Genomic DNA, 55,994 nt, shown 5'->3' with positions numbered 1-55,994 from the left:
CCATATGGTCCTCCACCAACTGATGGGCCCTTCTGCCGAACGTGAACAGCTTCCAGTGATTTCGTAGGTAGTCAGGGGCAAATCTTGGGCCAAATTCTGCCAAATGCGTGAACATTTAGCACCTACATTTAAAACAATCATACCTTCTGATCTTTTATGCCCAGGGAAAGCTTCCCTCTCTGTCCTCAGAACACCTCGGTCCGAAGAACGCCAGCATGATAGCCCGAGTGCCCTGCGGCGGGTGCAATTGTATGCTGATGGAAAGATCACCACGGTGGGATGACTCCTTCTGCTGGCCCACGGTCTCTCATCTGAGATTCTAAAATGAAAGCACGCGAACAAACACACCACTGAAAATCAAGATTATTCTGTGCTGACGTGCTAATGTTTGCTGAGAGATCCCGGTCCCAGACCTCCCTGAGTTATTCACTGATGTATGGCACGCACACAGTATTCTCTTTCTACTCAGCCCCAAGGCTCCGAAAAAGGGATCCAAATCCGATCACTTCCGCACGCAGAACAGAAGGCCCGGGTAATCCTTCCAATCCCTGCTTATCTTAAATACCACAACTTTCACCAACAGAACATTATGTAGCACATTTCATTCTAGCTGACGAATACATTTTTGGCACCGATTTTAGGAACATGCTCCCTGTAGCCCTTTCCACGGTGAAGTTTCCGATTCAGGTACTAGAAATGCTAGGTTGACCACACCTGTTCTGTAGGTGAAACGAAATTTGCATAGAAACGATCATCCTCAAGACGCTGACATTTTAAGAAATGTCAACTCTTTGAAATGGAATTCTTTTTAAAAATCTATGGTATCCCAGCCGCATTTTAAATTGTGAAAGTTTACACGATGTTTAGAAAATACCAAGCATCATGTAAATCGTATTTGAAAACCTCAAGGAGTGTGATTCCAAGCAGCAACAAAGCATTACTAACAGGGCTCCGCACCCCACGGCCCCACCCAGTTTCTTTTTTTTCCTAATGTTTAAAGTAGTATTGCTTAATCCAGTCTGAATGCAGTCTGAGCACGGAAACTGAAACTGTCAATGATTGGTTATGAGGTGGTTATCTTCACGATATATATAAAATACATATGTATATACACACACACACACACATATGTATATATTTTAAGCAATCGAAAACAAAAACTATTAAATTGCTTAGAAAATCCATAGATCTCCAAGAATGTCTTGAGGTTTCCTAAGGCCCAGGAACCCTACTTTGAAAAACACTAACAATCATGTGAATTTAGCCAGCATACCAAAAGCTCTCCTTCAAGTAGTTCCCTGGGGTGTGATAAAAATGTAAGTATATTTGGCATCCAATGGAGTCCTGCCAAGAAGGACAATAGTGTCTTTTATTTATTTTTTCTTTTTTTTTAACATTTATTCATTTTTTGAGAGGGAGAGAGACAGAGCCTGAGGGGGGGTAGGGGTTGAGAGAGGGAGACACAGAATCAGAAGGAGGCTCCGGGCTCTGAGTTGTCAGCACAGAGCCTGGGGCGGGGCTTGAACTCACGGACTGGAAGATCATGACCTGAGCTGAAGTCAGACGTTTAATCCACTGAGCCACCCAGGGCCCCAATGATAGTTCCTTATAAATGCTAAATAAATTAACATACCTAAATTGCAAAGTTTAGTACATTAAAAATGTAAAGTAAATTAAAGTGAATTAATGTGAAGTAAAATTAAAAAGTAAATGTGAAAGTCATGTGAAGTAAATTTAAAATGAACCAATGCAATTTTAAACGAACCAATAAAATCGCAGTGTGTTTGATGGGAATGTAATTCATTTGAAATTTTAAATGTTTAGCTTTTATCACTGGAAGGGAAAAAATGTAAAGAAATTTCGTGTATTGCATTATCTGGAACTGTTAAAAAACATTTTGCTCATTCTATCCATATATTTTCCGTGTAGTGGAACAATCATAGTGGATACGTTCTACTGTAGGAGGCTATGCCTGAAAATATTCCAAATGGGGGCAGGGGGGACATCTACCACGGTAGTAAGTTGTACTTCAGGAAAGACGAAATAAAGAATGCAAGAGTTTTACCCTCCCTAGGGATGCTGTTATGTAAAGAAAGTTTGCTCTTTTTCACAGAAGCCAGGAAAAGGTTTAAAAAAAAAAAAAAAAAAAAGCCTGGCAAAGCTGGACTGATCTAGGACTAAGGTGAGGTTCTAGAACGACAGGTTCAGGACCCTGGGACAATTCTCATATTCTCGCACATTTATCCAAAGCCAAGACATTTACAAAAAGAGGTGAACATACTCTAGGGATGGGTTGTAGAGTACAGGGTTATCTGTTTTGTGGCTTTATCTTCCATATTATACTTTTTTTGTAGGTCAGATTGAATGATAGCATGGGGCTTGCTTGTTTGAAATAAGGTACAAACCATCAATGGTATAAAGCATCACAAATAAAAATGAAGTTGCTCAATATATAATATTGCCTTAATGTGTAGGTTTTTAATGTAGAAACTCAGTTTTTAAATTGTTTGTTTTCAATGTTAATGTAACAACAATCAATAGGTTATGTGTGTTTATACAGATACACACACACACACACACACATATATATATATACATATATATATGTATACGTAATATTTAATCTACCGGTGGTCAAATTAACAACTGCTATAAAAATATAGGCAATACATATAAGTGACTGAATTCTGTCTGTTCTCAATCATTTGGTTCTGTAACTATCTAACCTGGAGTCAGATGTAGATCTCTCGCTGCTGTCGTTACATTTGCTTTCTTTTAAGTCTTACAGAAATAAAGAAAAACCCCTCCAAAGTGTCCCTGGCTCGAAGTTTGCCTGGCTCTTTCTCGGTGGATTCCAGAGGGGTTGATTACATCCTAGACCTGAAGGGCCCCCTGAATAGCAGGAAGAAGCAGAAGAAGGTATCGGTTTAATTGAAAAGAGTCCATTTGCTCCCAAAGATTTTATTTAGGTCCCCGCCAGAGACCGTGTCTCTTTCCCAGTGGGACACTTTCTCGGGACGCACGTAAAAAGGAATGAAATTCTGACTAAATGTCTAGCGCCACCTATTGGTAGTTAAGTATATATGGATTCTCGGCGACTGACGTTCCCACCAAAGTGGAAATAGAAGTGATGTTGATGATTGTTTCCAATTCATATGTCCATACGCGTGCTTTACGATACCTGTTGTATTTAAATATTGATGATGATGACGATACAAATTGAGTTATTTTAAGTTATGGTTTGTGTTATTCAGTTTCACAATTCCCTTAAAGCAGCACATGCAGGGACAGTTTACTTTTCAATAGTAAACGGAAAACGGTAGAAAGATCTAGAGTATGAGGAACAAACAATGACATGGCATCTTCATATTTTGCTTTTTATACCTCGTCTTGAAATGCTGTTGTCACCCACAACACAACGTGCCCTGACTGTACACTGTATCTTTTAACACAGTCTTTGGATTGTTTCTCCCCTGACATCCAAGACTTTGAAATAATAAAGTTATTTAAATACAATTACTTCTCTGTGCTAGGGCAAAATGGGCCACCAATGGTGCTGAGACAGCTGGATTTCCGCACCGAACGAATAGAGTTGGACCCTACCTCACACCATAGACCGCCATAATTAACTAAAAAAATGGCTAAACACCTAAACAAAATGTGGCATATACATACGATACAGTAGTTATTCAGCCTTAAAAAGGCAGGAAGTTCTGACACATGCTACAACATGGGTGAACTTTGAGAGCGTTATGCTAAGTGAAATAAGCTTCATTTAGGAGGCAGTCAAGTTCATAGAACAGAAAGCAGGATGCTGGCGGCCAGGGGCTGAGAGGGAGACGGGCGTATGTCATGGTTAGGGAATTTTAGTTTGGCAGATTGAAAAGAGTTGCACAGCAACGTGGATGTACTCAACACCACTGAACTGTATGCTTGCTGAACTTAATGGTTAAGTTCACCACTGAACTTAATGGTTAAAATGGTCCGTTTTGTTATGTGTATTTTACCACAATGAAAAATAGATAAAATCCTAAAAAAAAAAATGGATCAAACAGAAATGTAAGAGCTGAAACTCTAAAATTCATGAAAGGAAACATAGGCATAGGTGTTCATGATCTTGGTTTAGGGAAAGTTTTCTGATTTTTGACACCAAAAGCACAAGCAACCAATGGAAAAAATACACAAAACAGACATCAAAAGGAACAACTTCCACGCTTCCAGGGAGAACCGTTTGCAAATCATATATCTGACAAGGGACTTGTATCTAGAATATAAAAAGAATTCTGGCAATTCAATAATCAAAAGACAACCCAATTTCAAATGGGGCTTAAGAGTTTGAATAGACATTTCTCCAAGGAAGACATACAAACCGCCAATAAGCACATGAAAAGATCCTCAACATCATTACTCATCAGGGAAATGCAAATCAAAACCATAATGAGATGATGGTGTATACCCACTACAATGGCGCTAATCAAAAAGACCGCTAATAAGGGGCGCCTGGGTGGCTGAGTTGGTTAAGCGTCCTACTTAGGCTCAGGTCACGATTTCGTAGCTTGTGAGTTCTAGCCGGGAACTGGGCTCTCTGCTGTCAGCACAGAGCCTGCTTGAGCTCTTCTGTCCCCCTCTCTCTCTGCCCTCCCCTGCTCACGCACTCTCTATCTCTCTCGAAAAGAAATAAACATTAAAAAAAAAAAAAAAGACTGCTAATAACAAGCATTGGCGAGGGTGTAAGCAATTGCAACTCTCGGACGTTGCTGGTGAGATTTTAAAATGGTGCAACCACTTTGGGAAACACTTCAGCAGGTTCCTCAAATGGTTAAATATAGTTACCATATGGTCTAGCAATTCCAGCCCAAGAAAAATGAAAATATGAGTCTGCATAAAAACTTGCATACAAATGTGCATAGCAGCATTATTCACAATAGCCCCCAAACAGAAACAACCCACGTATCTATTAACTGATGAGTGGATAAGTAAACTGTAGCGCACCCCTACAAGGTAATTAATCAACCGGAGAAATAAATGAAGTCACCGATCCAGGCTACAACATGGATGAGCCTTGCTAAGCAAGGGAAACCAGCCACAAAAGACCACAGAGTGTATGATTCCATCTGTATGAAATGTCCCAAACGGGCAAAGCTACAGAGACAGAAGTAGTTGGTGATTTCCTGGGATTATGGAGGTCTGGGGGGAAATGAGAGGAGACTGCCAAAAGCTTCTTTTTGGGGTGATGAAAACATTTTAAAATTGACTGTGGTTAATTAGTAATTCTAATTAGTAATTTAGTAATTCACAGGTACCCGTGGGTATACTAAAAGCCACCGAATTACACATTTTGAAAGGGTGAATTGTAGAATCTGTGAAACATATTTAAAAAAAAAAAAACTGTTGTTAAAAAAAAAGAGAGTGGATGGGTCAATACTAGATTCGCCGTCATTAAGCTGTGAGATTGATGAAAATAAAGTGAATAAAGCTCAAAAGAGAAATGCCAAACACCCTTCATGGTACTAAGGCATACAAAATAATTAGTTTATATTTAGTGACTATGAGGTTATTACAGTGCTTTATAGCTTGAACATTTATTTTGCTACAGTAATTTCCACTAAAATTGAAAACAGAGACATTGTTCTTACAATCCTCTATCTCCACTCATTCTTTGCAACAGGCAACATGAACTGGTAGCTGAAATCTTGAAATTGTCCCCCAGCTATGACTACTATCCCTCTTCCTGGGATTGTCTTTTATATATGTTAATTTCCTAAATGCACAAGCTGTTATTTTCATTCAGAATGTTAAAGTGACCCGGAGGTAAAAATCATTTAAAAAGTCTTGATTTTCACAGCCTCTTCTGCATTAGAAGCTTAAAGAATCCCCAAGGCAAGGCTTCTCCAAGCCAGGTCTTAAGAACCATCCAGGTGAGAATTTCCTCGGCGGCTTGGTAAAAATGCAGATTAATGCAAGTTACCTCAAACCTACCATACCCCCAGGTGCTTTTTATGCTGACTAGCAGGTGTAGGTTTAGAAATATTTTACTTCCCTACTTCATCAGAGAGGTAGGAGTTGTGAAATCTCATTGCCATATGGAGAATTACAGAATCCTAGAATGTGTAAGCTGAGAGGCAGTCAAGAGTAATCTTGGGCAACCCTCTCATTTTATGGAAGAAGAAATGAGATGATTAGCCCAGAGCCATACAGCTATTAGGGGCACAGCCCGACGAGATGGAGCCCAGGCCCAAAGCAGTGTCCTGACTCAGTTGGGACAAAGCTAGGTTGATCGGGGGCCCCTGGAGCACACAATTCGTCCATCCATAGTTAGCTAGAATCTTGAAGCTTAGTTCTGTATATAAACAGGGTCCAGAGAAGAGAGGAATGAAATAGCATGAAAGAGGTCCCCGTCAAGATGATATTTGAAAGTTTTCTTTGCTAGAGCTCTATATTCACCAACATAAATTTCAAGTTGAACATGTAGTCTCTGAATAGGATTTCGTGCCGTCTCTTACAATATTATGTAAGTGTATGTAAATAAGAAAGCTCAGTTCCGTATTTGTAGAGTCAACTACTTTTCCTCTCCTTGTTGGACACTTGGGACTCCCCATTAAGAGCTTTCTAAATGTTGAGATGCTACAACAAAGCAATTTCATAAGCTAGTTTTCTCTTCTTCCTTCTCCCTCTCCCTCTCCTTCTCTCTTTCTCTTTCCTACTTTTGGTCCTGGAAACTGGCCAGCAAGATTATTTATGGCTCTTAGTTCACTCACACCTTAATAATAAACAGAAGCAGTTTTCCTTTGTTTTTGCATTTCAACAGCATGGTAGTTACAAGTTGGCTCCCATCCGAAAGCCCTCTCCGGGTCTAACGTGCTGTGCTGAGTATATACATGATTAACCAGTACAATACGTGCGGCAAAGAAACCAGGTGAGAGATTTATTGATTCTGGCTGAAACAAATTGAAAAGCAACCTTGAACACTTTGTGAAGTCCATAATGAGTTCCACAAATCAACTCTGGAGCCAGTTTAGCACGTCCATTTAGTTGAGGCAAAGAGCCTGTGTTTGATCTAACTTAATAAAAGTAATTCCAGTGTAAAAAAGTAGGTCAACAAAATGACGAGATTCTAAAATTCCAAGGGGTGTTGTGTGTGTGTATGTGTGTGTGTGTGTGTGTGTGTGTGTGTGTGTGTGTTTACTAAGAGAAATGCATTTATTTCAAATAGAATTAATGATTTTGGTAACAGATGACATTTTGTTAGATATTTGGGGGATTCCTTCTACTAACGAAGACTTTGTGATTCATTTGTGGAATGAACAAGTGGCCCCACGTAAAGCCGATTGCAAGTAAAATTCAATGACTTGGCCTTTCCAGAAAATTTCTCTGCCTCTCGGGAGTCAGAATTCAAACTGGGACTGTAAACTAGAACAAAGAGTTATTGAGTGTAGTTGATATCACAGAACAGAATTTTGCTGTACTCATATTTACCTCATCCGACTTAAATATATTAACTGACAACATGAAGAGGCCGTGTCTTCTGAAATTCACTAGAAGGTTAAAATATCGGAGTAATCAGAGCAGCATAGAGAATAACATTTAACTCGCTTGCACCAATTGACTATGTAAAATCAGAAAATGGAGAGAATGTGTGTATCTGAGCACATATGAATGATCAGGACGGTAGAGACACAATCTCAGCCTCAAATTTTTCATCGTGGATGTTTTCTGCCGGTTTGTTTGTTCTGTTTGGGAACCATAAAAGGAATATATCAAATATATCTTCCCTTGGATCTTAAATTTTGTTCGCAACATTTTTCAGTTTAGGTTAGGAATTATCTGGTTCTCTAGCTGTAGAGAATTCCCTTTGTGTGGGAAGATCATAACTAGGTTAAAGTGGGCACAGGTAAATCATCCAGTCAGCTATCAGGAAGTTTGATTCTTTTACAAGGCTGCAACCTCCTTTTTTCCTGGCCCCAAATAAAAATGACTAAGTTCCCCGAAATGTGGGGTGATAAGGGAATCAAAAACGAATAACCGTGCTGCATTCTGACTGCAATCGACTCCTTGTTTTGGTAGAAAAACCCACAGATTTAAGAACTGAATAGTAAGCCCTCGGTCTATTGCTTACAACTAGAAGAACTCTGTCTTCTCTAGGCAAATGTTTCCAGACAGAAAACCTACCACAATCAATTTTAGAAAAATATTCCTCTTTGAGGCAGGAAGGACAAATAAGATGTTTAAACAGCAGCTGGTAAAATCATTTGCTAACCCTCAGTGTGGTAGCTGAGGCCGCCCTGACCCACAGCCGTGATGCCTTGCTTCGCAGAAAACTGGCAGTGGGGTCTTGCACTGACCGAGAACTTCAGCGACTGCCACATCAAGCAAGCCATGTTGCCACTCATGCTTAAATCTGAAAGCCGTCTGGTTAGGGCACAGCTCAATGTGTAGACAAAGAAGGCTTTTCTTTGTCATTTTGAGTCCTCGGAAAACTAGAGAATGCATTTTTGCACAGAACATGGTCATGTGCCTTTTAAATCCCTTTGTGAAAATTATTTAAGAGGATAACGTATTGACTACGGATGAGAATTTTCTCCTACACAAATACTTTTCACGTTCATGCGATCCCCAACCTTATTTAATACCACTGAGCGTGATGCTGAAATTTTCTGGAATATGTTATCAAGTTCCCAAATGAACAAACAAGAGCATACCCAGTAAACATATACAACCAACACATATTAGGAAAACGGAAAAGGGTTGTGTGTTGAAACTTTCTTCCCATCTTACTGTTACTCTAGTGTCGTTTTGAACTTGATCAACATAAGGTAAACTTATATTTTTTTTCTCCTTTTTTCAAAGTTCATCAGTATTCCAGCCATAAGCTTTAATTGCCATTTAATTTTAATGAGAGTGAGAAAGAGAGGGTGAAAACCCATTTTACCCATTCCAGGCAGGAAGGTGGAAAGAGAGGAAACACCTCATTTAGGATTCTGAAGTAGATTTGTACAATGCTTTAAGCAAGATTCTTTCAAAAGTAACTATAAAGTCAAGTTGGAAATAAGACATAAAATAATAAATCAGGTTTAAAATCAAACTTGTCAGATGTTAAAATTGTCCTATGACTAATCATAAATCCATTCGTTTATGTGCTAGAACATTTTTCTATTAACTACTATGGAAGAGAAGATAATTCATTTACTGCTAATGTGGAAATGAGCCTGTGGGGGGACGGGGGTGGGGGGGGGTAGTGCAGGGGAATGGGGAAGGAATAATATCCTGATTGGTGCAACCCTAGTGTCTGTTATCCTCCGACCAGGTTTCAATTTCAAACAAAACTTGTAATATCTGTGTCTTTTCCAGATTGTCTCTGATTTCTAATTTTTTTTAATTTTTTTAATGTTTATTTTTGAGAGAGTGAGAGAGACAGACAGACAGAGCACGAGCAGGGGAAGGGGCAGAGAGAGAGGAGGACACAGAATCCAAAGCGGGCTCTAGGCTCTGAGCTGTCGGCACAGAGCAGGATATGCGGCTCGAACCCATGAACCGCGAGATCATGACCGGAGCTGAAGTTGGATGCTTAACAGACTAAGCCACCCAGGCGCCCCTGATTTCTAATCTTTTAAAATAGCAGTTTTACTGTTATGATTGACATACTATACGATTCACCCATTTCAAATGTACCATTGAGTGGTTATTAGCAAACTCAGAACCGTGTGGTCACCCCCCCAATCAAGTTTACAGCACTCCATCACCCCACAAAGAAGCCCTAACCCTTTTAGCCATCACCCCGGTTTCTCCGTATCCCCAGCCCAAGCAACTGGTCATCTATTTTCTGTCTATGAATTTGCCCACTCCGCACCCCTCATATAAATGGAATCATGCAGTATGTGGTCCTTTGAAGAAAACCTTTTCATCTGTGACTAATTTTGAAAACTTACAGAGGGTTACTAAAAACTTACACAAAAATCCATTTTTCCTTTATCCAAATTCATCTATTTTAACTAAATGTTAATGGGTTTCAATGTCTTCGTTCCTGCAGCAATACAACAGTAAAAAAAATTCTATTTATGTATGAATGGTCTGTGATTGCTTATAAATAATTTGGATTGTCATGTTGAACATTCTTAAAATTACTTGAAATTTTGGGGTGCCTGGCTGGCTCAGTTGGTTGAGCGTCTGACTTCGGCTCAGGTCGTGATTTTGCGGTTCGTGGGTTCAAGCCCCACATCGGGCTCTGTGCTGACAGCTCAGAGCCTGGCGTCTGTTTCAGATTCTCTGTCTCCCTCTCTCTCTGCCCCTTCCCCACTCATGCTCTGTCTCTCTGTCTCCAAAATAAATAAACATTAAAAAAATTTCTTGAAATTTCAGGGATAGATATGTATTTGATACAGGCCAAATGATTCTTTTTGCATGAGCCCAGAAATACACGAAAGCGTAAGACTCTAGCAAGTGAAATGAACTGAACACAATACACAAGAAATAGGATTTGAGAAAGCGAAAAAGATGCCAACCCCTTTTCCACCATTCTTATCAAACTGCGATGATAATTAACTAGTATTTATTAAGCACTTTACTTTGTGTCCCAAAGTGGTATAAGGAGGTATAAAGTGGTATAAAGAGGCATCTGAACAGTGGTCAATTTTAACAAAAATAACCAACTGCAATATACTGGGGTCTGTACTCTGTTAGCAAAATTTTGAAAAGTAGCAGGGTGCCTGGCTGGCTCCATTAGAAGGGCGTGCGACTGGTGATCTCAGGGCCGTGAGTTCCAGCCCCACGTTGGGTGTAGAGATTACTTAAACAAATGAATAAAGTTTTTAAAAGTTTCTGAAGATCGCCACGGAAGACATAAATAGTCAACTCTTTCTGGGAGGAAGCCACTACAGGAATCACAGAAAGGGATGTAGCTGAAGAAAAACTTGAGTCCTAATTTTTTCCCTTTGGCAAAAAGACATTAAAGGTGGCCCAGGCAATGTCTGTTTTATGGGAAAAGTGGTAAGATGAAGTTAAGAAGATAGTTTGTTCTGGAGTTTTATTATTTTGCAAATAAGCCAGGCCTAAGAGCCTAAGGTACATGTTTTGCTTGTTGGTTTTTTAGGAATAATAGTATTCAGGGTACCTACCATACATTCAAACTAGCACACATTACGATTTTCCTCTATGTTGGCACAACTCTATCCTATCATTAACACCTTACTACTTTTACTATGTTAGCAGTGTTCTTCCTCAGGAAGAGGACCACGGGAAGGCTTGTAATACAGATTCCCCAGGCCCTCGGGAGGAGTCTGGGAGACACGGCTGGGAGCATGCTACCCTTGGAGTCCATAATGGGAAGCTAAGTTTAGGACACCGTGTTACCACATTAGTCTATGGATAGAAAGTATCACTACAAAAATACTGAATGAAAAGCATGTCGACCTAAGTGTTCAAGCCAGGCTGGAGTGCTCACAGTAATCGAAGGCAACCGGAGTCCTTCAAGCCCTGGGAGAATGACACACAGGCCAGCAGGAAAATGGCGGAATTGGCCTTTTTACACGTGAGAAACCGTGTTAACAGCATGGAACAGTAGAAAAAGCATAAACTGTGAATTCGAAGGATCCAATCCTTCCCAGATTTGTGACTCTGGGGGATCATTTTCTCTCTCTGAACTTCATTTTCTTTTTGTGGGGGCGGGGGGGGGGGAAAGGAAGCAGTATGAATATCTAAGCGGTAGGGTTATTTTGAAGATGAATTTGAGTATGTATATAAAAATACTTTGCAGAGTGCAAAGTATAAATATGAATTCTTTTATTTTGCAAAACGACAAAGGGCTTTTCCTCATTCATGCGCTTAAAAGTGCAGTATCCCCTTTAAAAAAAAATGAACTTACATACCAGAAGGGAGGTGGGTGGGGGCTGGCTGAAATAGGCAATGGCACTTGACCATTGGAGGGCACTTGCCGTGATGAGCACTGGGTGATGTATGGAAGTGGCGATTCACCATATTGTACATCTGAAACTAATAGGACACTGTATCTTAACTAACTGGAATTTAAATAAAAACTTTATTTATTTATTTATTTTTTTAAATTTTTTTTTTCCAACGTTTTTATTTTATTTTTGGGACAGAGAGAGACAGAGCATGAACGGGGGAGGGGCAGAGAGAGAGGGAGACACAGAATCGGAAACAGGCTCCAGGCTCTGAGCCATCAGCCCAGAGCCCGACGCGGGGCTCGAACTCACGGACCGCGAGATCGTGACCTGGCTGAAGTCGGACGCTTAACCGACTGCGCCACCCAGGCGCCCCAAAACTTTATTTATTTTTAAATGTTTATTTATTTTTGAGAAAGAGGGAGAGAGAGGGAGGGCAGAAAGTGAGGGAGACAGGGAATGCCAAGCCGTCCCTGTGCGGTCAGTGCAGAGCCCCATGTGGGGCTCGAACCATGAGCACTGAGATCATGACCTGAACTCAAATCAAGAGTCAGATGTTCAACTGAGTGAGCCACCCGGGGGCCCCTTAAATAAAAACTTTTAAGAAAGTAAAACACGGGGGCCCCTGGGTGGCTCAGTCGGTTGAGCACCCAACTTCGGCTCAGGTCATGATCTCACAGTCTATGGGTTTGAGCCCCAAGTAGGGCTTTGAGCTGACAGCGCGGAGCCTGCTTCAGATTCTCTCTCTGTCTCCCTCTCTCTCTGCCCCTCCTCTGCTTGTGCTCGGTCTCTCAAAGCTAAACGTTAAAAAAAAAAAAAAAAGAAATTTAAAACTGAGGGAATATGACTCCACCATTTAAGCATCTTTAAGCCTACTGCTAAATGCAACTTAGAATGGAAAGCATTTTGGATGAACAGTTCAGTGTCTGCCTGGAAAATGCAATTTCTCCCCAATGAACAATTGCAAACCCTCCGTCTGAACGAAGGCCTTAGTATGGCAGCAATGTGTTAAGAGGTACAAACAATGAATCAATGTTATTATATGTAAATATCTCCCATACACAGAAACTTGTGACCACAGCTCTTTGTTGATGGTGATGGGAACAAAAGGAAGATGGGACCCGACGGGCCTTGTGACGGCCAGGACTCCGGGTTGTAGTTAGAAGTTAGATGAGCGGGGGATGGTGTGGAGAGTTTGCCCCCAAAGTCTGATCTCATTAGAAAGACAAAGGCACCTCACGAGTCGTGGGGTGAGCCTAGGCCATTCGTTACATGTGATCTACAGGATGGCATGTGTGTTGTCACAGCTCCAAATGCCTTAGGGAAAGGACTACATCCTTTGATTCCCCAGACTGGTTATTAGAAACGTCGCGTCAGTTTCTTCATTGGTAAAACAGAAGAAATTAACTACATATATGTAATTTATATAGATGATATGTAGGAGTATCTATCGGTTAATCATACAGGCTTCAATTTGGCAGCAGGAGAAAGAATTCACATCTGTGACTTAGAAGCAGGCCATCAGAAGGTTAGGTTGACCTAATTCTCCCTTTCGTCCTTGCTAGAGTTTGCCGTCCAGGCCTTTTGGTCCTTCTACGTCCACACTAAATCCGGGCAGGGAGGCTGAATGCTTTCCTGTCTCTACCCACCACAACACGCAGCCTCCTCGGGCCACAGTAAATAATGTCAACAAGGGGGGTGGTTGATTTGGCGCTTAGTAGCGATAGAGGTTTTCATCTAGTATCACGTTTATACTCAATTTGTTACCTCCTTTGGAAAGAGTAAAGAAAGGGGAGCCTGGGTGGCTCCGTCGCTTGAGTGTCCAACTCCTGATTTGGGCTTAGGTCGCGATCCCAGGGTCGTGGGATCGAGCTCCGCTTCGGGCTCTGTGCTGAGTGTGGAGCCTGCTTGGGATTCTCTCTCTCCCTCTCTCACTCTCTCTCTCTTTCTCAAATTAATTAACGAAAACAATAAAGAAGGACTAGGAACCTAAAAGTGCAAGATGAGAAAAAGGCTGCTGTTTTGAGGTCCCGGGTTTTCCGAGAGAGGCTCTCAGAGGTCTCTGTGCCATGGGGTGGGACAGGGCGCCGTCCTGCCCAGCCTGGGGGGCAGAGACAGAGATCTCGCAAGGGAGCAGGTCGGAACTCCGGTAGCAATGCAAGAGTTCGGTGGACATCAGATGAACCTTTTAACAAAAAACGGGGGCTTGTATTTTGCATGACTTTGCCATTTCACGTTTCTAGCGATTTATTTTTACCGCCTTCTGAAAGTACCCACGTGCGACAGGTTGGCAATAAAGAAAACACCCGATCCTTCTCCACAGACGGTTTGAGAAGCTGTGCTTTCAAGAACGTGTCATTGCGATCAGCCTTTCGACTACGGGGTCATTTTCTCCCTGGAAATAGTGCCGTGGGCCTAGAGAGAGGGGGTGGGGAGGGGTTCCTGGCCTCAGATCTCGCTGTTGTTTGCTGTGGGCGTGGGGGTCTTTCTTAGTCAACCTGCAGGTGGCTTGGTAGAGATTCCTTCTTCCCAGCTCCTGGCTCCAGGTGATAGCTGTGGTCTCATCCCCTCAACAAACACCTTCAAAGAGCTAGCTGTAGATATGAAGAGGGCAGGAAGATTGGCTTTCTCCAAAGACAGAGAGACTGGAGGGGGCGGGGGGAGGTGAAAATCATATTCTTAATCACAAACAAACACAATTAACCGGCAACTGGATTAAGATACCTAATCAGTCAAAATTATTTAGAGGCTCTTATAACCATCACCCTTCTTTTGAAAGTTCTTAGTTACTCTGTGAGATAATACTCTGTTAATGAACTACATGTCCATAGGGAGCATTCCTCCCTCTTAAAGCGACCACACGAGGCTTCAATGAAAGCAATGCAAGCTCTCAGGGGGAGGAGTGTGTCAAAGAAATGACAAGACGTGGAAATGACTAGTGAGCCACTAACCAGCAGTCAAAAGTGTCCCCAGTTTTGCTCCAACTGAGGGCACGGGGAAGTCCTCTACTGACTGAGCTCAGTCTCCGGCAATCATTCATTCGCTCAACAAATCTTGCTGAGTCCCCCTGATGTGCCAGTCACCATCTGTCCTGGGCACAGTGGATCCAGGAAAATGCACAACACAGATAACGTCTCAGGGAGCCGGCATTTTAATGGGGAGACGGATGGATGGCAAACAGAGAAATATGAAATATGATGACTGCCGATAATAAAGTTATAAAGCAGGTGAGAGAACAGAGTGTGATAGGTTTGTCGGGGAGGTGGCGGACATTGGCTACTTTAGGTAGGATGGTCTCAGACTAGGTGTCATCATTCAATGAGGGAGCCCGCCATAAAAAAATATTGGCGGCTTTGGTTCCATTGCAGAGGGAGGAGAACGTAGGCTTCGAGGAGGAAGCAGCTTGGGCTGTTTTAAGAACAGGGAGAGGCCGGTTGGCTAGAATATCGTGATGTGGGCACAGAGCAGTGAGAGGTGGGACTAGAGAGAGAGGTAAGAGCTAGTTTATGCGGGACCGCATAGGCTACCGCAATGGACAGGATGCCTCCAGAGGGTTGAACTGGGATTGGTGATTATACGCGAGGCTCAAGCATCGGAAGTGTTCACTATTAAAAGGTACCCAAATCAATTGCTAGTCAAAAGCGTTGAAAAGCATTTACATTACTTACCTTTATTTTTTTTTTAATTTATAATGTTTTTATTTATTTTTGAGAGACAGAGTGTGAGCAAGGGAGGGACAGAGAGAGACAGAGAGAGAGAGACAGAATCCAAAGCAGGCTCCAGGCTCTGAGCTGTCAGCACAGAGCCCCACATGGGGCCTGAACTCACAAACCGTGAGGTCATGACCTGAGCCGAAGTCGGGTGCTCAACCGACTGAGCCGCCCAGGCGCCCCAACATTACTCATCTTTAGAAATATGCTACTGTAATTCATCTGTTAAATAGAATAAACTAAGTAATGGCAAAATCAGACTAGTATAAGCCCTTCAACTACTTAAACTGTGCAAGAATTAAAGGTTCAGTGTGAACGACTCTTCCACGACTCAGTTGGTCTATTACATATGTTTTGTAAGTCTCACTCCGTACAGCGATCAAACCAGTTGATTCATCGTCATTAAATCATTCATGCCTACGGTCTTCGCTTAACTAGAGGCCCCTTCTGGCTCTGGGATGTTTGATCATCATGTTTTCTGAAGAAACAACCCAGTAAGACTTTCCTCCTTTGGATCTGAAAAGGAAGAAAAGATTTGCCCAGCAGAGACGAGCCTGGGGTGAGCCCTGGGCTGTCCACTGCAACTGAACTTGTACCAGCTCACTGTGCGGGTGGTGGGGGTGGCGGGGGGGAGGTTGAGGGGGGCAGGGGAGATTAGCAGGGCAGCTCCAAGCTATGCCAAGAGAAAGCACCTGTGGAAGATGCAGTTTGGGGGGGGGGGGCGCTGAGCCCAGTTTGGAGGCTCAGAGGCTGGTCTTCATTTTAATACTGTTCCACCAAACTTTCTCTCTCATGCTGACGATGGAAACGACTCATGGGAATTCAGTCATGCATAGAAGCAGGGTAAATGAGATTGGTGAACCTCTGCACTTTGGGCAAGTCGTGAAATCTGCCTTGTTATGCATTATTTTCTTCATGTAAGATCATGAAGAGTAATGTCTATGTGGGTGTGGCTGACAGAAGGGAGAGGCAATATATTTATGTAGTATTTCCTCAAAGCGGCCACACATTCCATGAACACTTCTGGAAAATGTTATTTAACGCTTATCCCTCTTGCTTCCTTAGAGTTTTTCGTAAAAGAAATCCTCCTAGGTCGAGCCCGTCTCTAGTTTTCCTTTAGCTCTGACGGAAAGCCCAAGGGATATATTTTTTTCGTATTTTATTTTTAAGTAATCTCTGAGCTCAACATGGAGCTCGACCTTACAACCCCAAAGTCTAGAGTCACGTGCTGTATGGAGTGAGCCAGCCAGGTGCCCCTAGTTTTTTTGGTTTTAAAGGTACAATCTTGTAGTTCCAAAAGTATGGGTGACCTCCTTCGAAACAAACAAAAGTAATGTCTTGTAATTTTTTTTAATATTTATTTATTTTTGAGAGAGAGAGAGAGAGAGAGAGAGAGCACAAGCAGGGGAGGGGCAGAGAGAGAGGGAGACACAGAATCCGCAGCAGGTTCCAGGCTCTGAGCTGTTAGCACAGAGCCTGACGCAGGGCTTGAACTCACAAACCAGGAGATCATGAACTGAGCTGAAGTCAGAGCCTTAACCGACTGAGCCACCCAGGCTCCCCTGTAACTTTGTTTTTAAGTTATTCCTGAGGAATATGCTGGGGAGTAAAGATAGTGAAGAAGAAGACTTTGATATTATGCTTTATGGTCCCCTTTTATACTTAGAATAATTTTCACATAAATTGAAACACGTAATGCTTTCTTTCCCTCGCTTCTAAACATGGCAAGTGGAGTTCATACAGAGGTATTTATGGGCCTGGGAGCCAAGAGAAGGCAGGTGGAACGGTAAGAAGACTGATTGCATCAAGCAAATACGCAGATATCTCGAGGGTAATGGGAACCAGGTGTCTTACTCTTGGAAGGGGACTTACAAATATGGAAAGGTAGTGGGCTAGCAAGAACTCTGAGACGTTGGATTGGCATTGGAGATATCCTCAATTAACTCATGGTTTTAATAGATTTTAGAGGTTGGGGCACCTGGGTGGCTCAGTCGGTTAAGCGTCCGACTTCGGCTCAGGTCACGATCTCGCGGCCCGTGGGTTCGAGCCCCGCGTCGGGCTCTGGGCTGATGGCTCAGAGCCTGGAGCCTGCTTCGGATTCTGTGCCTCCCTCTCTCTCTCTGCCCCTCCCCCGTTCATGCTCTGTCTCTGTCTCAAAAATAAATAAACGTTAAAAAAAATTAATAGATTTTAGAGGTAGATAAGGACATACGGTAGATACATGTGTATATGTACTTGCACACGCGGACGCATGTTTCCCAGCTCTGTCTGCTCAGTGTATGCAGAAGCGGTGGTGCCCCGGTATCTATGGCAACCAAGATCCTGGTTTCCAAATGCCATCCTCGGCCGAAAGATGCCCTTGACTCCTTGGAGAAATGACTGAATCAGGGCTAAGGCAGGGGATGTTCAAGATGAGCCTGGGCTATCTTGTTATGCTCAAAAGTAAGGAAATGGCCAAAGACTGATAAGGACATAGCCCAAGGACACAGGAGCCAGCTCGAAAGGTGCCCAAATCTGCGTTGACCAAAATGTCGACACCTTGAAGAGCCAAACAAATAACACCAGTTCAGGATGACTATCCATTGAATAAAGAAGGAATCCATGAATCCATCCTGATATAAATAAATAAACAAACAAACAAACAAATAAATAAGTGGATAAACTTCTGTATAATAGAAGGAATAAATAAATATAGAAGAAATGATAGGAATAGAAAACCACCATTTGTCACCCATCTAAGTGGATGCTAAGGCAGGTGGGTGGAGGCTTGAGGAGGAGTACGATAGGAGTATAATGGCAGAACTCCCCCTACAAAAAACACTTCTCAGTTGCACAGGGGGAAAATGATGATGTGAAGGCGGAGAAACTGGGCAGATATCAATGTCATCAGGTGACCAAGGCTAATTCGCCAGTGACGATATGGGCTCACATCTAGCCTCCCTGAGAAGAGCACATTCCCATTTGGGCAGATTTCCTACCAAGGCTATGTGAGCCCATAGCAGACAGACTTCATCGCGGAACATCTTTTTGGAATGAAAACCCCGCATTCTTCAAAACTATAAAGGTTATAAGAGACAAGAAGGACCATGAACCGAGGAACTGTTTCCAACGGAAGTCTGAAGAGACACAATAACTAAATACAATGTGTGATCCTGGACTGAACATTGGACCAGAAAAAAAAAAAAGAGAGTTTGTTAGAGCAGTTTGCAAAATTTGAGGTGGGTGTGGGGCTTAGATGGATGGTAGTGATGTTTATTTCCTGATTTGTTTGGTTGTTTGGTGATCATATGGGAGTGTGTTTCATAGAATGAGGGAGACATTGCATCACAACTTTGCTCTTAACCGGTTCAGAAAAAGGCTAATGACATACGTGTCTATGTTTTATTATATAAGATATAACATAATACACTGATGTATCACATAGTTATGTAGTATCCAGAACGTATTGGTATATGTTAGTGATAACGAATATATGTGTTGTATATTTATATTGTTCTATACATTACACATTTTTAGAAAGGGAGAGTGAGCTAAAGTAAATGCGGGGAAAAGTCCTTGTTTATTTAGACAGAAATGGAGCAAAAGTGATAAAATGCTGCCAAATTGTCTTAGTGACCATGATGCAGTTTTTTATACTATTCTTGCAACTTCTAAGTTTGAAGTTATTTCAAAATAAATGATTTTAAAAGAGCACCTGCGTGTTTATATACGTGCATAAGTAACAAGTGCTTTCCTATATTAGCGTAATATGTGAAATTACCTGGGCAAGACATTTCCATGTTCCGAAATTCTCACTAGGGTAATTATAAAGAACTCGGAAAAAAGCAGGGTGTGGGTTCTGCAGTCCCTTTCTGCCCTAAGATTCTGTCAATGTCAGGTGAGTTGCAGGAAAATGTTACATAAAAAGAAAGTGTAAGAAAGAAAGAGTTGTCTATTTGACTCCAAATTCCAGTTTTAAATTAGCCACTGAAATAACCTATTAGCTTTACTAAAATAATGGTTATCCAGTAAAGCCATGGTCTTAATTCATAAAAATAGCATCTGCTTTGCCCTGGGTCAAAGCTGAGACCTTCTGCATAGTAATAAGTTAAAAAAATAAAAAGCTTTTGCTCTAAAAACAGCAGCATTCCATTATTGCCCAAAGTAGTGCAGTCTCTCTACAATTCCTACTTCCATTACACTCACATTTTTTTTTTTTTTTTTTTGGACAAAGAACCTTTGGTAAATACATATATACCCAAACATTCATGGGCACACGCACACACACACACCCACACACACTCGCAGAGTTTCACTCAATGCTTTTACTTGGTAAAAATCTTTGTGACTTTTGTTCTTTTCTTTATCTGGAAAAGTTGGGACGACATGAGGTAGTATCCTTTTCTCTTTTTGAGGACATTGAGGAGGCAGTGTCACTGACTCACTGTTTACCTAGTGGCGAGTTACTGAACAACCACAACTAGACTGGAGAATCTTTTCATTATGCTACACTGAAAGATCCAGGCAAGGTTTGTACGTTTGGGGTCATTCTTCCTTTAAATATATGTGTAGTTACCAAAACTGAACTTTGTCTCTATGACTTTAGAACAATCTAGTCCTACCCAGATAAGTACTGGTTGCAAGGTGTCTCTTTGCATTTCAAAGATTTCCTTTTTTTTTTCTCAAAGTTTATTTATGTATTGAGAAAGAGAGAAAGAGAGAGAATGCACAAGTCGGGGGGAGGGGGTGGACAGAGAGAGAGGGAGAGAGAGAAACCCAAACAGGCTCCAAGCTGTCAGCACAGAGCCCGACGTGGGGCTCGATCTTACAAACCGTGAGATCATGACCTAGGCTGAAACGAAGAGCAAGTTGGACGCTTAACCCACTGAGCTACCCACATGCCCCTGCATTTCAAAGATCTTCTAATAGAATATTGAATGTCTTATGAATCTCTGTATTTTTTCCTTGCCAGTCTTCACACAGTTCCAGAAGGTTGACATGCATAAAACAAACATATTTTTTTTACCACCAAAGTTAAAATGTCATATTCACATGTAATTGTAAAATGCACAATAGGTTGTAGAACTCTCTAAAAACATTTGCCAATAGACAATTTTGACGAACGCATGACAATGTTGTTTATTACTAGTTGTAAGAGATGCTACAATAGTATGAAATTCCATTTATGTTTTTCTTGAAAACATTTCTTTAGTTGTTAATAATGCATTTACCTTCAGTACTATGGTAGCTTTTTAAAATTTATTCTCAACAAACTGAGGGTTGATGGGGGTGGGAGGGAGGGGAGGGTGGGTGATGGGTATTGAAGAGGGCATCTTTTGGGATGAGCACTGGGTGTTGTATGGAAACCAATTTGACAATAAATTTCATATATTAGGGGCGCCTGGGTGGCGCAGTCGGTTAAGCGTCCGACTTCAGCCAGGTCACGATCTCGCGGTCCGTGAGTTCGAGCCCCGCGTCGGGCTCTGGGCTGAGGGCTCAGAGCCTGGAGCCTGTTTCCGATTCTGTGTCTCCCTCTCTCTCTGCCCCTCCCCCGTTCATGCTCTGTCTCTCTCTGTCCCAAAAATAAATAAACGTTGAAAAAAAAAATTAAAAAAAAATTTCATATATTAAAAAAATAAATAAATAAATATAATGAGTATCTATTTGGGGATTTAAAAAAATAATAAAATAAAATTTATTCTCCTAGGGCACCTGGCTCAGTCACTAAAGCATCTGACTCTTGATTTTGGCTCAGGTTATGATCTCATGGTTTGTGGGACTGAGCTCCCCGTCCGGCTCTGTGCTGACAGCTTGGAACCTGTGTGGATTCACTCACTCCCTCCCTCTCTCTCTCTGCCACTCCCCTGCACATGCACACACTCTCTCTCTCTCTCTCTTAAAATAAATAGATAAATATTTAAAATAAAATGTATTCTCCCACCATGCCTTCATATGCTAGCATGCATTAATTTAAATTTTATTATTAAATGCCTGTGTTAACGCTTACCATGTCCCAGGCCCTATGCTAAGCAGTTTATGGACAATTAACTCATTTCATCTTCATAAGACTCTCTGAGGTTATTACTATAATTATATTCCATTTGACAGAGGAGGCTTACAGGATAAGTACTACGTCCAGATAAACTGGTGATAAACTGTAGAATGTGAATTCAATCCCAAACAGTTCAACTCCCAAATCTGTGCCCATAACCAGTCAATGTACCAGTATACATTGACAATTATTTGTTGATTAAAAGAATAAATTATTCGCTTGTCTTTTAGACTGGTTTGGAAGCAGGAAGCAAATTACCCAATTGCTCTGTGCCTTAGTTTTCCACTTTGTAATTAGGATTAATATTTGCCATCCATCACTCTCCCACACAGCAGTAAGAATGGAGAGTTTATTTTACCTAGCTGCTCCAGAATACGTTGTTATGCCTTAAAGGCATGGTCAGCAGTAGGTCTAGAGACTAATAGTATAAACTTTAATATGTGACAAGACCCCCCAAGAATTTCATATAATTAACTAAGTCTCGTTCAGTCTGAACGAATGGAAGTAGACAGGTAGAGCTTTGAAGACCTCAACTACCTTATATTTGAACTTGATCCCCACAGAACTTTGAATTGTCTTCATTTTTCCAGCCAAAGTAGAATTTGTACACAACACACAAATATAATACTCGAATACTATGTGTTCAATGACACTAAAAATAAATGAGATGTCATCTAGGGCTCGGATTACGTGATAGAATAAAAACTCCTAATTGTAGATCTTCCGAATGCAAATGCTTTCTTGTTACAGCCCTGCATCTCTGATATTTAAAAAATGATCACGACCCGGTTAGGGGCCCTACCGGAAGCTTGTGTGCAAGAATCGTCATCCATCTCTACCTGTCTGCTATCATTATTTCGTCCCTACAAATACCATCAGGCCCTTCACCGGCTGGAGAGATGACCCGGAAAGAAATTCAAAACAAGACCCACCACTGGTAACAAGGGTGGCCCAAGCATCCTGTCATGTGACCTGGAGCAAGTTTCCTATGCTTCTTCAGTCTCTTTCTCCTTGTCTGAAAAATGGGGATAATAACGAAGGCTGCCTCCCTCCAGGGCTGCGGTGAGAATCAGATGAGTTCATGTGTGTGAAACTGCTTTGTAACCTGTCCTCTACGATTATGAAGAAACTTTAACACTAAAGGTTTTGGTTGTGAAAAAGGCATCAAGGTAGAAATTTGCTTATGCATCATATCCACATGCGAACATGTACATTCCTGGGCTGGACACCCCCCACCCCCACCCCGCCTGTGGTTCTGGGCCCCTCTGCTGGTTCAGAAAAGCAATAGGACTGGCATGAATCCTCAGAAGAGGTGAGATTTCAGGTGCTCCATAACTGGAGACCCAGATGATGAAGGGGAGGTTGAGAGAGAACAGTGCAGACTTTAAAAAGTACTGACGAAGTTTTTGGCAAGGTCAAAGAAGTGGAAGAAAAAAATTCAGACCACAGAGGTCACTGGGAGGCTGACTGCAAAGGAAGCCAGCAAAGATTCCCAATACTTTCCCTTCTGCCTAGAAACCGGAGCCTGGGTGGCTCAGCTGCTTAAGCATCCAACTTTGGCTCAGGTCATGATCTCATGGTTGGTGGGTTCGAGCCCGGCGTCAGGCTCTGTGCTGACAGCTCAGAGCCTGGAGCCTGCTTCAGATTCTGTGTTTCCCTCTCTCTCTGCCCCTCCGTTGCTCATGCTCTGTCTCTCTCTCTCTCTAAAAGTTAATAAATGTTAAAAAAAAATTTTTTTTTAATGAAAAAAAAGAAACTTTGGAAGTCAACTCAGGCGCCTTTCAAAATCTGATACGCTTAAGACTCAAGCTGCACAGAAGAACCTCAGGAGTGGCCTGTCCTATGACCTATTAACTTTGATCACTTTCAGGATCACAGAACGCACCCGTCGCCCTAACCAACCACCTGCCCAAATCCAGCCCTGCTGACTAGGGAAACTTGGCAGCGTTTTCTGGATGCAAAGGCCACTCTTACCTCTCCTAGACTTGGCCTACTGATGTCGGCATCACCTTCACATGCCGGGCACAAACGATTACAGTAGAACAGGCCCAGAACATCCAGCTGGAAGTGAATAAATCAGAGAGGAAGACGAATGTCCTGCATTGTGCGTTCCTCGGAGGCAGGAGCCATGACCGCCCTCCCTCGGCTGGGAGGGTGAGTGCCCCTCTCACAGTGGGCATGGTGCCGGGAAGACTGGTGGGTTGAAGCTCTGGCTTGTTGTAAGGTGTGAGGAGGGTGGGGGTGGGTCAGCAGAAGCGGATGCACAGAAGCCACGCCACTACTGAAATTCCCGTTAACGTCGCAAGGCAGATACGGAGGGGCCGGCAGGACGGTGTGCGCCTGGAAAACGGGGGCGGGGGGGGGCAGCTCTGCCTTCACCCCAAACGCCGCCCCCCTCCAATCCCGGGGGTCTGAGGTTCTCCATGCCAGAGAATAAAGGGAAGGAGCCCACACTTCACCCAGGACTACGGAGGAGGCTGGGGGCGGGAGGGGGTGCGGATCTAAGAAACACCCCCGCGGACGAGTTTCTGAGCAGGGAAGTGCCCCGGGAACAGCGCATTTCCTGCTTCGCCGGTGCAAACCCCAGGCGGAGCCAAGCGGGAACTGGGTTACGACCGAGGAGTCGCCAGCTGCCAGGGCGGGGCTCGGCGGTGGCCTCGAGGGGTCCGCGCGCGGTGGAGGGAGTCGGGCGGAGGCAAGGCGAGAGGGCGTGAGAGCAAAGCGCACGCCTCCCGTCCTCGAGCGGCGCCGGCGGCGCCGAAGCCCTCTCGCCGTCGTCCTTTTTCGGCCCCCGCGGCGAAGGCCCGCAGAGCCCAGGGGCAGGGCCGAGAGCCAGGTGCCAGCCGGGTCCGTGGGGCCCTGACCCCGGGAAGGGGCGACGAGGCGCGGCCGAGCGGGTGGCCGCTGCCCCCCGGGACGCTGCCACCTCCCCACCCCTTCCGTCTCGCCCGCGGCCTTCGGCCTCGCATCCCGGACCCACGGGGGACTGGCCCCGGGGACGGGGAGGAGACGCGCCGGGCACCCAGACGCGCGGCGGCGCCGCCGGGTGGGCGCCGGGGCGCGCCGTGCGAACGCGAGGCGTCGGGCAGCGCGGCCCTACCTGGGGGGGTGCGGAGCCTCGGCCGCGCTCCGCCGCCGCTCGCCGCCTCCCGCCGGGCTCCCGGAGGCCGCCGCGGGCGCGCGCTTTTTAAATGCAAAGGCCTTATTGTTGTGCTTTGTTCCGGGGATACCATTGTCTACGCAGCGGCGGGCCTCCCCGGCGCCCTCCCTGGGCTGGCGGCGCGCGCTCCCCTCCCCGCCCCCCGAGGACTCGCTCTCGGGAGCTAAGCCGGATCTGCCCGCTTGCCCGCGGCCTTCCCTAACGACACGAAAGCCCTTCGTCCGGCTCCCGCTTCCCGAGCTTCGAAAACGTAAAAGCCCGCAGGAAATCACCCCGTCTTCGCCTGCTCACTCCGGGCCCCGGGGAAACAGCGCGGCTCCGACTCCCCCGGGTCTGAGCCACAGCTCGTCACCTACCCGGGTTCATCTCTGCGCCCGCTGGCCAAAGGCCCCAAGTGGCCACGGGCACAGCTTCTTGCTGGGCTAGTCGCTTCCTCGCCCAGCCTTTCGAGCCTCGAGTCTGGCCTGGGGACGTGAGTGCAATTAGCAGCCAGGAACCCAGAGGTCCTGGACCGGGCACCGCAAATGCACCCGGCCGGCTACGCCAGCGGGTGTTACGAGGCTCTTACTCGCGAAACTTGTTTGTCATTCCCCCCAATCGCACCCTCCCCCCCGAATCCCCTGCGTAAATCTCTCGTGTTGAGAAAAGCAAGGCTTCCAGGAAACCACTCCGGATGTTTGCTGCTTTTCATGTGGCATTTGTGGCCGGCTCTGATAACGTCCAGAGCCAGACTTCCAACACCGCGTTTAGCAAAGAGACGGACACAGAAGAGTCCACACGCACCACCGACGGGTCTGCGGCGCCGCAGCCCCCGACGCCCTCCCCCCAAAATACACGACGAGTGAATGATCAGAAGAAATTACATGTAGGCCCTGGTAGGAGAAGGGACCAGTCTTGAAAAGGCACCAGAATTCCTAACTGGCAATTACTTTATAACGGCCAGGGAAGGCACCATAAGCAATAGGGAGGGGGGCACAAAATCCGAAGCTCCCGCTCGACCCTAGGGATGCTGTGCTCTCACTTGATTTCTCGGTAATCTGACCCAGCACGAATCAGTAGTCTGTCCCAGGAGCAAATGCAAATGATAAATGGAGACCTTCCAGACTGTCTCCCCCATGAGTTTCTCTCAGCACCTCTCCCTGGAATGGTGTGGGCCAGGAAGAATACAAAGTCGAAGAAAGTGTACAAGGGTAAATCCATGCATATACGTTCTCTTCGGACTCACACTCGGATTCAATTTCCTGTACCCAAATTTATTATTGTTACTATTATTTTTGTACAGAACGAATCAAATAGATTAATCTAGACAGATAAAATAGCTTCTGGAATGGACATTGTCTTTGCGTAGTTTTCGGTCTCTAGTCTAAGGAAATTCCTACTAGTTCATAAAAACTTTTGCGCTCATAGAAAATCTGTTTTGAGGTCTTTGCAAAGATATTTATCATTACGCAGAAAAATTAGAGATCGCCAAGAAAACAAGAAGCAAGGCCCTATAGGTTTTTTAGAATTTAGAAATTTATAGCATTTGTTCTTTCTGCTCCTATAGTTTCCTTATTTATCTAACCATTTGCAATGCAATTATGCTTAATTTTCAAGCCCACGTTTATTTCAGAAAAAATAAAGCTTTAAAGGAAAGATGCACAGCCAGTTAAATTTGTTTCACACCAGCTGCTTCAAAACCACCCATTAAAAAAAACACTTCTCTATGATTTTCCTAAGCCGATTAAACATTTTTTTTCTGGGGTGAACCTCAGAGACCCAGGAACTAGAACCACTTTCTTAATTTATCCCGCGTGTGAAGACTGGCTGGTAACAGTGAGGGAGGGCAGCCAACATTGCACAGATCCTCACAGAGTTAAAGTAAAGAGGGCTTACAAGAGTGAAGGAGATTTGGGGGGTGGGGGGGGGACGGGTAGCGCTGTCAGAGAAACTCAAGACCAGGGGTTTCCTAAGGCGTCCCGTTCCTCTGTTTTTATGGATGCCACTAATAAGCAGACTTGACAGATGACTGTGTTACTCTAAATGTCACACAAAGAGCTGCAGATTTACCTCCCAGATCCCGGATGTAAGTCTCAGCTGTCTTCAAACCTTCACGGTAAACAAAGAACAACTGTTCTGGAGATTGATGTATTAATTTCTTTGCAAAGTTATGGAATTCGGTAGACATGGCTGTTAATTGCCTTTTAAAAACAACGCAAACATACAAACAAATACACAAACACGGACAGTTTGGTTTAGCGATCAAAGAGCTCAAAATCAGGGCAGACTCCTGGAGATGCATTCCTCTCCTCAACGGCTGTGATCTCAGGAAAGTTCCTTCACCTGTCCGTGTCTCCGGTTCCTATCTTGTAAAAGTGTCTACCTCCCAGAGTTACAAGAATAAACTAGTTTGCTAAGTGTGGAGGGCTGTGCCAGAAAGCGTAACGTAAGGGCTTGTTTAAAAATCCCACTGAAAAGATTTCAGATTTAAACACGAGTTTAATCTTCATTCAGAGTTTCATTTCAGTCTAAAGAAACGCATAGGAATCCCCCAAGAGCTACAGTTACTTTGCTGTGCGACGGATTGCTCTTTGCTCCGTAAGCCGGGCATTTAGATACATATTGCCGCTAGTGTTACCACAATTTGCCTCTTTTGCAGAACACATAGAAAACCTTTCTGTTTCTCGTACATTTCGTGTACAGATTTTCAAGGGTCGCTTCGTCGTTATGAATAAAGGTTTTGAATTCTTCGGGATGACGGAATATTGGCTACAGAATGTCATTCCGTATTGTATCTTGTTTTAGCAATTAGAATTCACCTCGGACATAGCATTTTGAGTGTAATAAACACGGCAAGCAGGTTGAGTCCTTGGGGAGGACCTTTTTATTTATTTACAAACTTTTTAACATATGATCAGCAGTACGTGCTGCATTCAATGAAAACATTTGAAGAAGACACCCGCGGGGTTCCCCTGTAAGATAGCGAGGTCACCCGGCACTGAAACCCCTAGCTTCCATAATAGCGTATGCTCAGTTTGTTTATCCGAACTGCCGCGGCCACGTTCTTCTACCCAGCGGTGCAGTGGACATTCCAGAAGGTGTTTCAGGAGTCCCTCTTCCCGAGTCGCAGGGAACGTGGCGCCAGAGCCCGGCTTCAGCCAGTTTCCCCGCGGGCAGGTGTAGCCTTGGGCGCGGGGCCGGGGGAGGGGAAAGGGAGGGCGTGGGGTTGAGCGGAGACTTGGGACTCCGGCGGCCGGCTGGGCGTGGGCCTAAGGACGCTCACCCGGCCCGCCCCCGCCACTCCATTGGCCACATCAGTGCAGAAAAGGGCCCGGGGCGCCCGCAGTGTCACTTGGCCGGCGGGGACGCGGTCTGCGCGGTGGGCTGGGGGACGCCCTGCAACGTCGCAGCGGGCTCGGGCCCGTGAGCCTGCAGCGGCCCGCCGGGCATCTGCGTCCCACGCTCCCACCCCCTCCCCCGCGTCGGGGGAGGCGGCGTGTCCGGCGGAGGGCGGTGGGGCGAGGGGCAGGGCTGGAGCGCCATGAGCAGCCCGGATGCGGGGTACGCCAGTGACGACCAGAGCCAGCCCCGCAGCGCGCTGCCCGCGGTGATGGCCGGGCTGGGCCCCTGTCCCTGGGCCGAGTCGTTGAGTCCCCTCGGGGACATGAAGGTGAAGGGCGAGGCGGCGGCGAGCAGCGGGGCGCCGGCCGGGGCGGCGGGCCGGGCCAAGGGCGAGTCTCGCATCCGGCGGCCGATGAACGCCTTCATGGTGTGGGCCAAGGACGAGCGCAAGCGCCTGGCGCAGCAGAACCCGGACCTGCACAACGCCGAGTTGAGCAAGATGCTGGGTGAGTCCGAGCGCGGGACCCAGGGTGGAGCGAGTCGCGGGGCCGCTTCCTTGAGCCCAGGAGGGCGCGTGCCCGGCGCTCCGGGCCAGTGGTGTGCGGCCGCCAGGGTCGGTTCCCCTCCCGCCTAGGCCCCTCTCCCTACCCTCCAAACGGTTTCTCTGTCGTCCGGGCCCGGGTCACCCGGGTGACCGGGGGCGCGGCCGCGACGACCCTGGGGAAGCGGCTTCCCCGCGCGTCCCGGCCGCGGCCAGGGTATCCCAGGAGCCAAGCCGGCTTGGTCCTGCCGGTTCCCGACCCCTTCCCCGGGGAGGGGACGTTTTCAGTTCCGTGAAAGCCCGGGGATGGGTGAACTAGGGCCCTGCTTCCAGGAGGCTACAAGAAGGCAGGGATGCCCTTTTAGAGGACGCGCGCTCTCCCGGCTTCCCCAAGGGTTCGCGCGCCGCTCGGCCTCCGGGGTCGCAGACGTTCACTCTTCCACGCGACCTCTTCCTCCCTCTAGCTGCGCAAGCAGGGGTCGGAGGGGAGAGGTGGGGCCAGGCGAGGGCCCGGGAGCGGGAGCTCGGAGAGTAAGCCCCGCGCCCCTCTCCCCCCTTCTGCGCCCACGCAGGCAAGTCGTGGAAAGCGCTGACGCTGGCGGAGAAGCGGCCCTTCGTGGAGGAGGCCGAGCGGCTGCGCGTGCAACACATGCAGGACCACCCCAACTACAAGTACCGGCCCCGCAGGCGCAAGCAGGTGAAGCGACTCAAGCGGGTGGAGGGCGGCTTCCTGCACGGCCTCGCCGACACGCAGGCCGCCTCGCTGGGCCCGGAGGGCGGCCGCGTGGCCATGGACGGCCTGGGCCTGCCCTTCCCCGAGCAGGGCTTCCCCGCGGGCCCGCCGCTGCTGCCGCCTCACCTGGGCGCCCACTACCGCGACTGCCAGGGACTGGGCGCGCCCCCGCTCGACGGCTACCCGCTGCCCACGCCGGACACGTCCCCGCTGGACGGCGTGGAGCCCGACCCGGCCTTCTTCGCCGCGCCGCTGCCCGGGGACTGCCCGGCGGCCGGCCCCTACAGCTACCCGCAGGCCTCGGACTACGCGGGGCCCCCCGAGCCGCCCGTCGGCCCCGTGCACTCCCGCCTCGGCCTGGAGCAGGCGGGCCCTGCCCTGCCGGGCCACGTGGCGCCCCCCAGCGCCCTGCAGCTGTACTACAACGCCCTTAGCTCGCCGGCGGCGGGCGGCGGGCGCGGCTTCCCCATGCAGCCCCCGCAGCCCCCGCCGGGCCCCGGGCAGCCGTCGCCCCCTCCCGAGGCGCTGCCCTGCCGCGACGGCGCGGACCCGAGCCAGCCCGCCGAGCTCCTCGGGGAGGTGGACCGCACGGAATTTGAACAGTATCTGCACTTTGTGTGCAAGCCCGAGATGGGCCTCCCCTACCAGGGGCCCGACTCCAGCGTGACCCTCCCAGACAGCCACGGGGCCATCTCCTCGGTGGTTTCCGATGCCAGCTCTGCGGTATATTACTGCAACTATCCCGACGTCTGACGGCCCCCCGATCCGACCCAGCCTGCAGGCCAGAAGCGCAGTGTTACTTCCCGGAGGAGCTGAGGACACCCTCAGCCTCACGTTGTTCTGTTTTGTTTCTAAGTTGCCTAGGCACGTAATTTATGGTAATTTATTTTGTCTGCCACTTGAACGGTGGGGGTGAGGGTGGGGGGGGGGGAGGAGAAAAATGTGAGGTTTGTTTTCAGATTTGTTCCGATTCTGGTTGCCCACAGTTGCCTGGTCAAAGCCCCGTTTCCCAGTTCGAGCGGACCAGTTTTGAGTATGTCCCCGAGTAACTTGCTCCGTTTGCTGAAAACTGATTGATCAAAACCACTTTTGCCTTGGGTGTGTTTTCTCAATCTTAAAAAAAAAAAATAAATAAAATCTGGAATCCCTTTTCACTCTGCTGGTGCCTCTGTCACAAAAGCCAATTTTTGAGATGAATGAATGTTAAGTATGGGCAGCGTTGGGAACATGTTAATGAGATTCAATGTCTAGCGGGAGCTCCTGCGAATTTCTCCTCCTCGTTTTTTGGTAGAACTGACTTCAAGGACGAAACTTAAAAGACGAACGTTTGGATAGCTAAGGTTTTGGTTTTGGCAAGGACAAAAACCTCCTGGCATGAGCCTATGTTCTGCATTTCCCTGATTTTAGCTTCTAAAAAGTAATGGTCAATCTTAACACCATAGGAATTTTAATTTCTAGTATATCGCTTTCACCAGAGGGCAACATCCAAGTAATTTTGCTGTTCTAGTTGACTCTTGAGACCTGGCTAAAGAGGGTTTTGAAGTTTTCTTTGTCTACGTGTCACCGAGAGTCTGCACACTCCCTCTCAACGCTGGATTTGCCCGTCTTCACACATCTACACCTTGGGAAGTAGTGTTACTGCATTAAAAATACTCTGAAGGAGTCACAAGAAGGAATCCAAGGAAAATGTGCATTGTGACTTTAATGTGTTTTAAGTTTATTTAAGAGTATGAGTGGGGGAGGGGCAGAGAGAATCCCAAGCAGTCTCCCAGCTGGCGACCCACCAAGGTCTGCTCAGGTCATGCAGAGATTGTGACCTGAGCCAAGATCCAGTGGGACCCTTAACAGATTGGGCAACCGAAGTGCCCCCCCCACCCCCAGCTTTTTAAAGTTTATTTAGCATTGTGACCTTAACTTTTTTTTTTTAATGTTTATTTAATTTTGAGAGAGACTGGGGCGCCTGGGTGGCTCAGGTCATGATCTCATGGTTCCTGAGTTCGAGCCCCGCATCGGGGTCTGTGCTGACAACTCAGAGCCCGGAGCCTGTTTCAGATTCTGTGTCTCCCTCTCTCTGACCCTCCCCCGTTCATCCTCTGTCTCTCTCTGTCTCAAAAGTAAATAAACGTTAAAAAAAAAAAATTTAATTTTGAGAGAGAGTGCAAGGGAGGGAGGGGCAGAGAGAGGGAGACAGAATCTGAAGCAGGCTCCGGGCTCCGAGCTGTTAGCACAGACCCGGATGCAGGGCTCCAACTCAGGAACCGTGGGATCGTGACTTGAGCCGAAGTTGGAGCCAACCGACAACCACCCAGGCCCCCCCCCCCCGACACAGCAATGCTTAAACTTTGGAGAGATCCAGGGAGGACATGTAGGTAGTGTGCTATATGAGTACAACTAAAGCTACAGTCCTAGGGTATCACTGTCCTGCCCTTCTAGGGAAGAAACTGAGTCACAGGGCGGCAAGGTAGGGGCTGACTGCAGTGGCCCTGCCCATCAGGTTTTGCAGATTGACACGTAGTGGATACAAATGACTTTTGTTGGGCATTTTGCGTGCCAGGTGTTCCATCAATGACATTTGGTACCAAGCTTGAGTCTGGTCAAGCCCGAGAGCTGCAGTGCTGTTCCCCACACCCCCTCCCCATCCCCAATGAAGAAGGTAGGCGCTGGAGCCCCCACCTGCCATGTATATGATGAAAGCGAGGCCATAGGGGTCCTTAAAGCATATTTGTTCACTGTTTTCCTTTGCGCCAGGCTAGATCTGTGGGCACTGGAGGAACTTGCACGCTGGTGGTAAGAAACTATGTAATTCTCCATACTGATAAACGCTACGGAGAAAAGGAAGGGGTAGGAGAATAACTTAAAGCATTTATCTTGAAGAGGAATATCTGAGCTGAGTGGTTGGCTGGATTCTTTCGAGAAATGGCAAGGTGGATGTTTATCCCAAGGAGCCCCTGGATGCTAGGAATGTTCTGGACAGAAAGTTTCAGCAAAGAAAGGGGAGTCTATCTTGTTAAGCATAACAGAGGTTACATTAAAGATTTGAAATTCTAGGGGGCCTGGGTGGCTTACTTGGTTAAGGGTCCAACTTTCTGCTCAGGTCATGATCTTACAGTTTGTGAGTTCAAGCCCCATGTCGGGCTCTGTGCAGACCTCTCAGAGCCTGGACCCTGCTTGGGATTCTCTGTCTCCCTCTTTCTCTGTCCCTCCCCTGCTTGTGTGCTCTATCACGCACACAACTCTGTCTCTCTCAAACATAAATAAACATTTAAAAAAAATGTGAAATTCTGCAGTTCAGTCCTGGGTTGTATCTACCATCTAATCCAATCTATTTGCCTCTAGTACTGTACCCTTTTCCACATTCTTTATTCCTCTGACCCTAGACAGGTCCTGCTTCCAGTCTGAGTTCCTTTCCCAGGATGTCCCCAGTTCCTACTAGATAAAGTGAGCAGAGGGGCCTCACTTGGTCAGGTTCAAGGCAGTGTCCCCAGTTGAAATCACACTAGGCATTTTAGCACACACTTGGCCCAAGGAGACTAAGTAGCACCCTCGGCTGTTACATCCTACAAAATTAAAAAAAGACGAATAGGGAAAAGAAGAAAGGAGAAAAGCAGAGTGCTGAAGGGGGTGGAAGGGGATGGTGGAAGAATCAAAAGTCCCGTTAAGTTACATTCTTCACTATTTACCAGGTATGGGTGGGGAAATGATAAGAGCTAAAATTCTTAGGCAATTCCAATGCCTTTAACCCCAACAAAGGAGAGTTCGTTCTCACAATAATTCTTGGGAGCAGAGGCATCCAGCCCATTTCTTTTCTTCCCTCAGGCAGACTTCAGTTGAAGTGGTCTCAGAGGCCAGACAGTGACTGGTTTTTGTTTCACTGTAGAAAGAAATACATGGGCCCCTGGGTGACTCCGTTGAATGCCCGACTCCTGATCCCAGGGTGGTGGGACCAAGCCCCAGGTCAGGCTCTGCGCCGAGCGTGGACCCTGCTTCAGATTCTCTCTCTCCCTCCACCCCTCTCCCCTGCTTGTGCATGCACAGGCACGAGCGCGCACCCTCCCTGGGGGAGAAAAAAAAAAAAGAAAGGAAAAGAAACATGCATGAAAGGTTGAAGACACACTGCCCTTCCCCCACTGGGGAGGCGTGACAGCAGGTAAAAATGCAGGGCCACGCTCCCTAGGTTGTAAGCCCTCTTAGAGGTCTTGGCAATTTGAAATCGCTTTAGAGGATAGTCTGAGGAAAGCTAGGAAACTCCTCCCCAGGAGCGAGCGCGCGCTTGCACGCGCGCGCGCACACACACATTTTAGACACAATTGTAGGCAATGGGACCCCTGACAACCCATCCAGGGGTTGTGGGAATCTGAAACCCTCGGATTTAACAGCCATGATGGTGATGTTTTGTTGGGAAGCACGGCACCCAAGCATCGAAGCAAAAAACCCAAACCAAACAGGTTTGTCCTTTTATTTGAAAACACAAAGAGCCACGTCAAGAACTCTCTCACGTTACTGAGTTACTTGAGATAGGTGAATCGGGGAACGTGGGGAGGGGTATGTCTCTTTCTCAAAGTATAAACGGAAGAACCCATGATGCCCTGCCAACGTGAATGTATGGTTTTTGCCTTTGTGCAGTTGTGATGGCGGGAGTGAGTCCCCAGGGTTGGCCTCCATTGAACCGTACCTTGGGTGTGTATAACCTCGTATAAGCTGCTTGTACCATCTGGGTTGGACCCGCGACTCTAACCCAACAGAATGGAGTAGACGTGATGCAGTGTCAGCCCGGGGACCAACCCCTAAGAGCGCCCCACAGGCTGTTTCTCGTGCTCCTGGGAGCTCTGAGCTACGTAGGGGGGAGGCAGTGCAGTTACCAAGGTGGGGAGACCATTTGGAGAGACCCCACGGAGAGGAGCGACCCTGTGACTCCATGTCAAAGTTGGGGAGCTCGGTCTTACCGACAGCTGACTGCATCTGCCCTGCCAGCCTCTGACTGTAACTTAAGGGAGGCCAGAGGAAGAAAATGCCCAGATGAGCTCAGGCAATCCACGGGTGGCAAAGACTTAGAAAAAACGGTTTCCATGCACTACCGAGCTTTGGGTGAGCTTTGCTATGTAGCAACCGATGACAGAAATACATGTTACAGTTAAATCACCCTTTCTTATTTTTAACTACAGGAATGTGGGCCCCGGTGGGCAAACCACGAAAGGAGCATGGGGCCTGCCAGAGACACAAGTATAGTTTTAACGTGAAGGACAGAATGTACAGCTAGGACAACTCTGTGATCTCGCCAAACGTATAGAATCTTCTTTCCCCAAGCGACTCAACGAAGTGGCCACAACGGGTTTGTAAAAAATGTTAAATTGGCCTCTGTTTTTGGCGATTTAATTTTGGAAGCAAATACATAAAGGATACCTTGCTTGCCTCGAGCCCCCACGCCCCACCCCTGCCCGGCCCTTCGTTACTTCTAGGTACTTTGGAAGTGTGTCAGGAGGTGGGACTCCAGCCCTTCTACGGGCGGGGATATCCTGACTCATCCCAGCAAAGCCTACACACCTTTGAGAGACCCAGGTAAAACGTAAGAGGGTATGTTCTTTCCCACGGACACACTGTGCTGCCACATCTCTATTGAGGCCACCAGGGTGGGTGTGATAAATTACAAATAAGCTGGCTACTTACTGAAGCAGCTAATAGATGGTATCACAACGAAACTGTATCTCTCACTTATTATTCTTCCTTCAGAAGATCATCGTACCTTTCATTCGAATCACACCGCAAAAGACATCATCAGCTTGTTCTTTATCGGCTCGCTGATGTCCGAGACATCACCTACAAGCAAAAGGAATTCAAAACAAACAGAATGGGGGTACTATGAACCAAAATACATCATTTGTGTCTAACAGTTTCAAAGGTCCCGCTTCATTTTGTTTTTAAAACTCAGAATGGTGCCTGTCACATAATAGATGTTCAACCTTCCCTTCCTCTCCCCTCTCCCCTTTGATTTCTTTGGACAAGGCTGGACACGGAGAGAGATTTTACATCCATGATTTGAGCATGGGTTTATTCTTCCTGGTTACAAGGTGCTTCCTTCTGAGTCCGTCTCTTCTTTAATTTTGATTGGAACACCGGTCCCTACCTTCCTTCTAACAAGATTTGCTGTTTGCACTGTTCCCCTTGCACAAACACGGAAACCTCACCGCTGGCTTTATTCAAGACTCTGGATATTAAAAATTCCTAATGCAGTACGAAACAATATTTAAATAATGTTTCTTGGTGCAGTATAAAACTTCCTGGTGTTAGTATACAGCAAGTGCTACATAAGTCGTGGATTTGATAACAGTGAGGTTCTTTACTATGACGTTCTCTACAGCTCAGGTCTGAACAACAATTTGGCTTAATAAAAAAAAAAATTTTATTTTTAAATCTTACTCTTGCTGAAGACATTTTAGACTTTAACCAAATCCTTAAACGTTTTGCCAAAGTCAAATTCATAACAAATGTTCCCCAAACTGCTGTTTCTCTACAAGATGATTTGTGAAGTTATACACCGTGTGGAGATTCAGATGAGTGTAAGTAAGTAGCAGGAGACCTGTCGTAGATCCAGCTTTTTCCAGGATCGTGGCCCATGCTCACGCTGCTGGGAATCAGTGACCTCCCTTGTACCTGATCTATTGTTAAGCAAGGACAAGAAGAATTTTGGCCAGTTTGGGGTAGGTTGACCAGTTGTCTGGTCTCTCTGATTCTTCTGGCTACCAGGAGAGTTCCTGGGGCAGAGACTGTTTTCATTTTGTATCACCTGACCTGGCACCTCGTAAGAGCTCAGAAAATTGCCTGCCTACATGTTTGTTAGTGAGTACCTCAGTTTTCCACCAGGGATTCATGAAGAACCTGCTTTGCTTTGCTTCTATTTGAAACAGTCACCAGCCTCTGTAACTCCTTTCTCCTGAAAACGGTGTCAGAACATCAAGTTTAAGGACACGAGAATAAGATATCGGAGCCAGGAGCAGAGAGTGGCTGGACAGTGCCGTGAGTGGTGGTGTTCTAAAAGAAGACTGCATTTTGAGTCAGAAGTTTGTCTGGTTTAGCAGCTTTGCTTTGTGAGTCTGGAGAAGTCACCAGTCTTTTTCTGCACTCCAGTCTGCTCATCTGAAAAAAATAGGGATAGCAATAAGAGTCCCGACTTCCTGCCTGGATGGGTGTAGGGACAAGTGAGGTTGTGCTAAAAGGATTGCTTCAGTGCCCCAGAAAATGCTCTCTCCTTTCTCTGTCTGTCTTTACCTTCTGATTTTGTGTATATCTATCCCAGCCGACTTGGGGGACTTAATTTCATGATTCCATCGGAAAAGAGAAGACAAGAGGAACTCACCTCCCCCTGGTGCTTTGATTAGTGGATTGAGAATTTTACAGCCTTATAGCACTGTCCATACTATCTGGAAACACAGATCATCTGTGTTTCACCCTGAACGTCAGGCAGCTCAGCCTGTTTGATTATAAAATGAGACTAGAAGTAATTGCCACTTGAATAAGAACTTCATACAGAATGCCTCTGTTCCTAGGAACTCCCATTTCACATGAAAAAACTCAAGGTCTTTGTCAAGGGACAGGTAATTGGGACACACCGAATGCAATATCAAGGCTGCTAGCATTCATCGTTCAGGCCAGCCTTCTCCCCACCAATCTTAGTTTCTCAAACCCTGCATCGTATTGGCATGCCATTTTCTTTTTCAGGACTGAACAGAGTTGGAACTATTGAGGGTGAACAAGCAGACTGGAACGGGGAAGGGCAGCAAATTGAGAAGTAAATTCTCACTTCCGAGTCATACTGAAACTTGATACTCGGGTTTGCCAATCGCTCTGTCCTCAGAAGTTCTTTCCTTGGGGCTATGGCAGGTGGGGTGAAGAGAAGAAAATTCTCCGATGTCCTTGAAAGGAATGAACAACTTTATAGTGGTTCCCTAGGTAGTGGATTCTCCTGTTTATTTTAATAAATCCGGGGGGGGGGCGGGGCGTGTGAAAACCTTAGCAGGGATTGCAGATGCGCACACACAGACCAAGGACATTAAACTGAGAAGGGCTTAGTGAGATTTTAAGAGGGAGAAATAAGAAAAAAATTTTACAAGTTTATAGTTTCAGTAAAGAGATTGTGGGTATAGAAAGAGTTTTTATTTACTCATCTTAAAAATAATTCGAAAAATGTAAGCGACGCACATACTCACAAACAAGAAATGTGACGAATGGGCTGATAACATAAACAGTTGTAGGAGGATTCTGTGCTTCTTCCCAGCCCCAGTTCCGTGGTCAACCAATCCTTCTGGGGTGGGGTTGTACTGGGCGTTAGGTACATACCATATAACTCTGTACCTCTGGAGGTTAATTCATTAATTAATATGCCTGGGCAGCTAATTCTGTGTTTATCACAGAATTAGGCATTGACTTCCTAGTCTAAACGCTAAGCATTTCCACCCAAGGTAGTTATACCTTATTTCCAACCCTTCTATTGGTTGCCTTTGCCTGTTAAATTACTAAGATTACACACCTTTCTCTCCATCCATCACAAAGGCGGGAAGTCTTTCCTCCCCCCTGTGAGAGGTCTGGGTCCTGTGGCTCCCACTCCCCGCTCCCCCCGCGGCACGCCTGTCAACAGCAGAGGTGGCTATTTGTGACCATCTTCCTCCCTTTTTCTTTTCCTTCCTTCCTTCCTTCCTTCCTTCCTTCCTTCCTTCCTCCCTCCCCCCCTCCCTCCTTCCCTCCCTCTTTCTTTCTTTCTTTCTTTCTTCCTTCTCACTCTCTCTTTGGTGCGGAGACAGAAGGAATACTTAGTCACGCGTCATATGGAAAGCTATCCATTTTTACGGCATTTCAATCAATCCCAGACAGTGGGCCCCGCTTACCGCCGTGGTTGTAATTTTAAACCCACACACTTTTCACACCCACTAGAGAAGAGAAGCAGTGTCTCTAAAGCTTTACGCTCAGAGAAACACAGGCCTGTAAAGGGGCATCCCTGAGCTCTGCGGCCCGGTTTCCACCCCCACCCCCCACCCCCGCCCCGCCTCTTGCCCCTCGAGGTCCCGGCGAGGCTGCGGCGTTTCCCTCCTGCGTCTCGGAGCAGAAGAGGCCCTGGAACCCCGGGGCGCCGCGCTGCCCTCGCCAGCAGTCGGCACTCCGGCTGCCATTAATTCGGGGTAACATTTTAACAAGACTTTGCAGTGACTCGAATTTAGAAGGCCAAAGATCTCACGTTTGGTGCTTTAAAACACAAAAAGCACAAAAACCCGGGAGTGTGGGTCCAGGAGAGCACCGCCAGCGAGGCCACCCTGGTAACGAGGACCCAAGGACTGCGACGTCGTGCGCTTGCGTCGAGGCGTTTCGAGACCTTAGCTTTGTGGCCTGGTGCCCGCCCAGCGCGGGTACACTCGGCCTCAAACGAATCCGGTTCCGAGGTGGGAACGAGGGCTCCGCTTTTGTGCTGGTCCGGGAGCCTGCCTGCCGCGCGCAGGCTTCAGAAGGTCGTCTGGACGTGACATCCGGGACTGACTTTGCTCTGGCTAGGGGAGGGGGTTTGGGTCTCGGCGGGCTATTTTCTGCTGCGCGTAAAATTGAACCCAGTATCCGCGGGCTGCGCTTTACCGAGCGAACGGAGTTCGCGGCCGCGTCTGTGCCGTCCCGGCGGCGGGAGCGGCGGTTCTCCGTGGGCCACATCGGTGCAAGAAAGGGCCGGTGCCCCGGGCGCCCGCAGTGTCACTGTGCCGGCGAGGGCGCTGGCCGCGCGGCGGGCTGGGACTGGCCAGGAGCGGCGGCGGTGGCGGGTCCGGCGCGGAGCAGCGCCCGGGACATGCCCCACCCTCGCTCCTACCCCCTCCCTGGCGTCGGGACTGGTGGCGGGTCCCGCGGAGGGTGGGGTGGGGTGGGGAGCGCGGGGCGGCGGTGACGACCAGAGCCAGCCCTGCCGCGCGCTGCCCGCCGGCATGACCGGGTTGGGCACCTGCCCCGGGGCCGACTCGCCGACCCCCTCGGGGACAGGAAGGTGCAGGGGGAGGCGGCGGGGAGCAGCGGGGCGCCTGCCGGGGCGGCGGGGCCCAGCCAAGGGCGAGTCTCGCATCCGGCGCCTTCTAGGTGTGGCCGAGACTGAGCGCCATCGGCTCGCGCCGGGACGCACCCCGCGGGCCGCTCGGACGCGGGGGCGGGGGGTGGGGGGACACAGCGTGGGGGCGAGGCCGAAGGTAACTGGGCAGAACTTGGGAGGAGTGGGCTTTTGCGGGGCAGGTGCCGGGAAAATCCTGCGTCCCGCGTCCGTGGCTTTACCCTTGAGAACTCGCTCCTAAAGGGGTTTTTACGTCCGGGAAACCATGGAGTAGCAGGTGCACAACTGTCTTGGGGGCGGGAGATGAAATTTTAAAAAAGGGTCGAGAGCAAACTCTCGACCATCGCCAGGTATAAATGTTAACACGAAACTTTGCGCGTTGGGGAAAGGGTTTAAAGGTGTCAGCTAACCAGGCAAGGCCCTCTGCAAAAGGAAACTCGAATGCTTTTATAAAGAGCGGATTTCTTCTTCCTTCTCAGGTAAGAAATGGGGAGATTGATACAAATAAAACTGTTGGTCATTGATTGGAGCTGGAAATGCATTCAACAGCACCTTTCGGACAGATGTGCAAAGCTTGAGAATTTCAAGCGATACAAGCTGTGGTCTTGGGCTCTTTTTTTCCAGATGCTGAAATTTGTGTTAGAAAAGCCGGGGACGGTGGCCTCTAGTTGTGAAAAGTTCCAGCTCGTTCCGCGTTCAGTCTTTTGAAGTTGAGAGAGAGAGTTTGTTTTTCTTTTGTAGCTGAAGGAATAACACGGCCGGACCTTATTTTCATCTTACTAATGTCAAATAATTGTCTTCCGCATAAATAGCTTTATTAAAATTTGTTTTCGTATTTTTAAATAAAAATTTAAGGAGCACTCCGAGGGAAAACTATTATCCCTGTCCCGGTCCGAACTTCAGCGATTCCCCCTGGACACGTTATGTCCGCATCTGCAATCACAAAGACAGGTCGGATTTTCTCCTTCTACCCCCCCCCCCCCCCCACTAATGGGATCACATTTTCCCTGCTATTCTGCAGCTTGCCTTATCAGTCAACCTTATATTATTTGGCGTCCCTGTAGTTCTAGAAGACGAACCTCTGTTTACTCTCGAGTGGGGTCAGCCGCACTCGTCCTGTCTCCAGTCCAACGTCAGTGTGTATCTTGACTCAATCCTCTCCTGTACAGCTGAGTCCTAAGACTCCCTCTCACTCTTGTAAACACTGTGTGCCCACGAACCGATCGGAGAATACTCGCGCTTCAGATACAGGAGAAGGGGGAAGAAAGGAAGAGGAAAAGGGGAAGAAATCGCACGCCCTAAGTGCAACCTTTTTTACGCAAAACATCAGTTCTTTCTGTATCCCGTTTCAGCCCGGCGATGGATGGAAAGTTCCGATGGCGGTGCTCCGTTCTGGACCCTGTCCTTAAGTTGCCTGCCTTCCTGGGGCCGGTGGTGGCCCTTCCAGGCAGCTCTCTGGGCCCGTCAAGGACTGTCATACTCCAAGACGGTCGGCTTCCCAAGACGCTGATTTGGCTGGAGTGCTGAAATCTGCCCCAGCAGCCACTGGCCGGCGGACTTCCCGGTGCTCCCGTTCGGGCATCATGGTTAATATTAACTTCCACTATCACGCTCCCCGGGCTTGGACGAAAGAGCCTGCGGGGCGCCGCTTTTCGGACTTCCCTCCGGCTGGAGAGATGTCCGCACTCTGGGGGTTGGGAAGCAAGTCCACCCCCAGCCGAGGCGGACGTGAACGGAGGAGAGGCCTTCCTGGAGGCGGCGGCGCGGCGCCGGGCTCTGGCGGTACCCGCCTGGCGACCGGAACTGGCTGCCCCGCCCCCACTCCTAACCGCAGGCGGCCGCGGGGTCGAGTACTTGACCTCCTCCCCCCCCCCCCCCACGCCCCGCCCCGAGCAGGGCATCCCCGCGGGCCGGCCGCTGCGGTCCCCCGTACGCGGGCGGCCACTGGCCCGACTGCCAGGGGGCGGGACGCGCCCCCAGCCCACGGCCGCCCACGTGGGACTCGTCTGGCGCAGGATCCGGCCTTCTGCACCGTGTGCGGCTGCCTCGGGCCGTCCGGCGACCCCTACACCCTCGCGACTCCGCGGGGCCCCCTCCGGCCACAGGCACCCGGGCTCGGCCCCCCCAAGCCCCGGGCCTGGCCGCGTGGAGCCTCGCGGCGCCCGCCAGCGCGCCCTAGCGTCCCGCGCGCGTCCTACGGCGGGAAGCCCTCCCCGCGGGGCCGCGGGCGGCCGGCGCGGCCTCCCCAGGCAGCCGCGGCCGCACCGGCCAGGCCCCCGGCCTCCTCCCGAGGCGCTGCCCTGCCCCGACGGCGCGCACCGACCCAGCCGCGGCCTCCCGCGGGGCCGCTCGGGCGCGGGCGCGGGTCCTCGCCTCTGTCCCCCCGGCGTCCGTTGCCAGTGCACGGAGCGTTGCCGCAGCCGTCACAACGCGCGAAACGTTCCTGGCTTTCTCACAACCGACGTTTGAGCGAGAACAACGTTTAACGTTGTTAGCCTCTCAAAGGCGAGGCACCGGGCGCCTGGGTGGCTCGGTCGATCGGGCGGCCGACTTGGGCTCGGGCTCAGGTCTAGATCTCAAGGTGTGTGAGTTCGAGCCCCGCGTCGGGCTCTGTGCTGACAGCTCGGAGCCTGGAGGCCTGCTTCGGATTCTGTCTCTCCCTCTCTCTCTCTCTCTCAAAAGTGAATAAACGTTAAAAGAAAGGAGATGTGCCCTGCTTAACGTATATAAAACCCACCCTTTCCCATTTTCTATATATGCACTTCATTTCACATTCAGACGTGATTTTAAAAAACAAGGGTTTTACAGTAGTTTTTATTCTTATAAGATAAAATCTTTTTATAAAGTGGAAAATTAATGCTCCCTAATAGAAAACACTTTTTTTTCTTCCTAACGTTATCTCCTTCCATCTGGTTTTAAGCTTGTAGTGAACATTTATTGTGTATTGTCCACATTTCAAATCGCTGTCTCTCCAGTTCTCCGTTACTGACATCTTTGTAAGTTTGGAAATAAAGCCCTAAAAATATTCTATGTATTTGGAGATGTTGTATTCTTTTGCAAAATTAAATGTGCCTGCATCAGTCAGGGTCCCACAGGAAACAAATGGTGTACTTAAAATGGGTGAACGGAGAAAGATCAAGGGACAAGCAGACAATCTGTATAAGGGAATCTGTAGAGGGACGGGAAGCATCCTAAATTTTGCAGTAGCTCAGAGAAGGGTCCGGCCATGACCGGAAATGGGGAGAGGTAATGGTGGATTTAGGGACCCTGCCGCCATGGCTTTGGCCTTGGGAAGAGGAATAAAGCCACTGTCAGTGTGGCCCAGGAAGACGAGACCAGAAAACAGACCCTGGGGGAAAAAATCTTGTTGCCGTCCTGACTTTCTCACAGTGCCTCTCACGGGCCAAAGCTGACCACAAAACGAGAGAACAGGGTGCCGATGGGTGATGCTGCAGGGAGGAGGGTGGAGAGCAAATCTACTGGGGTAGAGAAAGTCCAGGGTTTTCTATAAATGGCGCCACAGAAGGGGGGTCAGCACAGCCCTTCAGGCTTGACTGAATAAAATTGACCGCTATACTTCGTGTGTGAAATGTAAGAGATGGTCTTAGCTGCTGTTCTCAGCCTTGGAAATTTTGCTCATGAGGGGAGAGCCTGGAGGCCACGGACTGGAGGCTGGGCATGATGCCACTGGGGTGGGGGCTAAAGCCTGGAGGGACAGGAGAAAACCGGGATTCCCGGTGACAGCAGCTGAGCCCGTGAACCAGGGCTCCTGGACAGGGAGCCCTACCTCTGAAGTCCTCAGTGATACAAGCACATGCAAGTCGTTTATTGTTTAAACCACTGAGAATTGGTTTTCTTCCCCCCTTGAAACACAGGGATTCATAACAGACAGCCCGGGATAGAGCAGGCTGCTGATGTGATTGCCGATTCCTTTGGTTGTCACGGAGAAAATGCCAAATGTGGGGTATCCTTGGACCAGCAGCATTTGCATTGCTTGGGAGACTGTTAGAAATGCCGAATTTCAGGCCACCTCAGCACTTGTACATCAGATTCGGGTCCAGCACAGCGTTTCTCAAACCTGAATGTGCATGCAAATCGTCTGGGGATCTTGCTAGAATGCACATTCTGATTGAGTATGGCCAAGATTCTGCATTTCTACCAGTCTCCTGGATGAGGCTGACACACCCCAGATCCCTGACCCATACTGACTTCTTAGGAATTCTTCTTTACTTTAAAAATTTTTTTTTAGTTTAATGTTTGTTGTTGTTGTTGTTGTTTTGAGAGACAGAGAGAGACAGAGCATGAGCATGGGAGGGGCAGAGAGAGAGGGAGACACAGAATCCAAAGCAGGCTCCAGGCTCCGAGCTGTGAGCACAGAGCCTGACGCGGGGCTCGAACTCACAGACTGTGAGATCATGACCTGAGCCAAAATCCGATGCTCAACCAGCTGAGCCACCCAGGTGCCCCAGGAATTCTTCTTTACTTTTTAATTTTTTATTCTATTTGGAGAGAGAGAGAGAGAGAGAGAGAGAGAGAGAGAGAGAGAGAGACAGAGCATGTGTGAATGGGGGAGAGGAGCAGAAGGAAAGAGAGATTATCTTAAGCAGGCTCTGTGTTCAGCCCTGAGCCAGACGGACGTGGGGCTCTATCCCACCACTTGACAAAAAAAAAAAAAAAAAAAAAAAAAAAAGAAAAAAGCCACGTTCAGGAACGAACACTGTAACGTCATCTTAGAAAAACCACTAGTGGGGCACCTGGGTGGCTCAGTCGTTTGAGCGTCCGACTTCGGCTTAGGTCAATGATCTCCCGGTCCGTGAGTTTGAGCCCCGTGTCAGGCTCTGTGCTGACCGCTCAGAGCCTGGAGCCTGTTTCAGATTCTGTGCCTCCCTCTCTCTCTGACCCTCCCCCATTCATGCTCTGTCTCTCTCTGTCTCAAAAATAAATAAACGTTAAAAAAAAAATTAAAAAAAAAAAAAAGAAAAACCACTAGATTAGAGAATTTTGGGTTGTTTTTTCCTGCCAACCTTGTGTGCTGCTCTTTACCCCCACACGGCCTGCCCTTCCAATTCACTGAGGTTATCTTGCTTTTCTCCAAAGTCCGGTAAATGTTCACGTTAGAAGCACAGGTGTGACAGCACGGGGACGTTATGGTGCTCATTGACAGGAGAAATGTGGGGGATGGACAGTGAGTACTTGTCCCCCCAAACCTGATGGACTTGAGCTGGCACAGGGTGTGTGGGTACCAGGGAGAAGCCCATCACCCCCCCCAATGATCTCTGCTGATCTCCCCCAGCTTCTTATTGTTCAACTTCTTGTCGGCTTGTCCCTTTTACTAGATTACAGTCAGGGACGTCCTGTTATACAGGAGAGAGTTAGATGCCGGCTAAGTCTTCTGAGTCTCCCTACCTTCCAGAAGGCAGTGACTCTCAAAGCAAGCTGCATACTACTACGATCAGTCTTCAAAAACTAAAGCCTTGGTCTCCTCCTAAGAGATTCCGACTTCATGGGTTTGGCCTGCTCTCAGGGCGTCTCAGAATTTAACCCCCTTGGAAGGATTCTAACGGCAGCCATTAAACAGATGAACACACTGATATCACAGAGCTATCTGAGAAGTCAGTTGTTCATATTTTTATTTCTTCAAGTGTTTATTGAACATCTATTTTATGCCAGACGCTATATCGTTTCCCCGTTCTCAAGGAGCTGATGGATTAACATGAGGGACGGCCATGTAGATACATAATCACTGCTGTGGGGTCCGTGCAATAAAGTAAAATACAAAAAATATTGTTCTGCCAGAAAGCAGGGTGATGATTCTTTGTGAAGGAGCACGGGAGAAAAATAATAATGGCTGACATTTATTGAGCACGAACTATGGATCAAGAAGTCTTCAAGGGCTGATGCTTACCTGAGGCCTTGAAGGAGGAGAGAGCCCAGTGGGGAAGGTGGGTGGGGTGGGGGGAAACACTTCCGAGTCCAGGTTGAGGGAGATGGGGGTGGGAGGGCGAGGCAACTAAAGGAGAGGACTTCTGTTTTCTTTGTAAAATCAGGGTCATGGCCCAAGAAGATGGGGGACGGCGAGAGGGGTGCAGTCTGGGATTTGAGAGGAGTGGTTCCAGCCTGAACGTCCTCCACGCACCGTGGAAGGTTCTCGTGCCCTCTGGAAGGCCCGGGGGGAAAGTGGATTTCGTAGATCGGTTCCCATCTTCAGGGTTGCCCGCTCAACAGCTCCAGTGTAGAAATAGAGAGGTAAGACCACAGGATTCTCTCAAAACGAGGCTCTTAGGAGCAGTGGAAAGACAGACAAGGGGGCCAGGGAGCACGGGTGAGATTTCGGCTCAAAGAGTTTAATGGAGATGAATCTGGAGGAAATAAATTCTGGAGAGTGTTAGGCTTGGAAAAAAGGGAAGGAGAAACCAGATTGACAGGAGAATGTATGGGGGGGGGGGCGCGGATTTCAGAGATGAGGTGGGTCAGGGCGTGGATAATGTGCAAGGTGCGGCTGGGGTGGGGCCGCTGAAGGGGTTGAAAGTGCAGATCACTAGAGTCGTGCCGCCAGGGACATGGGGTGGGTCCCCCACAGGCACTGCAAGCCCCCCAGTGGGAGGAGAAGAGGGGAGGAAGACTGGAATCTTCTCCGCGCATATTATGCGAGACACCCCACCCGTGAGAGGACGTAATCAAGTCAGTCAGCATCTAAAGGAGGGGGAGTTAGACCAGAAGGCAAGAGACGTGGCCTTGAAATGCTAGACGGAGTGACCGTGAAGCAGGAGAATCCCACTCGGAAAATATGGAGGAAGAAGTGGCAGGAATTCCTAGCGATGGAAGGAAGTTTTGCACATCCTTCTGGCAACGGGGAGATAGATTGTTTTCAGTTTAGGGTAAGAGACCTGGAGTTCAGAAATTTTGCTGCTGGCAATGGCAGCTCAAGGCCAAGCAAGAGAGCAGCTCTTATCAACTTTGTGATCAGGGGCAGAGTTTACAGATAAGTGTCCCAGCAATTCCCCCTTCTGAGAATTTCCTGTTTGCATTAATTGCTCTTGAGCTCTAGGTGCTAAACTTAAAAATCGTTCTTTTTGTTTTGTGTTGTTTATTTACTTTAATGTTTATTTATTCTTGAGAGAGAGAGAGGGAAACAGTGCGAGCAGGAGGGGCAGAGAAAGAAGGCGACACAGAATGTGAAACAGGCTCCAGGCTCTGAGCTGTCAGCACAGAGCCCGACACGGGGCTTGAACTCACGAACCGCGAGATCATGACCTGAGCTGGAGTTGGACGCGTAACCGACTGAGCCACCCAGGTACCCCTAAAACTCATTCGTAAAAAAAAATTTTCCCCTCCATTTACCTCAATATTGATACCTTGAGACAAAGCCCCAGCCACCAGGCCTTAGGTAGGGTTCTGCTCAGCCTGGAAGTGTGCCTGACATCCCACACTTGACTTTCTCCACCCCTCCCCCAGATCCCAGAGAGCTCCTTTTATCCTAAGACTGAGCAATACTGACTAGGCTTCTTTTTCCTTTAATATTTATTTATTTAGATGCTTGGTAAAGAAAGTTTTTCTTCTTTTTTTTAATGTTTATTATTTTTGAGAGAGAGAGAGAGAGAGAGAGAGAGAGGGCAAGCAAGGGAGGGGCAGAGAGTGCGGGGGGGGGGGGGTGGGACAGAGGATCTGAAGTGGGCTCCACACTGACAGCAGCCAGCCCAGCATGGGGCTCGAACTCACAAACCGTGAGGTCACGGCCTGAGCCAAAGTCAGACGCTCAACCAACTGAGCCACCCGGGTGCTCCTGTTTATTTTGAGAGAAAGAAAGACAGAGAGAGTGAAAGAGGGGCAAAGAGAATCCCAAGCAGGCTCCGCCCTATCAGTGCAGGGCTGGACACGGGGCTCGAACTCTCAAACTGTGAGATCATGACCTGGGCCCAAATCAAGAGTCCGAGGCTTAACTGACTGAGCCACTCAGGTACCCCTAGGTGTCTTATCCAACAGGCACCAGGAGAACATCTTATGCCAAGAGGAGCTCTAGGTGGTACATCCAGAGGGTGTATATAATTAAAACTCCACAAGATGACTGGTTTCCTCAGAATTTCCCTTGAGGGGAGGAAAGCTGGGCACGGACATAGAGACTTGGGTGTTAGATTTCTCCCAGAATTCTCCTCCCCCAGAGAAGTTTACGTCCAAAAATACCCTGTAAGATGTGCCCCCTGTGGAGAGAGACAGCCTCCCCAAACCTTCGGAGACGGAAGCCACGTTCCTACCAACCCACGGACACCTGAGCGGCCTCCACCCTCTACAGCCGGGCGCTTGAGTGGAGGCAGGAGTCGGCCCTTGGGAGTTCTTTACCAACGGCCGAGACGTCCATGTTTGCAACGGAAGGGAGGCCTTCCTCTTCCCAAGTGGGCCTTACATCCTGTTCCACTGACACCACTTGGAAGAATAAAAAAAGGTGAAGACAGAGCTCCCGGCTTTCCCCCAGCTGTTCTCTGGGCTGTATCACTGGGTCTGTTGCGGACTCATAGACCCTGAGAGTGTCTAGGGGCCCCGGGCGCTTTCCCTGGTGAGGGAATCTCTAGGCTCAGCTATATATAGTGAGGTCCCGCACGCCCTCTCTCATTACTCATTGAGTTTGGCCCGGGTTTAAAGCATGAACAATCTCTTCCAGGCACTCCCTCTTCTCACTTCCCCCTGGCCAGAGGGCCCCTCCTCTCGTCTGACCCGTGGGGGTCAACATCCTTTCTAGCTGACCCGCCCCACTTCCTCCCTCAGGCTAAGCTCGAAGCTGTTTTTTAGCTTCAGGGGTTCCTGAAGAAGTGTTTCCTCTGCCCCCCTGCAATATCACATCACCCGTACTGGGTTCAGGGGTTTGGGTTACTGGGGACGTGAAAGCAGAAAGATCAGGGAGAGGAGGGACATGAAAAATCCATTTGCGAAGGTGGGCGACAGGGGGGCCGCTAACAGTAGAGAGGGACACAGACTTAGTCCTCTGGACGCGGTGGAGAGACCAGCCCGAGGGGTTTCAGAGAGAGTTACTGAGGGGCTCCCAGGAGAGTTAACGTTTAAGCGACTTACTGTGGTGGGCAGGGCAAGGGCCCCAAGGCTGATAGACAGGGGGGTGGGGGGTGGGGTGGGGGGGGTGTGCATTCCAGAGAGAACTTTAGCTCACTTACTGGCTCTGAGACTTTGTCATCCGGCCACTCCGAAAGTCTGTTTTCTCATCTGTGAAGTGTGGATAATAATAACTACCTGCAGAGTCCTTGCAAGGATTGGAAATATTTGTACAGCGCCTCCCTGAGTGACATAGTATGAGGAGGCTATCTATGTTCCTTTGAGCTGGTATTTCCGTGGGTGGCCACGAAAGGGAGACCTTTGACCCACCAACCCAGTTCTGTATCTAACGATGCGGCCTGAGCCTGTAATCAGTTTATTTTAATATTTATTTATTTTCAGGAGAGCGCAAGCAGGGGAGGGGGCAGAGAGAGGGGGACAGGGGATCCGAAGCTGGCTCTGCGTAGACAGCAGCCAGCCCGATGTGGGGCTCCGACTCACGAGTGGTGAGATCATGACCTGAGCCGAAGTCGGATGCTCAACCCACTGAGCCACCCACGTGCCCCCTAGGGTAATCAGTTTATTGACCAGTCTTAATTCACTGGAACATAAACCCGAAATGGTTTTGTGTTTCCAGGTGTGGCTTTAACTATGCTCTCTTAAATCTCCCTGTCCTGCCCTCTAATGAACTCTTGAGAAGAGTTTATTACTTTCTAATTACTTTAGTAACTCATTTGAAATCTTTTGAAAACGGAGAATGTAAAAATTCAAGTCACCGTAAAGCCTCAATCTTAGTTCAGATTTTATCCCTTCCATTCTCCTCCCTGGAAGCTTAAGCAGGGACTCTATCTACTAGGCCTAGAGGAGGAGGGATAGCCCTTCTCCCCTCCCTTTTTAAGGACAGCTCCTGCTGTGGGTGGAGGGGTGGGGGTGGGTGTGTGGGGGAAGGACAACGAAAGGGACAGATGTCTTTTTACTTACCTGGCCATTGTGGTTGATCTCTTTGGTGTTTCTCTGGAAATCACTTACTGCCTTCAACGCTCCTACGTGACAGGGTCTGGCTGTCTCACAGGCCACGTGTGAGTGCCTTAGAGTCACCATACTGTCTCCTTCCTTGCGTGGAGGATGAACTGTGCTGGACCCATCCGGAACCACTTCTTTGAATCCTTGCCCTGTAAACACACAGGCTCTGTGCTAAGGAGCCCACAACTCACCTCCACTTACTTTGTAGAGCACTAGCAAGATGGCGGAGGCCGGACCACTGTGCATGGTGTCCACTGGGCTCCAGGGAAATTCATGCATCCACAGGGATGGTGCCACTTCCCCTGGAATTCTCTTTCTCTCTGTTTAGGTGGGATCATCAGGTCTGGTTCTAAGCCAGATGTCAAACCACGGCCCAGAATTCAAGTCTCCTTTATTGTATCCCTGGCAACCTCTTTTTTTTTTTTTTTTTTTCCCCTCTCACAACGTATTTCACGTAAAATGACTTGTTCTTTGACAGGTAAGACATTCAAAATTACATAATATAATGAGACACGTCAGATAGCAGATACTTACTTACCGCAACTCATCACAAGGAGCAGCACAAGACAGCAAGTCCTACCTCAGGAGTACTTTTCAAGCCTGTGTTTGACTAACAGTGGACATCCCTTTGTCCAGCTTAAAAATAATTGGAATCCTGGGGCACCTGAGTGGCTCATTTGGTTACGTATGTGACTCTTCATATCAGCTCAGGTTGTGATCTTGAGGTCATGGGATGGAGCCCCACATCAGGCTCTGCTCTGAGTGTGGAGCCTGCTTGGGATTCTCTCTCTCCCTCTCCTTCTCCTTCCGCCCTTCCCCTGCTGGTGTGCGCGCTCTCTCTCTCTCTCTCAAAATAAATCAATAAACACTAAAAAAAAAGTAAAAATAATTAGAATTCAAATAGGAATTCTAGTGCATTTGTACCTCACTTCTGGAAAAATTTATATTTTTACGATGCATTTCTATCCGGTGTTGCCCCAATCGATCTACAGATTCAGTGCAACCCCTCTCAGAATTCCAACTGTCTTTCTTGCAGAAATGAACAAGTTGATCCTAAAATTCGTGCGGACATGCCAGCGTTGCTAGATAACCAAAACGATCTTGAAAAAGAATAACAAATTTGGAGGAATTACATTTCTTGACTTTCAAAACTCACTGCAAGGCTGTAGTCTGGTACTGGCATAAGGACAGACCTCGAGATCAGTAGACTAGAGCCGCTCCTTAGCAAGTGACGCTGGGGGTGCCTGGGTGGCTCAGTCAGTTAAGCATCCCATTTTGGCTCAGGTCGTGATCTCAGGGTTCGTGGGTTCGAGCCCCGCGTCGGGCTCTGTGCTGACAGCTCAGAGCCCGGAGTCTGGTTCAGATTCTGTGTCTCCCTCTCTTTCTGCCCCTCCCCCACTCACGCTCTGTCTCTCTCTGTCTCTCTCTCAAAAATAAACATTAAAAAAATAAAAACCAAGAAAGTTCTTTTTTGAAGGAAGTTTTTAATTATAAATTCAATTTCTTCAACAGTTATAGGAATATTCATTCAAATCATCTATTTCAGATTGAGTGGCCGTAGGTGTTTTTCAAGGAAGTGGTCCATTTAATTAAAGTTGCCAAATTTATGTATGTGGAGTTCTTCATAGTATTCCCTCATTGTCCTTTTTTTTTTTTTTTAAGATTTTTTAATTTTATTTTTTATTTTTATTTATTTATTTATTAAAAAAAATTTTTTTAACGTGTATTTATTTTTGAGACAGAGAGAGACAGAGCATGAATAGGGAGGGTCAGAGAGAGAGGGAGACTCAGAATCTGAAACAGGCTCCAGGCTCTGAGCCGTCAGCACAGAGCCCGATGCGGGGCTTGGACTCGTGGACAGTGAGATCGTGACCTGAGCTGAAGTCGGCCGCTTAACTGACTGAGCCACCCAGGTGCCCCTTATTTTTTATTTTTAAGTAACCTCTATGCCCAACATGGGATGGGGACTGAACTTAGAACCCTGCCATCGAGAGTTGTACTGACTGAGCCAGCCAGACGCCCCTCCCTTATTATCCTTTTGATATCTGCAGTGTCTGTAGTGATAACTTCTGTTTCGTCCTTGATATTGGTAATCTCTGTCTTCTTTCTTCATCTGTCTTGCTCGATCTCTGCTAACTTTATTGACCTATTGAAAGAGCCAGCTTTTAGGTCGTTGATATTCTTTACTGTCTTTCCGGTTTCAAAACTTCATTGATTTCTTATTTTTTCCCCCTTCTCAATAAAGTATTCTTTTTTTCTGCTTTCAATTCTGCTTTCAAGAATTTTTCTTTGTCTCACTTTTTCACTTACTTCTGGTGTGTCTTGGCCTGAATTTCTTTGAATTTATCCTGTTTTGAATTTGCTCAGCTTCTTTAATCTGTAGATTTACGTTCGTGACAAATTTGGGAAATTTCAGTTGCTATTTCTTCACGTACTTTTTCAGCCTTATCGGCTTTCTTTCTGGGACTCTGATTATATGAATGTTAGCCTTAAGTTATAGTCCCACAGATCCCTGAGACTGTTCATTTTATGTTTTTGGTCTATTTTCTCTCTGTTGTTCAGATATGGTAATTTCTGTTCCTTCCTTCCTTCCTTCCTTCCTTCCTTCCTTCCTTCCTTCCTCTTTCTTTCTTTCTTTTTCTTTCTTTCTTTCTTTCTTTCTTTCTTTCTTTCTTTTCTTTCTTTCTTCTTTCTTTCTTTCTTTCTTTCTTTCTTTCTTTTTTCTTTCTTCTTTCTTTCTTTCTTTCTTTCTTTCTTTCTTTCTTTCTTTCTTCTTTCAGTTTTTAGAGAGAGGCAGAGGGAGAAAGAGAATCTTAAGCAGGCTCTATGCCCGGTGCAGAGCCTAACACAGGGCTCGATCTCACAACTATGAGATCATGACCTGAGCCAAAACAAGAGTTGGACACTTAACTGACTGAGGCACCCAGGCTCCCCAAGAATAGGTAATTTCTATTTTTCTGTTTTCCATCACGGATTCTTTCTTACCATTCTGCCGTTGACTTTTTTTTTTTTATTGTTATTGTATTTCTTTGCAAACCCTGTTGAATTTGTTTTGTTATTATATTTTTCAGTTCAGAATTTCCCTTTGATTCTTCTTTATATCTTCTTTCTCTCTTTCTCTTTCTTTCAAGTACATTTATTTTGAGAGACAGAAGAGTGTAAGCAGGGGAGGGGCAGAGACAGAGGGAGAGAAGGAGAATCCCCAGCCCTGTCCACGCAGAGCCTGATGTGGGGCGTGAACTCACGAACTGTGAGATGATGACCTGAGCCGAAAGCAAGAGTCAGACGCTTAACCGCCTGAGCCCCCCAGGCATCCCTATACCTTCTTATTTCTTTGATGCAACTCTTTACTCATTTTCCGAGGCTTTGTATCTTTTCATCTGTTTCAAGCATGTTTAAAATCACTCACCGGAATATTTGTGTCATGACTGTTTGAAAATCTTGGTCAGCGGATTCCAGTGTCTCTGTCCCTTGGTGTTGGCATTAAGTGATTGTCTTTACTCCACTTTGGAGGAGGTAATTGAGAAGACGTGACCGCCACTTCACCCCTGAGTCGCAACCGGGCAATCTGATGCTCCCCACCCCTTTCCTTGTCCTTGGACCCCAAGCCCTGCTCACATTCCTTAGCTGGAGCTGTTTTCAAGGACGCAGCCTTGAGAGAGAGTAATGGCTTGCTGAGACTGTCAGGACGGAATGACACTGAACCCATTTAAGGCCCCTCTATACCTTTTTAAGATTCTGGTGGGCACTGCTTAGATCTATTCGTGTTTCAGCCCCCCGCGATAAGTCTCAAACGCAGGTTCCCTTGCTTATAAAACCTGCCCCCTGCCAATCTGGAGTGTTCTGCCTCTTTCCTCCCTCTCTCCTTGCGCTCTGAGTACAGGGGCCAGTTTGGTCTGACATGTTCCTAGTTCTTGATATGATGAATGATTTTCGGTTGAAACCTGGAGAGTTATATATTATAGTAGGAGACTGGAATTTATTTAAAACCTCCTGTGTTAGCTAGGCCTCTTTGATACTCCTCAGGGAGAAGAAAGGAGAGACTGTCTCATTAGTGCCTAGTGGAGACATAAGTCCGAGTTCTCCCTTGGGCTTGCCACAGAGGGGGAAACTCCTTGCTGCTGATTGGGGGTCAGAGTTCTGGCTCTCTGTGTGGATTCCACTGACACTGCAGCGGGGGGAATTGTCTTATTTCCACTGGGCAATTGCGAAAGTCCTGATTCTCCGGTCGGCGTCCTCTCACACCACTCCGGCGGGAGAGGGATGCCTTGTTACTACCGAGTAGGGGTGGAAGTTTGTCCGTTCCAACTTTCTTTCTTTCTTTTTAAAAAAAACCCAACATTTTGTGTGTTTATTTATTTATTTTTATGTAATCTCTAAGCCGGGCTCGAACCTATGACCCCGAGACCAAGAGTTACACGCTCCACTGACTAAGCCAGCCAGGCGCCCCTGTCCACTCCAACTTTCTGCAAGTAGACGTCACTTGTCTAAATTTATTTTATCCAGTTTGCCATGTGATCGTCTTTTCGAGTGCCTGGTTTTTTTTTTTTTTTTTTTTTCATTCAATGATCCAACTTACACAGTAATGGTAATAAAAATAAGTAACACTAACACATATCTTTCTACATGCAAGGACATATATTTAGTCCCAACATCAACTCCATTGAGTAGCTCCTATATTATAAATGCACACATGGTGGGACAGAGCAGCTAAAGATTCACCCAGGATCTCATAGCTAAACAGCAGAGCTGGGATTCAAACCCAGGCAGCTGGGCTCTGGAATGCATGTTGTGTTTTTTGTGCACTATTGAGCCCCTAGCACCCAGCATAGTGCCTGACGTGTAACAAGCGCTCTGTAGATATTTGCTGAGTGGGTTAGCTGTGACGCTGATGCCAGAAATGCTATTCTGTTCCTTGGATCCCATGTTCTCCCTGCATTCATCACATCTCATGCCCTTATGCCTCTCTTTCCTTCCTACTCTAATATGTTTGCATCATTTCCGTGAGGCTTCTTTTTGTCTTATTCGGGTTTAGGGCAACTTTTGCCAGTCATATTGTTTATCGTGATATATTGTGAGTGCTTTTTTTCATAATGTCTTTCCCCACATTTCTAAAGCCTGTCCATCTTTCCTGTCAGCAACTCTACGGCAGGTGAATAGTTCATGTTCACCTTTATTTATGGAGTCTGAAGGCCTCCAAACGCACAGGAAAGAAGAGAGTTCAGCTGAACTGTATGTGGTTTGTCCTATGATGGGTTTGCTGTAACTAGTTATAGGGATTTCCTCCTCTTGGGGAGGGGAACGACTGGCTTCACATCATTTCCTAGCCCAGCGTGAAGCTTGAAGCATGAATTTCCATCAGAGAAAGTTGAGGTCTGTTGTGTGCTTCTTCAGTTTTACCCGAGACTCCCTGTGAGCGATTTCGACTCCTCTCGACTACTCGAATCCCATGGTTTTAAGTATAATAGATCCAAACTTGGATAGCAAGCTGCCTATCTGGTATCTCAACCTAGATGCTTCATTTTCTCGATGGCAATAACGAATTGCTCTGGCCTCATCTATTTGCATCGTTCACCCTTTTCTCATTTTCGCTTTATTACCCAGCGCTTGACATATGTACATGTTTTTGTTAGCAGAGGCCTTTTCCATTTCTGTTTTTTTCCACGAATCCATTTGTCTCTTTTGGCACCACTCTCACGTGGTCCTAGTTAGTCCTCTTTTAGAGTCGTTCTTGATATCTGGTGGCCAATTTCCTGCATCTTGTTCTTTTTCAATACCATGTTGGCTATTTTTGTCCCCTTCCCGCTCCATGTGAATTTCATGATTGGTTTGTCCGACTTCAAGCAAGACCTGTTGAGGTTAAATTGTTTCCAGCTTTATTAAGATATAATCTTATATACCACAAATGCATCCACTTTAAGTGTATGGTTTGAGGGGTTTCGACAAGCATATATCTCCACATCTCCATCACCTGTCAATGCTCCCACCACCCCAAAAGATTCCCGGTACCCCTCTCAATTCCCTCCCAACCTTGGGCCCACTGATCCGGCTTTATGTCAGGTAGACTAAGTTCATTGTTTTCTGGAGTTTTAGATGTGCGGCATCATGTTCAATTTACTTTTTAAAGTTGGCTTCTTCGTCCGACTTCAGCCAGGTCACGATCTCGCGGTCCGTGAGTTCGAGCCCCGCATCGGGCTCTGGGCTGATGGCTCGGAGCCTGGAGCCTGTTTCCGATTCTGTGTCTCCCTCTCTCTCTGCCCCTCCCCCGTTCATGCTCTGTCTCTCTCTGTCCCAAAAATAAAATAAACGTTGAAAAAAAAAAATTAAATAAATAAATAAATAAATAAAGTTGGCTTCTTTGCTCCACATAATGGTTTTGAGATTCACCCGTGTTGTACATGTCGGTGGTTTTCATTTTATTGCTGAGTGGTTAGTATTCCATTGTATAGATATACTGCAGTTTGTTTATCTAT

General features: G+C 47.4%; 2 protein-coding genes and 1 non-coding gene across 3 annotated transcripts; all 3 read left to right on the top strand.

Annotated features, from left to right (window-relative positions):
* The first annotated feature begins 8,298 nt into the window (after positions 1-8,298).
* LOC123586649 (basic proline-rich protein-like) lies at positions 8,299-25,224 on the top strand. Its single transcript, XM_045455845.1, has 4 exons — positions 8,299-8,412; positions 23,622-23,742; positions 24,226-24,794; positions 24,883-25,224. The coding sequence occupies exons 1-4, from the start codon at positions 8,299-8,301 to the stop codon at positions 25,222-25,224; spliced, it is 1,146 nt and encodes a 381-aa protein (XP_045311801.1).
* TRNAR-UCG lies at positions 10,138-10,222 on the top strand. Its single transcript has one exon. It is a non-coding gene; the product is annotated as a tRNA-Arg (tRNA).
* A 2,886-nt stretch (positions 25,225-28,110) lies between the features above and the next one.
* On the top strand, positions 28,111-30,547 carry SOX17 (SRY-box transcription factor 17). Its single transcript, XM_045455239.1, has 2 exons — positions 28,111-28,625; positions 29,233-30,547. The coding sequence occupies exons 1-2, from the start codon at positions 28,319-28,321 to the stop codon at positions 30,144-30,146; spliced, it is 1,221 nt and encodes a 406-aa protein (XP_045311195.1). The 5' UTR covers positions 28,111-28,318; the 3' UTR covers positions 30,147-30,547.
* Positions 30,548-55,994: the final 25,447 nt, after the last annotated feature.

Source organism: Leopardus geoffroyi, chromosome C3 (assembly GCF_018350155.1).
Source record: "Leopardus geoffroyi isolate Oge1 chromosome C3, O.geoffroyi_Oge1_pat1.0, whole genome shotgun sequence".
NCBI classification, from domain to species: Eukaryota; Metazoa; Chordata; class Mammalia; order Carnivora; family Felidae; genus Leopardus; species Leopardus geoffroyi.
The sequence above is the reverse complement of the archived record's forward strand: the minus strand, read 5'-3'. Positions and strand labels throughout refer to the sequence as shown.

Excerpts from the sequence above, each read along its gene's own strand:
- LOC123586649 (XM_045455845.1), top strand. The coding sequence starts at position 8,299 with ATGCCTTGCTTCGCAGAAAACTGGCAGTGGGGTCTTGCACTGACCGAG. Across the intron at positions 8,413-23,621 it reads TTAAATCTGAAAGCCGTCTG|ACTTGGCCTACTGATGTCGG; the intron begins GTTAGGGCACAG and ends TACCTCTCCTAG. Across the intron at positions 24,795-24,882 it reads CGCTCGCCGCCTCCCGCCGG|CGGCGGGCCTCCCCGGCGCC; the intron begins GCTCCCGGAGGC and ends TTGTCTACGCAG.
- SOX17 (XM_045455239.1), top strand. The coding sequence starts at position 28,319 with ATGAGCAGCCCGGATGCGGGGTACGCCAGTGACGACCAGAGCCAGCCC. Across the intron at positions 28,626-29,232 it reads CGAGTTGAGCAAGATGCTGG|GCAAGTCGTGGAAAGCGCTG; the intron begins GTGAGTCCGAGC and ends GCGCCCACGCAG.